At 43.1% G+C, this 72,089-nt stretch overlaps 1 protein-coding gene and 2 pseudogenes across 1 annotated transcript; 1 reads left to right on the top strand and 2 right to left on the bottom strand.

Moving 5' to 3' along the window:
- The first annotated feature begins 19,560 nt into the window (after positions 1-19,560).
- LOC147419038 (zinc finger CCCH domain-containing protein 56-like) lies at positions 19,561-43,474 on the top strand. Its single transcript, XM_086505242.1, has 3 exons — positions 19,561-20,129; positions 20,382-20,810; positions 42,670-43,474. Exons 1-3 carry the CDS (start codon positions 19,715-19,717, stop codon positions 42,975-42,977), a joined length of 1,152 nt encoding a protein of 383 aa, XP_086361368.1. The 5' UTR covers positions 19,561-19,714; the 3' UTR covers positions 42,978-43,474.
- A 1,978-nt stretch (positions 43,475-45,452) lies between these two features.
- LOC147419037 (uncharacterized) lies at positions 45,453-46,350 on the bottom strand (annotated as a pseudogene).
- Positions 46,351-46,367: 17 nt separating this feature from the next.
- LOC147419036 (uncharacterized) lies at positions 46,368-47,189 on the bottom strand (annotated as a pseudogene).
- Positions 47,190-72,089: the final 24,900 nt, after the last annotated feature.

Here is a 72,089-nt window from a genome sequence, read left to right as displayed (position 1 = left end):
GTGTGTGTGTGTGTGTGTGTGTGTGTGTGTGTGTGTGTGTGAGAGAGAGAGAGAGAGAGAGAGAGAGAGAGAGAGAGATGTTGGAATTAGGGTTGCAAAGAAAACGCACACAACTTGGAGAAGACGAAGGAAGCTCAAGGCACACAATAGAGAGTGTGTTACTTAGTGTGCAATGGAAAGATAAATAGCCCTAGAGTGATGGGCGTATATACAATGCACGGGGGAAAAAACCTCCTAAAGAGGGCAAAAATGCCCTGGTGGTCCTAGTGTGTTCACACACATCACTACAAAATGTATATAGTAACAAATCCCCCCTGGAGTGATGCGATGAACGAGAGCTGGCACATGAATAAAGGGAAGTGCCATGCCCTGAGGGCATGATCAGTCCACAAAGGGGAGTAAGCCCAAAGCTTTGTGGAAAGCTTCGAGCTTCTCACGAGACAATGCCTTAATGAAAAGATCTGCAAGGTTGTCCTGTGTTGGCACATACACCAAGCTGATCTCTCCTGCTGAGAGCCTCTCCCTGACATAGTGGTAATGCACCTCAATGTGCTTTGTGCGAGCATGAAAAACTAGGTTTCTCGCAACTGCCAATGCACTCTGACTGTCAGTGTAGATAGTGTTGGAAGTGTCCTGTCCAACACCCAAATCAGCCATAAGGCGTCTGAGCCATACACACTCAACCGTAGCTGTGAAGACTTCCTTATACTCAGTCTCACAACTCAAAGTGGCCACAGTAGGTTGCTTCTTGCTCAACCATGATATACATGAATTTCCAAGCATGAAACAAAAACCACTCGCGTGTCAAAGCAACCAGCCCAATCTGAGTCAAAAACAGCATGTAAATTTGGCGGCAATGATCCCCCTTTGGGATAAAACAAGCGAAGATGTAAAGTGTCACTAAGGTAGCAAAAAATCCTCTTAACATCCTGCCAATGCTTAGACTCTATGCTATGCATAATTCTGATGACCTGTGAGACTGCAAACTGAATATCTGGCCTCGTATTGCATACATAAATGAGGCAACCAACAGCAGTTTGGTAAAGAGTGACATCAGTAGGATCACCACATCATGTAGACTCAACTTCAAACTTGTATCCATGGGAGTGGCAATAGGTTTGCAATCCTCAAGTCCAAACTTACATAGCAATGTCTCTATGTAACTTTTCTGACACAAGGCAATACCACCATCACATTGCTTAAACTGTATGCCCAAATGATGATGCACAACCCCAAATCTTTCATCTTGAAAGTAGCATTCAAATCAGCCTTAAATTCAGCAATATGTCTCTCATTTGGTCCAGTGATCAGCAAATCATCTACATAAAGAACCACAATGAGAAGTACATCACCCTCACGCTTTACATACAATGTGCTTTCTGTTGGACTGTTACGAAAGCTTTGTTTGACCAATCGAGGTCAGCTTTCTCATACCAAGCACGAGGAGATTGCTTCAACCCATACAAAGCCTTGTTACATTTGCACACTTTGTCCTCTTTTCCTTTTTTGACAAAACCGCGAGGCTGCGTTACATAAACTTCCTCAAATATGTCACCATTCAAGAAAGCAGTAACAATGTCTAATTGATGTACATCCCAACCAAAATGAGTTTCCAATGCACATAGAAAACGCACAGTAGTCATACAACAAGTGGGAACAAAGGTCTCTTCATAATCTATGCCTTTTTGTTGTGCATAACCCTTTGCAGCAAGTCGAGCCTTATGGCGATCGATCTCACCATCCGGCTTGCGTTTCAACTTGTAAACCCACTTCGTACCAATGGCCTTTTTTCTAGGAGGCAAATCACATCAAGTCCATGTGTCATTTTCTATAAGTGCATCATATTTTGATTGCATGGCAGCCATCCAATTTTTTTAATTCTATGCTTATCAAAAGACAGAGGTTCCTAAACATCATGTAAGCTAGACACAGCCAAAGCATAACAATCTGATGCATAAGATGCATGGTGAGAGCCTGAACGAGTACGACTAGACAAAGGTGCATCCAATTTACTATCACGCAAAGTGTGCACCAGTTATTTTGGCATACCTCTAGCCTGCTCATTTTCAGCCCTTTCCTCATCAAGTACATCATGTACATCTGCATCAGTAATAGGCTGATCTGTAACATTTTTAGAAACCCCCATAGGCTGTACATTTGCCTCATTGGAACTTACATTCATATTTCCACCACTGAAAAGAGGCAACAAAGTGTCATAAATGTCATGTGAGCTTATATTACTGTCTCTAGTACATGACAGCAAGGGATGAACAGAATCTTCCACAAACACTGCATCCCGTGAAACCAGAATACGTTTTTTTTGCAAATGATACAACCTGTAACCTTTGCTTTCAGCACTATAACCAACAAAAATAATACATTTGATAGCCTTATCATCCAATTTTCTGCGCTATGTTTGTGGCACCAAAGCATATGCCAAACAACCAAAAACACGCATGTGCTCAATAGAAGGCTTTCTTTCATGCCATGCTTCATATGGAGTAATAGACTGCAAAGTGTTCATAGGACACCTATTTAGTACATTAGTGGCACACATGATGGCCTCAATCCAAAAAGAATGCGGCAAAGCTTGACTTTTGACCTGACATCGTGCCATTTACGTAAGTGACCTGTTTTTCCTCTCAGCAACACCATTTTGCTGAGGTGTATAAGGCACTGTACATTGGTGTTTTATCCCACGAGTAGCCAGAAATGCATTGAATTCATGAGACATATACTCCCCCCCTCGATCGGAATGGAGGGTGCCCATAGTACATTTCGAGACATTTTCAGCCATAGCCAAAAATTGTTTGAAGCACGTAAAAACTTCGGACTTCTCTTTAAGCGGAAATACCCATGCATGCCTAGAGTAAGCATCAATGAAAGTCACTAAGTAAAGGTAATTGCCCAAGGATGGAGTTTGCATGGGTCCACAAACATCACTATGCACAAGCTACAACCTGCATTTGGCCCGAATTGAACCATCCTTTGGAAACTTAGAACGCTGCAACTTACCCAAAATACAACCTTCACAAACATGTTTGACATGTGCTTCAAGAGGCGGCAAAGAAGCAACCATATCAGATTTCTGCAAACGCAACAAATTGGCAAAATTCAGATGACCAAAACGTGCATGCCAAAGTTTTGCATCTAAAATAGCCCTTGAATGTGCAACTGCATTTGCAAAATTTTGTCCACACTTGTCATACAAAGTGAGCTTATACAGCCCATGGCACAAAAGCCCAGATGCAACAATTTCATCACCAAAACTGAGATCATGAATTGTACATCTGTCATCCACAAATTTGACTACAAGTCCAAGTCTAGCAAGTGCAGATACAGACAAAAGATTCTTCTTGATCCCAGGTACATAAAGTGCATCAACAAGTGTGAAAAAACTACCATTAGCAGCAGTAAGCACAATCTTTCCAACTCCTTGAACCGGATAAGAGGCATTGTTGGCACAAGTGACTGAATTCCCATGAATGACAGATTCGAGAGAGGTGAATAATTCACGATGTGAGGTAATGTGCTTTGTAGCACTACTGTTGAAATACCACACATGTGAATTTGCAGCAATTGACAAGCATGCATCATGGACGGCATGATTGTAAGTGCACTCTGCACGAAAAGCCCATTCTGCATGAACATCAACAACACAGTCTCCTTTCACAGAAGACTCAACAATGGCTGCATTTGTAGTGGAACCAGCATTTGCAGTGGAACCACCCTCTTTCTTCTTAGCCTCTTTGGCCTTCAACTTAGGACACTACTTGATCAAGTGATCATTAGCTTTACAATAATGGCAATACATCTTCTTTTTGCCCTTATCACCAAAATTTCCAAACGAATTGGTGCCAGCAGAAGCATTAGGAACAGAAGTTGTGCCACTCACAACAGAACCATAAGAAGTGGTTGCATTGCTGTTACCACCCTTTCTTTGAGAAGCAATAAAAGCATGTTCAACTACATGCTGTCTAGTCCTGTTTTTTCTGGAAAGTGACTCTTGCAACAGCAATGTGCATAATGCATCAAAATTGACAACTTCTGGATTTCCTTGGGTCATAGGTCTCCAAGTACTAGCAAAAGTCTGGTAAGAATCTTGTAAGGCATCAAGAACAGTCTACACAAGGGAACTGTCTGAAATGACTTCACCTGCAGAAATAAGCTGCTCATTGACATCCTTGACACTAGCAAGAAAAGTGTCCATATCATCTTCCTCATGCATAATCTTTGACTCCGGCTCTTTACACAGCAAAGCAATTTTAGCCTCTTTTGCGGCTTGCATAAAGACCTGCTAGAATATCCCAAGCCTGTTTTGCACATTTTGCTGAACGGATGTGAGGAACAATGGTGAGCTTCACACACAACGCAATCAATGCATGAGCCTGCGCATCCTTTACATCCCAAGGAGCTTGTTCTATCGTAGGCAAAACAACTCTAATAGCAGAAATCATTGCAGCAAGACCTGCAACATCCTCAACATTGCCTACATCCTCAGAACCATGACGCACATCAATGCCCTGCACAATATTCCAAATGCCCTTTGACACAAGAACGTGTTGCATCATATAAGCCCACATAGGGTAATTGTCCCCATCCAACCTGTCCTCAGCAGCAAACATCTTGAAGACATCTGTGTTGTTGTCAGCCATGGTAAATGTTGCACCTGATGTGAAAATTGCCCGAAAATAGGAGAAACAGAGCGGGAACAACACGTGCTATATAGCACAAACCGTAGAAGACTGTAAGGCACCTGTTATTCAGAAAACGACACTGACAAAAAAATTACACAAAATGACAAAATTGCCTGTGCAGACCTGTCTGTAGTGGAAACAGAGGCCAAAATGAGCCCAAATTAGAAATCAAATATTTGTCAACCTGCGAATGCTCGCCAAACCTCACTGTAATCGGAGAAAGTGATCAGGCGTGTGCTGGAGCAACTGGCAACTAAGCCCGGGAGGATGTAACCTGCTCTGATACCAATTGTTGGAATTAGGGTTGCAGAGAAAACGCACACAACTTGGAGAAGACGAAGGAAGCTCAAGGCACACAATAGAGAGTGTGTTACTTAGTGTGCAATGGAAAGATTGGTAACCCTAGAGTAATGGGCGTATATACAATGCACGGGGGGAAAAACCTCCTAAAGAGGGAAAAAATGCCCCCAGCGGTCCTAGTGTGTTCACACACATCACTACCACATGTATATGGTAACATGAGAGAGAGAGAGAGAGAAAGAGAAAGAGAGAGAGAGAGAGAGAGAGAGAGAGAGAGAGAGAGAGAGAGAGAGAGGGAGAGTATACCCCTCAAGCATGCCTCCTACTTGATTTGGTCGACCCCTCCTTGTAGCTCATGCTGGAAGCTCAGTGGACCCCTCAGGCCTAGCCAATCACAAGCAAGAGTCATACCAAGCAGGCATACTAGTCTTGGGACAAGTGTCCCCCTTTCCCCTTTGAGAGAAAGGACTTGATAAGTGCTAAAACAATTAATTAAATTAACTAATTTATCATTGGACCCCTTGGGAGGCCAACCAATAGGCTTTACGCACACCATGAGGGAACATGAGGAGGAACTGGACAAGTGTTCCTTTTGCTTTCTTTGTATTAAGCATGCCTTGTGTGAGTGTGCGTGTGTTCTCTCTCATCCCCCCTCTTGTAGGGCTCGCCCCCTCCTTTTAGGGATTAATGATTTGACTTTTTGGCACACCATATCTCAAGCACCTTAGTTAGCAAGCATGACAAAGCACCTCAATCTTGGGTGGTGTTCCCACAAGCACCTCAAGCTCCCTAGTCGACAAGCACCTCAAGCGCCTTAGTCAGCAAGCATGTCAAGCATGTCAAGCACCTTAGTCATCAAACACGACAAGCACCTCAAGAACCTTAGTCATCAAGCATGACAAGCACCTCAAGAACCTTAAGCTTGGGCCGAGTTCCCACCTCAAGCACAGCCCTAGCTTACCTAAGGTCAAAGGACTTTTAACACTATTTATTGATGAAACTAACCCTAAGGTCTTTGAGCTCCATTGGTTATCCTTGCTCTTTGACATAACATCTCTCATTTGGGCCTCTTTACCATTGGCCCCGTGTTGAGATAGATCTATAAGCACATGTCTATATCCTAACCCTTGTTCGCGTTTATTCTCCCACAATAAATGATCAGTTTAATATGAGAGAATCAGATATTAGATTTTATGACAGTTTTACAAAAAATGTACATACATAGAGGTATTTTTAACCTAAAGATAGGGGGTTTTTAAAGTACCCCTTGAATGTATGTGATATAGAGGGTTTACATATAGTGGAGCCTCCCCCACCCCATTTCCCGCCCTCAGCACATGCCAACTTGAATCCATGTAGACTAAAAGAGGTACACATCACATACAACATAGACCAAAGCCCGCATAATCTAAACCTAATAGTTCTCCCTTTGGAGTTTGGGTTATGATAAGTGTCATAATGAGAGAGCACATTCCAATCCATGACCATAGTAACATCCCTAGAGATAAAAAACATCTCTAATCGAAGAGATAAACTACAATGTCTTTGTTAGACAAGGGTAACTAGAACCTAGGAGTCCACCACCCAACCACCCACTATATAGAATGGCCCCTGGCCCTTTGTCCTAGTTGGACTCCCTTTCCACACTGCCTAGCCCGGCCTTGCCCTTGTCTAGTCCGGCCTTGCCGGTGTCCTGACATTACTCCCCCCTTAAAGAAGAGTTTTCGTCCTCAAAAACAAAAGTGGGAAACTCCTTCTTAAGAACACTAATGTTTTCCCAAGTGGCATCCTTCATGGATCCAGTTGTTTGGTTGACCGGAAAACGGTTCTGCAAGAGGTTCAATGAAACCAAGAGCAACATCTTGATTTTCCACATTGTTGTCCATTTGCAACCAGCTTGTGTTACTGATTCATATCCTATTATTGTGTGTAGACTCCATTTAGAACACACATGAGTATTCAAAACGAGTTATCACACAAAGATGTACCCTAAAGAGTACCTCTTTGCACTTTTCATGAAAGTAACTTGCTAACATACTCATCAGCCAAGTTTAAGTCCTTGACTTGTTTTCCAATTTCAGCAGTACACAACCCCACCATCACTAGTGTTCAAGGTTGAGAACTTGTTTTATACATGAAGAGACTACACCTAGTCGCAAACATGCTTCAACTTTATAAGAAAACTCCAAGTAGAGCAATAAATGCTTACTAATTGGATCACGTGGTGCTAATGTACGCACTTGCATATCCTTTAGCACAAGATTACACTTTGTAATCTGCATATCCCCTTGGATAAGTTTCAGTAATGAGGTGTATCAAGATTACACTTTGTAATCTACATATCCCCTTGGATAAGTGACAGTACTGAGGTGTGTTTCCCCCACGGTTTACAGCCAGTCTTTCCAGATGGCTGGTAAACGGGGATCACAATATTGTACTACATTGCTGAGGAATCAACAATGAATAACCATCGTGGTTAACTTGGAAAATCTACAAGCATCCAAACCGATCCATGACCTCTATTGGTGATTGGTAGACCGAAAAGTAAACTCATTGGGATACTACACATAGAGTGCAAAAATGCTTCATAAGCAACAACTTGAGGAATATGCATGCCATTCCAAATCATCCTTTGCTAGACACTAGGGCCCATAACACCTAGTGTACATGCATTTAGCAAAAAACAGATCTGAACCTGTATATCCATGGCGATCCTTGCCAATACTTATGGCAAATGTGATGCACCTAGCACACATTTTCATTAACAACTTAGAGCCTTGCTATATGTATAAAATAACCATCTGTAATGTTGGTTAGTAGTACTTGTACGTGAACAAGTCATTCTAAGTATCCGACAATTTTTGGCCATGAAATTGCTCCTAATACGTCGTGTTGAAAATGGTCTAGAAAACAGATGTGACCAGCACCTAGGGACTTTGTCGTGACACATATTTGTAATAGTGGGCACCAGTGTCAGTACTAGAGACTCATATTCGCCACATGTGGAATATGTCCCAACTAAGGATGTCTTAAAAAAGAACATCCTACAAGTATAAGATGTACTTGTGTGTGGAGGTAACTCTAATCCCATGTGACAACATGTGCCAAATTGAATCCTACAAGTGGATTCATAACAGTGTAATGTACATTGGACACTACGACCCAAAATACTTGTTTCGACATGCCCTTGGCATGGCCCTGAAATATTCAAGCGTATTTAAACGACTTGAAAAAAACCAAGCAATGCATACTAAAAACTGGAATAACACCAAATCAATAGATGCGTACCTGGAGATTCAATTGAATGTTCACTTACCCGTATTCAAATACAGAGGAACACTTCGTCCACGTGTGAAAAAAAACAAGCAACATTGCACTGGAAAGCCTGGGTGTTGCCTTTGCAATCCAAACCCGTTGGGTAGAATCTACGTAGTGAATTCCTTGGTAAAACCCTTTGTAGAAACTGCTCAACTAGCAGATAACGATAACCAACATAGTTAACCGTGTACAGAATGATTGGAATCAACTTAAAAAGTTGAATTGGTCCACTACCCCATGGTAGATTACTAGCTTCTTTCCTTGAAAGTAGAACTGGGATAGATCAAACTATGGTCCTCAATGCCTATGGGGAGATGTAGCAATCACCCGCCGGGTCTTACCCCAAAACAGTATGTCTATAGACAATCCATAGTGCTATAGAGGGAGCTGGAGATACAAGTGAAATGCCTAGGTCTTATGGACAACCATGATGTCTCACCTATTGGCTGCATCTATAATCCGTGGTAGAGATCAGCTGATGGGAGTTTAAGGTTATCAAAAACTCAACTCGAGTGTCGCATGAAAACATGAGTGCAAAATGACACTCTAAACATCTGTAATGACAAGACTCTTGCTTGTCAATTAACGTCAATGTGTACTCCACTGGGTAGGGTTGTTCGATCTTGAGAACAATCATCCAAGGAATACCAACAATTGGGTCTTACCCTAGATTTAACAATGTCTCTTAGCCAGCATGTGTGGCTCATAGCCCTCATGGCAATTAGTGTTCAATAGTCGAACCGATGAAGACTAATGTGGATGGAATCTTGCTCAATTTCTAGCTGAGAGTTAGAGCACCTTGGCTCATGAGGACTCACCAACGAAAACATGTAGCAAAAGCTTCTTAGAAAGTGTGCATTATTCTTGGAGAGAAATAAGAAAGAGAGAGAAAGAGAGCATGCTGGGCTGAGGAACTTTTCGTAAGTGACGAGTTTGTATATGTTGTGCCCAATCTGTGTGCTCTGTCGCATCTGATGCCTGACTTGCAGCTTATCTTATAAGCATGCAACAATTTACCTGTATAACTCTCTCATCAAGAGAGGAAACAGAAAACACAAGCCACAACTTGACCCACTTACCATGTATGGGGTCGTGACTTGACAAAAATGACTTAATATGGAACTTTGCCTATGAAATAAGTCCTAGATTTATCCATTTAGTGGTAGTGTGCGTTGACAGCTCAACCACAAATTTAAACAATCCAGAACTTGGTTTTCCGTGACAGAGTGTCTAGTGTGATAGAGGAAGCGTAATCTCTAAAGAGTTGGAATTCATGCCACCCGATTAGCATGCCTTGCATACAGATTTTTAAGCCCTTGGCGAACGTGATGGCCTCATCGTGAGAGCCAAAACCTTTAGTGCCTTGCACAGTCTAAACTGGTAGGGATTTTGTGAGGTGATATGCTCTATTTTGCCAGTTTTTTCAAACTTGTGTGCCGTTGCCCGTGATTCCAAGTTAGTGGGTAGTACCTTGGCACAAGGGAGAAGCTTGGTTATCCTGCTGTAACCAGTTGTCTGGAGATGTCGGAAGAACAACTCGCTCAAATATAGTTCATAGCCATTTGTGTTGCACAAGAGAGAGTTGGCGTATGTATCATATACATGCCCTGAAAGATTGTGCCGGTATATGGAGGAAGTTCCCAAGGACATGTGCTCATAGTATACCCCAAAGGGGAAAAAGCTCAATGCAAGATTCCAAAATGGAAGTCGTACTTCCGATAAGTAATTTTGTGTCCTTGTAAACTGAGGTGTACTGGATAAACTAGAGCCCTTCTGGCTCATAGCCATGGCTTCCAATAGATAATGAATGCCCCTTGGCTTCACACATACTGAAAGATCCTCCATGCCGTCATGTCGGACTATGCAAGAGATCCGAAATCACAGCTACCATCGGCTGTTGCAAATGGTGACAAATAGTTGGCCATGCGGAACATATGTGTCATCATCAATCAAGCCTAGACGTGAGGAAAAAGCTTTGTCGAATTGACAAAGAAGCGGCCATGCCAAACAAATTTGTACCCTCGAGCAATAAGAGTTATCGGCCGTGCCGATACCTGTAAGTACCAGGTCCTTTTGCATGGCTTGAATATTGTGTATTCAAGCCCTACTCAATGTTGATCCCTCAACCAAACAGTGGTTCTTTGCAAACAAAACAACGAAAAAAAAGTTGATTGCGTACGAAACTTGTCACAAGCTATGCTTGTGTCTGCCTGTAAGGGCTACATAGCATGTTTGAAAGCGTGAGCAAACCAAAACAAAAACTATTGCATACCTTGGCCATGATCTCTGTTGACTCTCGAGTCATGCTTGAGGACTTGTTGTAGCTGTAACCATGGTCCTTACCATGGTATGGTATATCCTTGTCGATTGCAGCCTTGCTGGGTGTTGTTGATCTGTAATAAGCCTTGCTCACATGAAATTTTGATAACAAACTCTTAATTTACCTCAATCAACGCGTCTTGAATCAACCAATAACATCATCCTTATCGTACTCTCCTTGTCGGGGTTGCTCCATGCTGGACGACATGGCCTTTATCCGCCGTGGTCTCTACATCGTTCTTTGAAATCCGAGAGTCTCGTTATCTGTGCTCGAGTGGTAAAGACGTGTACAATTTCATAGCAGACCGACAATAAAGACCATACGCGTGGCGGCCCCTGATATGTTCGAAGACCACATAGTCCTTGCACCTTGCACCTCCATGGAAATGACTTGAGTTCAATCCATAAATACCAATTGAATGATGAAACTCACCTATCGATCTATAGGTGTCACCTTGGCACCGGATCTACTCGATCTCACCGTGCCATGCATGAACTTTGCATGAGTGTGTACCTACTCATAATCGTGTTGATTACCTGTTGTTATCGATCTCCGTGCCAAAGTACCTGAATGGTGGCCTCCCGAGGTCGGAGGCTTGGTCACCGTTTGTATTTGTTGAGGGAGGTGGGAAAGCACCCCTTGCAAACCCCAAAAGGTCAAAAAAAAAAAATTAACGAGGGCAGTGCTTGGCTATGGTGCATGGCAGGCAGACAACGCGGATATACAGAGCAAGGCCGCGCCTCATGTGGTGCTCCGCTGGCCCGGCTCAAGAAGTGAAAACTCCTCAGTAGGACATGGCGATCTCGCCAACCCCAAATGCTTGCAAATTGACGCAGGTCGCATTCCTGCACATGAGTTGGTTTCGACCTCAACCTCCCCACCTAGCAAGAGCTGTTGCCAACGCACAGAGCCTTGATCTCCCCACCTCCTTGGAAGCAGGCGTTCCCGTAGCCTTCCCCTTTCGGCTCTGCACGGGACAATGCCCATGACCATGCCTCTTCCTTGCTCCGATTGCCTTCCTCTTCGTGAGAGAGAGAGAGAGAGAGAGAGATAGATAGTTCTATTATCGTCCTGGGAGGTCAAATATGACCTATGGGACCAAATGAACATGTCACGTGGTGTGAGTGGAGTTCATAAGTGACTCTCGATGCTCAGAAATGGCTGAAATGAGTGTCGCAATAGAGAGTCCACATCGTGGTTGGGAGAGGAAGGTATGTAGGGAGAGATCATGGTTGAATATATGGGGAAAAGAGGACCTAATGTGGTCAAAAGCTGAGCACTCAAGTAGTGTGTGGTACTCACTCTCTCGCACTTGACGAGGGCATAAGGTGCAAAGTCGATGACACTCCTCGCCAGTGCCCCAACGTCCTGTCTCGCAGCGTAGAGAATGGGAGCTAAGACGAATGGAGGCAATGGTGCGGGTCGCACTCAACGGGATGGGCTCAAGGATGTAGGAATGGGTTCGGTTACCTCGTTCCGAGAAGAAGAGAGATTTGTAGTTTGGGGCAACGTGTGTGGTGTAATGGCTGAAGCGAGAACCTCCGGATTTCTCCCAAGCCATGATACATTGGCGTTGTAAGAAGGCCTCATTAACTTGGGAGTCGATCGACGCATCCTTGACCAAGTGACATGCATCCCATCTTCCAAACCATTTCTTGATATCAAGCATCCACCCCAAACTTAGTATTTTGCTCTTGCATGTCTTTTGAACCATTTGACTTGCTTCATATGCGATTCTAGGAAGTCGATGCAAAGGGCTACGTTGTGTCTTGCGCATGTACTCCACAACCCTTTGCATGCCCAAGACCTCAATGGGAAGCAATCCGGACTCAAGAAGTAAGAGCATGTAGGGTGTTTGTGTCTTGACTTGGAGAAAGTTGGTGAGAAAACGCTTTTGGACATTCTCAAACTCTTTCCAAGTAGACTTCCTGATGCTTCCACCCCACACCTCCACTCCATAAAGAAGCACTGGTGTCACCAATGTGTCAAAGAGGTACTTTTTGAGAGCCCAACACTTGATCTCTCCTGCATTGCACATGTTCTCAAATGCATAATAGGCCTTCTTTCCGGCTTCCAAGCGACGAATTGCACAATCCTTCCATTTATGATTGTATGGAACCTCAAGGCCAAGGTACTTGAAGTGATCTACCACTTCAAGTTTCTCATTGTTGTATACAATGCATGGATTTTCATCATTGAGGGTCTTTACAAGCATAACCTTGGTTTTGGATCCATTCACGATCAGCCCGCTCTGTAGGCAAAAGCGTTCCAAGACACTCATAAGCTTTTGTGCATCTTCTAAGGTATGTGCCAAGAGCACTACATCATCGGCATAAAGCAAAAGCATGATCACCGCATTTCCGATTTTAACCTCTTCTATGCCTCCTTGCTGCATAAAGTCAAGAACCATGCATTCCAATTCATCAATGAGTAGCCCAAAGAGGGTTGGGGAAAGTGGGCATCTTTGTTTGACGCCAATAGTGCTTGCAAAAAATTCTGAAATTCCATCTCCCATACGTAATCGACATATCACTTTTTGGTAGATGCGAAAGACTGCATGCATAAATTCTCTCGGCACTTGAAGGCTTTGCATACGTCTCCAAAGATTTCCTTGCGGTACCATGTCAAAATCTTTCTTGAAATCCACAAAGCAACAATACAACTTTTTTCCTTTCAATCGAGACGCTTCCATAAGAACTCGAAGAGTGACAAGGTGATCAATAGTGCTATGATGCTTTCTAAAACCTGCTTGGCCAAGTGCACGTTTGCCATTCTTTTCAGCCCATTCACTTATCTTCATCTCCATGATACATCCAAATAACTTTGCCATCAAAGAACCAACCATTATAGTGCGATAGTTGTTCACATTGTTTACATCTCCTCCTTTGTGCAAAGGTTTGATCCAATTTGCACTCCAATCATGAGGCATGCCATACTGAAGTGCAAGGTTAAACATATCGCATATCCAATATCGTGTTTTCTTGCTTGTCCATTTAATCATTTCAGCCTTGACACCTTGAAGGTCACCTGCCTTGCGAGTAGCAAGTTTCTCAAGCGCGCGGCATACATCTTCGATGGTAAAGAAGGGAGACATAAACGGAAGGGAGCTACAACACTCCATCTTATCAACATTGGGTTGCTCATAGAGGTTCTTACAATGCATATACATATCCTCAAGAGTCAAGTCACCAAAGCTCTCAACGCGCTTGCCTTTTAGATTTTGCCAAAACTTGCCACATGCATGTGCTTTCTCTTGTGCTAAAAGAAGTTGTTTTTCGACTTCCCACCTTCTCCTCTTCTTTTGAACAAGTGCTTTGTATGTGTGTGAACATTCCAAGTAAACTTCCTTGTCTTTGATTGCATCCAATCTTAGCATGTGTTTTCGGGCTTGACTACATTCCATGTCAAACCATTTCTTCTTAGTGCTACCCTTCTTAGACCTTTTGCAAGACATGTGTTTCACCGAAAAGCATTCCTTCGCACAAGAGAAAATTACTTCTTTGAAAACTTTCCACTTGCATTCTAATGTTGGGCTCTCTTGATGCTCTATCATGCTTAACATTTGGTCCACCATATTAGCATATATAAGTGCTCGTTTGAGGTCTAGACGTAGGTACAAATGATTCACATCATGATTGGAGGCTACATGCTCGGGCCGTTTACCACACTTGAGGTCAATACATAACATCCTATGATCCGATTCCGGATTCCATTCACCAAGTGTAAAGCTTTGTATGCATTCTAGAGTGGCTTCCGAGAACAACATATAGTCAATCACGCTAGCACCGTTGTGCTTTCTACATGTAAAGTCATTGGTGCTTTGCCATAGAGATACACCATTTGCAATGAGCATTCCGGTACTATTGCACATATGTAGAAGTGACTTTCCATAGTGATCCACTTCTTTTGCATCATTAGAACTTCGATTATACATGTATGAGTCATCCATTCTTCTTGAGACATGCGGCATGTCTACTTGTTGTGTGTCGTGTTGTAACATATTTGTGTGAGCATTCATGTCTCCAAAAACAATGACTTCACCTTGATCCTTGTAATGAGCAATGTCTTCCTCTAGTTCAACAAAGGGCTGATCTCTATCCATATTCAAGCAAGCATAAAAGTTGGAGTCATAGTGAGGAATGTAGCAACCGGCCACAAACATGACTTGACCATTTGGTGGGCTGATTTTCAGCCATAAGTAGCGTTTATACTTATCTTCTTTGACAATGGAAACATCTTTCAAACCCTTTTTGGTCATACATGCTACGCCTCCTTGGCCTCTTCGTTGCTTTGCATTTTTGGCCCACATCAAAGAATGCACATCGTATTTGTCAAATCCAAGAATTCATTGTGCATCATGCTCCCATGTTTCGACAAGAAGTATCACATCGGAGTCATTGGTAAGCTCATCAATGCCAATTCCCGCATTCCATGGATACCCGTTACAATTCCAAAAGCTTATTTGCAAGCGTGAGTTGATCTCATAGATCATGTGTCCCTATTTGTTGGGTGGACTTGCATCCTCCTTAAGTGGCTTTTCTTCTTGAGGTGATACCTTAACCTTCTTGCTTCTTTCCTCATATGCTTTGCGACGTACATTTTGTTGCATAAGAGTGTGATCCTCATATACATTACAACATGTTCCTTTGAGGTAGATCCAACCATTGTCAAGGATTATCTTTCTCTTTACCTCATCAGCCATGGTACATACAATAGGTCTTTCTCCCGAGCGAGGGACTCCTTGTTTTCCAACTCGATGTGCACCATAAGCCATGATTCCTGACATGCCAAAGTGTGTAGCAAAAAACTCTTCAATAGCAACTGCAAGAGATTGGGGTGTTTCCATGCTTTCCTCCTTGATTCCACGAATGACGATGTTCTTTGAGCGTTTTTGTCGTTCGTGCAATTCTTGAGTGTCCACATTCTCTACATTCTTTGCTTGGACAACGGCTTGCGTGATAGGAGATGTAGAAACCACATTATCCTTACATATATCAGCCCATGATTTGGATGCATTTCTCATCTCACATACATCATGTCGTATTGTATCTATTGTTTTCTCTTTCAATACATGATCACTCTCAACTTTGCTCAAGCGCTCTTTCAATACATTCATGTCAACAAGAGAGCGTTTACATTCTTGAACGTCATTCTCAAGATGCATCAAGCGTGTTGTTTGCATTTCAAGAACCTTCTTGAGGTGCTCATTCTCCACAACGAGAACTCTTAAAGTACCATTCTCCATTGCAAGTGCGCGCAACTCTTCACCTTGTTTGTTGACGGTTTCTTGTAACGAGATCAAGTAAGCCATGATCATTGCTTCCGTTGTTGTAGATGATGTGGTTGGATTAGCATCCAAATTCCTTGGAGATTTTGCATCATTCTCCATGGCGAGTGTGGCTTTTCCACCCTTGCGAGTTTTGTCTGACATTGCCTTCAAGTCGGCAACAAAAATGCAAAGTTTTGACAGTTTTTTCAGTTCTGAGATGTTGTTACAGCAAAGCCTTCCATTACACAGAAAAATTCTGTCTTTACATCAATGCGTAGAGGGCTTCGTGCTCTTCGATTGAGGCTATAGATCACCTAAATCAGAGTTCGGATGAGCAAGTTATGGTCAAACGACACACACACACACACACACACACACACACACACACACACACAGAGAGAGAGAGAGAGAGAGAGAGAGAGAGAGAGAGAGAGAGAGAGAGAGAGAGATGCACCTGCCATGCAAGGCCCCCTTCCTCCATAGCTCTCCCCCCCTGAGCTCTGATACCAATGTTAGACAAGGGGAACTAGAACCTAGGAGTCCACCACCCAACCACCCACTATATAGCATGGCCCATGGCCCTTTGCCCTAGTTGGACTTCCTTTCCACACTACCTAGCCCGGCCTTGCCCTTGTCTAGTCCGGCCTTGCCGGTGTCCTGACAGTCTCTAATCTAAGAGACAACCTACATGATATATCCCCTTGATAAAATGTATGGAAGACCAAGACCATGTTACTCCAAGCAATCTCCAACAAGAATACGCTCCAAGAGATAAAGGGTAAAAGAAAGCTAAAAAATGTCATCACTTTCATAGGCGCAAGAAACATGATTGTTGGTGTAAACTTCTTCTTTTCCTTGGTCTTATTCAACTACATGAACCAATCCCTTGCTTTGAACGGCTACTGGTACTACTTTTTGTCCTTTTTGAAGCACTTGGAAGGAGGATGGTCCTTAATTTCAAAAATGGTACAAGCTTTGGATATGAAGCAATCCTTGGATAGTTGTCCTTCTCTTTAACATTCAAAACATGCATTATTCGATGAAACCTGTACTGCTCCTGCCCTTAGAGCCATATAATTCTTAGCATTTTTCTTGCTCCACATAGTGCTAGATGAAGAGGTCTTATCTCTTGGATATTCTCCGAGGAAAGTGTCTATCTCCTCACAAAAGCACAAAATCAAATTGATCTCTATAACTATAGAGAATATCATATGTTTTAAATTTTGGTGTGTACAAATTGGTACATGTATGCGACACTTAAGACTCACCCACACACACAAAAAACTCGGTTTAAGGGAAGCTCCAAAAAAGTAAAAGCCCAATAGCACGAAGCTTGATAAACTTCCCCTTGATAAGCTGCTAATGATGACCATGAAGTTTTGAAACCTTTGAAGTTTTTGCACTTCGTTTTTTCCAAAGTATTTCTCATGGTTGCAAATTTGTCATAGTGTGTGTAAACACACCCTTCATAAGAATGAGATTTCTTTTTTTGGTGGGAAGATTCTCTTTGTTAGGGCAACTTGAGGCAAGCCGGTTCTATGGGAAGCTTCTCTTTGTTAGGGCACTTTGTGCTTAGAGCTTGAGGCAAGCCGGTTTCATGGGAGCTTCTGCTTAAGGACGTGCTTTTCTTATAGGGATGATTGAACTCTCTTTGGCACCTGAGTGTCGTTATCAAAAGACTTCATCTTGTGAAATAGCACTTTGGGACCCGAAAGGAGATTTTATGGCAATTTATTACCCGTGTGAAGTTCACCCACATTCCCCCTTTGACCAAGGGTGAGGGAACTTCCCTTTATACTAGCATAGATTAAGAGATTTGAGACTTCTCCCACACACTATGTATAGGATACACACCCTAACCAAGATGCCCCTAGTGAGTTCGTGTAAGAAACCTTCCAAAAAAGAAGCTTTCATACAATCTATTGCATCTGAATGGTGTGGCTTAATTTCACAACTTTCTTTCCACAAGATTTAAGAAAAATTCTGATGTCGTTTATGTGCACATCGGGGCCAATTGCGGGCCACTTTTGATGTGTTTTGAGTCAAGCTATGAAGTTGTGTTGCCATCAAATTTGGAAGTTAATGGTGTACATTTTTGTTAAGGCATTTATGGAATATTACGTCAATTTATGGTCATTTTGTTAATTATGTTTTGGTGAGTTGAGGGTTTGAGGAACTTTATATATTTTTTATGACGAGTATGATTGATTTATGGCAATGAGAGTAGTTGATTGTCAATTTTAAGCACTTTTCATGTAAGTTTAGCAATTTGTAGATGCCTACTCAGATGCATAAATGACAAATTCACTTGGTTTGGAGCCATACCTGCACATTTATCACCCATTTTGCATTCTGAATGCAACCAATTTTTGATGTGCTTATATGGAGCTTTCTTTTTGGTACACTATTTATATGGTGCTCAGTCATGCGATGAGCTTATAAGCCTTGTATGGCCTATGTGACCTTGTCTAGTTGTACATGAAGCCAAAAGTACACCCCTCTTTCTTGGTTCCTATAGGGAGCCTATGGCACACATTATGTCACCGTTTATATAAGCCCTAAATGTGATTCTCTCCCATAGAAGCAATACTCTTGTACTCACTAATCTAATGCATTTCATGATTAGTTGGCTTTCATCATTGTGTCTCTATTCTGTGATGAATGGTTCATCAACATTTTCCCGTTAACCATAATCTTTTCTAACTCTTGTAGTGAAAATAAGACATGCTAAATCTGATGAAGAATTTAATTTCTTTAGAGTGATTAGATGATGTGGCTATCACACATGTTTTGACAATGGCACATGTAAAATCTAGAATGGCTCATTTATCCTAGCTAGATGAGTCAAATGTGGCACCCTATACTCGTTACATGTATCCAATGTCAACGATCATGTTGTAAACACAACCAAGCAACCCTCGATCAACTAAGTACTTTTGTGTATTTAATGTCAAAGATCATGTTGTAAACACAACCAAGCAGCCCTCGAGCAACTAAGTGATTTTGTGTGACATGGCCAACCTAGCCGTATGAGCCAAAATAATTGAAAATGCTTTGCTATCTCGATTGCTTGAACTTTTGTTTATTTGACTTTGTGGACAATGAGTTTATGCTAAGCATGCTAGACCAACTTGTAGACGTTTTGTTAGTTAGGTACTTTCAAATTTCACTACCCATGTTTACCCCGCCTTGAAATTCTGCCACCTCTTGTGCGTGGTCGATCTCGATCCCCTCACCATCCTTCATTTAACGTTACTAGTATGGCCAGCCGCCTTCGGCAGCCTCTCTCTCCCTCCCTCTCTCCCTCTTTATCGCATGCAAAGGGGCTTTTTTTAGTTTTGGACTTTAGCCTTCAGGTCACAAATTGCGACACGTGTAAAAGGCTTTCTCTTTCGCCATATTATGTTAGTAGATTTTGGACTTTAACCTTCGAGTCGCAAATTGCGATATGTATAAAGGGCTAAAGGGCTCCCTCCTCTGCCATATTATGTTAGTAGATTATGGTGCTACTTAGTGTAAATGAAAGTGCACCTCTCGTAACGAAAAGGGTACATTATAATTGTATAGATATAGATATAGCCTAAGATACCCACAGACCGGAAAGAATCACCAGATGTAGGCTTTATAGTGCCATAGAAAAGTGTCCGCTAAAATATAGCTCTCTCTCTCTCTCTCTCTCTCTCTCTCTGGATTTGTCACCTCCGTCTGTAACGCTCTCTCATCCGACTCCTCTTCTGCGTGTATGCTCTCTCTCTCTCTCTCTCTCTCTCTCTCTCTCTCTCTCTCGCGCGCGCGCGCGCATTGAAGTAAATGGACACTCTATCGGTGGATACGGGTGGCTTCTGGCAGAGAGGGCCCGCTGAGACCTGGCAAGGGGAAGAAGAGGAGGCTGACGACGAGCTCCATCAAGGCATAAGAGCGTGGGAAGGTGGATCCCTTAGCTTGCAGGACTCTGGGCAGGTGGGATCGGACGAATTAGGCTACGGCTATAGAAGCTATGGCTATGATGCCCACGATGAATGGGGCACTCCTGTTGATACTGACCCCGACATGCTGTCATTGCGTCGTGGTGAAAAGAGACGATCTGATAGCTTGTCTGGGGATGGTTTCGATACACCTCAAACCCCAAATTCGCCTCCTTTGCAGTCTTCCTCCTTGAAGGCACGGAATTCTAGCACTGGTAGCTTGTTTTTCAAGACAAAACTCTGCATCAAGTACAAAGCAGGTATGAAGTTCCCCATAGTCTCTGTAGTAGTACTAACATACAATTCTATTTACTTTGATGGTGGATAGCCTGTATGAAGAGCATGCAAATTGTTCATGCCTTCTAATGAAATTAAACTGCATGATTTCTTAGTAACCTAGGAATTTTTAATCTTCTTTGCTAAGTCTTTAGCTGCCATTAACATGCCCTCTATTCATTTATCAAAGGGTCATGGCTCCCACCTCACATGTACAATATTTGTGTTCCTCCTAGGTACATGCCCGTACAATTCCAGCTGCAATTTTGCGCATGGTATGGATGAATTGAGAAAGCCTCCCCCTGGGTGGGAAGACATGGTGGGACCTCAAGACATGGGTGCAGTAAGTGGTGGGTCTAGTGCAGTGCCCTCAAGTGCAGACTCGTTGCGCTTTCGTCGCACCCGCCGCTGCAAGAAGTACTACAGTGAGGAGGGATGCCCTTATGGTGAGAGGTGCAATTTTTTACATGATGATCAGGCCAAGGCTCGAGAGAGCAATGCCATAAGTCTAGGTCCCACCACAGGCTCGGCAGGTGGCAATGGCGGTATTGGTAACACTGGAAGTGATCGACCTTCTAATTGGAAGACAAGGATGTGCAACAAGTGGGAGATGACTGGTCATTGCCCATTTGGGCAAAAGTGCAATTTTGCACATGGTCTGGCAGGTATGACTACTTTCTAGCAATGTTTCTATTGTTTTGCTTTTGTCCTGTTTCTTTCAAGAAACGTGCTTATCCACATATGTATCTGATGATAGGCATGCTGTCTAATTATAGATAGCTGTCTAGACACAAGATGATGCATAAATATATCTGTGAAATTGTGTGATATGTGAAAAAAATACTCAGGAATGAAACATGCATTTATTTTGGGCAGGTGCTAACTTATAGACTATGAACACTTGATACATCTCAAAACTTTTGCAATGCATCTTTTAAAAAATGCCATTGCATAAAGGACTTGTCACATTCAATATGCATTTAATCTTGTTTTCTTGCTCATTTTCCAAAGGCTTCTCTCTATTATTAGAGGTGAGAAGGGGAGAAAAATGCAAGAGAGACGAGGGGGAGAGTGAAGAAGCCTTGTGGGCAACTCTATACACGAGGGTGCAAGCTTTGCACACAATGCTTCTGAGCCGCGCACCCCCCCCCCCCCCCCCCCCCCCCCCCCCCCCCCCCCCCCCCCCCCGCCCTTCTTAGGGCCCTTTCAAAACCAAAAAAAGAAACTACATAGGCTGCATCTTGCACCCAGTTCAAGTAAAACGGCTAATAAAGGATTATGAAGGGTCTAGAATCCAGAAAAAAGGGTGCCCTCTTACAATGACCAAAAATTGCCCTCATCAGGAAGAAAAGTGGGCACCACCGAAGATCTACATACAAGAGACTAGCCTTAGAAGGCTGGGCTCAATGTCAAAGAAGCTTTTTCTTTTTAGGTCTAGGCAAGAAACTAAGAAGATGACACTCAAAACTTGTCCACCAACTTAGATCTTGGGTGCTAGCTAACTCTAGAGGTTTGGGCTCCATAGAAGGCAATGAAGGAATCTAGCAAGTCACATTGTTGACAACAAAGACGACAATTGCATCAACTACACCACCTCTGAAAAGAAGCTTGTAGGGCAGCAGTGGCCAATCAAGAGGGCCCATCACCACCATCGATGTCTGCCAAGCTCTAGAAGCTTGTGTCAGCTACACAGGCTACAGCCCCCCGCACATACAACATGCAATTTGATGACATGTGATCAACATTTATAGTTTGAAGACAAATAGATAGGAGATTGGTTTGCGCCTCCCTCAAAAATGCGTCAAGGCCAACTTGCCAACATAGAAGTTTCTTATGATTGACAATCGCAAAGATGAACACCCTTTGCCTTCTCCAACCAAACCATCCTTAAAAAACTAGATAGATCTTGTAGGCTGTAACAAGGAAGCTGGAGCACCGTCTTGAGCCAAGCCTTATGAATGATAGAACGCAAAAGTGTTATCCTTCCACAAATCTTTGAGTGCAGTCTTGAAAACCCCCTCCGGAGTTTGATGTCTAGTTGATGAAGGAGAAAGTCGAGGAAGTGCGTTTAAATGCCACAACACGAGTGAGAGTTGCTTGCATCCAATTCCACACTGGCCAAATCAGATTTCTTCAAACAATTCTCCAAATATGTTCTAGTTCACCACAGTTCTGACAAGTTGTTTAGAAGCCCCAACAAATCCTAAAGCGACACATTGTGCTTATCGAAGTGCAAAGGAGGGTGTGGTGACAAGGGAACACGCGCGGGGGGGGAGAGGAGAGAGGAAATTGCTCTCTCACTAGATCTAGATGGGTAACCTAGAGCGCCTCCAAGACTCTAGTAGGCCCTCTCGAGTCTCAGGTCTCGGATAAACAACAAGACCATGGATCTGGGGCCTTCAAGGGTAAAAAAAGAAATCTGCAAGTTCAGTCGGCCACTGCGGCAAGCATACCTCTCAAAGAATTGTAGGGCTTAGGATAGACAATTTTGTCCGCTAATGGCAACCAAGTGTCCACAATTGCCATCAATGCCCACCAAGTTCTTGAAACGTGTGTTAGTTGTACAGACTAGAAGTTCACGACTTGCACACCATACTGTATTGATCTGCTGATAATCTGGTTGTTTGTGTATAGATAATCGGAAATAGGAACGAGGAACTCGCATCTATATGCATTGGGAAGCATGGAGCTGGACATCCACTCTTTTGCAACGAGGTGAGCCATCTCCTTGAAATTCTTCCTCTTTTGTAGGTGAAATCGAGGATGAGATGGTGAGGAAATTGCATACGAAGCAATTGGGAGCGACGACGGCTTAATCATGAATCCATCGATTCCAGATAAGAATTATAAATTTTGTTTTGAAATTGGAATGAATGGATGATGACGCATGAGGAATGTTGAGTGATGATGAATGATTCTAGTCCGTCAATATTCCCATATGAATGAGATGTTTTAGCCGAATTGATCTGAAGAGTGGTTATCATCAGATCCCTATAAACCAAAATAGTTTACGCTATTTTCTATCTTAGAAGCAACTTTTGAGAAAGCAGATGAGGTGGGCTAACATTTTGCCACAGTTTCATTTCTAGATTGTCCATGTTCAGGGACAAAAGAATTTAGTGGCAGATTCTTGAGAGCGGGTTTCGGGGGTGGTGTTGTGGTTTTCTGCCACTGCGCATGCACTTCTTGAAAAGAAGTCTCGCTCATATATTTTGCCAATTTTGGGTCCTTCGCAAAACTGAGCATCATCTTTGTTGCATCGCCGATCAATTGACGACGCTTCATCTCTCTTTGCTATGCCTGAGTAGGCCAAGGCAGGCCATACTCTCTGCCGGAATCTTCGTTGTGATCCCTGTCCACATCTCTGGATGTAGAGGGAGTCGATTGATCCTTGCGTGAAGCCATAGGTGCCGCGGAAAAAAAATTGGGGATTTGATTTCCCATAGAAGAGAAATCGGCCGTGCTCTGATACCACTGTAACAGACTTGGACACTCCAAGTAAAGAATCAATCACAATAGCACCAAATAACCACTTCAAAACAATTCACAGTTCACAATAGATTTGCACTGGCCCTGCGGAGTTCCGTGCCTAGAGATATTGGCCCCAAAGACTAGCGTCCCTTTCGGTATTTCTTTATGTATTAATCAGATCAAAGTACAAGAGAGCGGTTAGGGTTTCACTCTCTTACTCTGTGTCCAGATGCTCTGCAGAGTGAGTGCCCAAACCGCTTATTTAAAGTTTACAAGGGTTGCCAAAAGCAGAGCCCCAAAAGCTTCAAAATAAAAGCAACTCCTTTTTCTCTCACAAGCTCTCTCTAGAGCTTTTAATAAAATAAAGCAAAAGTTTTATCTCTCTCTCCAACTCAAATTGCGTACGAAAAAAGTAGTTGAAGCAATTTGTGCCAACGCAATTTCCAAAGGATTCCATACGATGCCACGTCATCATGCCAGCGCATTTCACGTAAATCAGTCCTGTTGCCCTAGGGTTAGGGTTAGGGTTTATGACAATTTTTAGGGTTTGCAAGTTTTAGGGTTAGGGTTTCCCGCAGTTCGGCTCTCGGGTAGACACGTCATCACTTTGTGACAATCATTCACCATAGCTCTGGTATCTGTTTAGAGACAAAGACTGTATTCTGTAAGGGCAGTGACGAGGCGAATTTTCCTGCCTGGATCACGGCCAAAGAAGGGGTTATGTGCTTGTTAGTTGTCACATAAGAACTGGAATCTTTTGAATCTTCAGCTTTCTCAGTGGGTATAAAGGCTTCCAATTGAAAAGGGGGAGGTTGAGGGAGCTGTTGCCTCTTAGACCTCTGAAGGATCCTCTTGCACAAGGAAAGGATCAATAAATCTTCAACTTTACCACCATCAAATAAGAAAGACTTAAATGTAGGACATGGCTCGCGAGGGGGAACTTGTCCAGCGTCGCGGGATTCACGACCGAGTACTCGACTAGGGTCGGATATATGTGCCACTAAGTAAGCCCATCTTGATATTGCTGATGATCCGTTGGAAGCTTCATGTTGCTGCTTTCGTTGCTGATGATTCCGATAAGAAGTTGGCTGCTGAGAAGTGTAACTTTTCCGATAAGAAGTTGGCTGCTGAGACTTTTGCTGCTCGCACGAAGATACTTTGTGTATAGTTGTCTCTGAGAAACCATGCTTTGGGTGAGAAAATTTGGATTGCAAAACCTCCGATTTGGTCGGTTCAAAGCTTTGCATCTACTGGTCCAAGCAATTGTTGATGGAAGTAAGACTTGTTGAGAAAGTCTGTTGCATAGCTTCCATTTGGGCTTTGAGAAGGGCAAACATGTGCGCTTGCTGATCATCTTCTCTTTGGGACGTCGACATAGAGATCTCGACCTCGTTGATGGGAGGTGTCTCCACGGGAGCGGGTGACAAAGGTGTGTAATCCGGGACTAGGAGCTCGCTATGAACACGCGACTAATATATTCCGGCTTGGAATTGGTATATACTTCAGCTCGAGAATTGGTTCCAGAATCTGTTCCTGGTTCTGTGTCCGTCGGCGGAGTGTCGGGAATAATAATAACCTGGAGGAAGGGGGTTCTCTGGCAAACTCTCCTCCGGAACTTCATCTATGTATGAGAAATACGAATAGGCGCCTAGGTGTGATCGTCTGCCATGGCTGTGGGTCAGAATGCGCGCAGGAGAGAGGCAAGGAGCCAGCGCTAGATGGGAAAAGGGGGGCAGCGTAAGAATTCTGCGAACGCTAGCCTTGCGACATCTTTTTAATTTATTTATTTAATATCGCTGGCTGGTTTAATTGAACAGGTACATTCAAATGGTCCTTTTAATTAATGGGAGTGACCGGCCAGTTTGGGCAGCCACTTGGGGTTTTAATAAAAAAAGGCTTGTGCTGGCTGGTTATATACGTAAAAAAACTCCAGCGATTGACGAAGGGGCAGCTAGCGATGTGAAAAGGCGCACGCAGCCCAGGCAATCCAAGGAACTGCAACCCAGCAGTGCAACACTCTGGGGAGAGGGTGCGCGAAGGGACTTGCTGCCGGGGATGGGGTACGCACTGTGAAGGGGCAGCAGCCAATGAAATTTCAGCATGCAGCGTTTCCAGAAATCAGCCCAGTAGTAGGAAAAGGGTGCGCAAGGGCAGCAAAGGGGTGCGAGTGAAAGGTGCCGGGTGAAAAGGCTGCGAGTAAAGAGGCACCAGGCCAAGAGGCACGAACCAAGGGTGGTGTCTGTTCACATGAAGGGACATGGCTCAGCTTCGAAAGGACACATTCCAATGAAGAGGTTCGCGAATCGGACTCCAGCACAAAAACCGAGCACAAAATTTTCCCCGAAAATCACCGGGTATGTGGCACGCCACACACACATTTGCGTCTCCATCTGTTATTTATGTAATTGGCACAAATAAATTCATGTTACCTCATACCATCAACGAAGAAGTGGAATTCCATCTTTCTTTTGCTTCCATGCAACTCTTGGAAGGGGCGTAGAGGGTAGCGGCAAGGGTGAGGCTCACAATCTTCGGGTCCCGAGAAACAAATTTGCTCTGATACCACTGTGAGGATTCTAGGTACTAATCCTTAATTAAGTACTTAGACTCATGATTAAGACTTAAGAAACTTGAACTGAACTCGGAAACAAGACTCGGAAGACTCTGTGTTGATTGATTGAATGATTGTTAGAAATTGAGTACAATAGGCTTCTTATATAGGAGACGAAGAGACACAAATGAAAAGATATGTCTCCTGGTAAAGAGACATGACTTTAGACGTAAAGACACATCCTTTCGGCGAAGAGCTGCAACCATCTGTAGAGCAAAGGGGTGTGACCAGTTGTCGAAGGAGTGTGGCTTTTGGCGAAGAGGCACGTCTCTTGGGCGAAGGGGTGTGACCATTCAAGTGTAGGGGTCCTCCTTGGCATGGCACTTTGCGTATCTGCAACTAGGAGTAGATGTATTGTTGTTAACATAGTCACAATCGTGACAAGTGAATCTATCTCGGAAAGATCGCTTCTACACTAGTGACCACTTCTGTGACTTGGGTGGAACAGTTTGCATTTTGGCTGGGACTTCTTTTTGGGACCATGCACCAGTGATCCTCACAGTGACATATAGACAGAGGAGGGGGAGCACGATGCTACGCATCCCTGAGAGGGTCTTGCTGGACTCTGCGGTCAGAGAGCAAGTGGTGGCTCTTTGGACAGAGGTCTTAAACATGCAGGACTCTCCTGCTGACGGAGTGGCCTCTGGACTTGCTCAGCTTAGTCGGCTATTTCTCCAGGAGTATTTCTCGAGGAGCAGCAGCGGTGACGAGGTGTTGCTTCCTTGCAAAGGATGTAGGAACAGCATCCAGACAGCCCCTGGTTGGAGGAGCAGTTGCGCCAGGAGCTTGCCAGCACAAAGGAGAGGCGCCATGAGTTCGCTTTTCATTGACAGGCTCCTCAGTGGACCCAGGTGGGTGACAGGCCTAATGGGTCAATTGCTTCAGAGCCAAAGGACATGCTTACAGTTGCTATTGACTTTTACCTTGACCTGCTGTCAGCAGAGCCTTAGTCAGAGCGTTAGGATGCATGCAGAGAGCAAGTGTGGACACAGATGCCTTGTCTTGTGACTGAGGAGATGTGCCAGAGGCTTGAGCTGCCCTTCAGTTAGAGGAGCTCTACGCGGCCCTCAGAGCACTTCCCCGTGGTAGCTGTCCAGGTGAGGATGGTTTGACTCCCAGCTTTTTCTTGGAGTACCGGGTGTCACAAACTACTGACGTGTCTGTCAAAGCCTAAAGAATGGAGCCAACTGATAGATGCCGGTCGAGGGGCCTAAACCATAAGAAGAACAAGTAACAGAAGAAGTCCTACCAACTTATGGGGACCCTGTCCGATGGGGCCCCAAGTGACATAAAGGATTAAAATAAAGCAAGACCCTCAGAAACGCAAAAACTAATGATGTGGCAGATTTTTGAAAATTGCACTGGCATGATGACGTGGCAGGCTGTACGGATTTCCGCATTTTGCGCTCGTTGATGACGTGGCAACTGTATGGATTTCCGTGATTTACGCTAGCAGCTTTTTGGCTTTGCTTTTGGACCAGATGCTTTTGAGTTTGAAGGCTTTTTACTGTAAACTGCTTTTGGGGCCTAGGGCCTTTAAATATGAGGTTAGGGCTCATTCTTTGGCATGCTGGAGAAGGTGCAGAGTCTAGAGTAGCAGTGTGACATGAAACGTTTCGTGGTTTCGGTCGTTTCGGGGTGTCGAGGTTTTGAAACGTTTCGTTTCATAGCGTCAAAAACATGAAACAGGTTTCATAAACGACATTAAATTATATATTAATAAAATATGATAAATATGTATATAATGTAGCACACATGAATCTAGACCAGTTGATATTGTGCTAATTCTTTCTATCTTTTGTGGTGCGTATGCCCTATCAACTACCTCATTTTTGTGCTAATTTTTCCGATTTAATGCTTCTTTTAGTTCTAGGCTTCATTATGGCTGAGTCTGCCCTTGATCTCCAGAGTCATGACAGAAACTCAGCACGTTGAACTTTGTGTTGATGTATGCTCGTGTGTGTGCGTGTGGTGTGTGTTGTGTTGGGGAGCATATGTTAGTACCTAGTTCTACACCCACTATTGGGCACTGACGACGTTAGTGGGGATGTCGTGGTATTTAGTCAATACTATGCATGATGGAGTTGATGGTTATATTGTCTTGTGGGTGACTACCATGGGGCTATACCTTGCACTTTCCTTCAAGGGTGAATCTGGGCTTATCGTGGATTCATTTAGGTATATATATATTTAATGTCCACAAGAGAGAGAGAGAGAGAGAGAGAGAGAGAGAGAGAGAGAGAGAGAGAGAGAGAGAGAGAGAGAGAGAGAGAGAGAGACGTGCTCACTGCTTAGAAGCGACTTCAAGCGAGCACGATCAAAGAGATATTCAGTATTGATGAAAGTTAAAACACAGCCACTAGTTTCACGAATCATAACTGATGCATCATTGATTCATTTAACAAAGTACTTCTATTGAACAAAGTTTCTGGAAAAAAAGCCCCAATTTTAAACGTTTCATAAAAAATGCCTGTCCGTTTCATGCGTTTCAGCAAAACGTTTCATAGGTTTCGGGGTTTCATCCGCATGAAACGCGTTTTTATGTCACACTGTAGAGTAGCGACTTGTACTGTGTTGATGCAATATAAAGAAATACCGAAAGGGGCATCAAGGTTTGGGGCCAATACTCTCTGGGGTGGAATTCCGCTACTCCGTGTCGCGTGTCGTCTCTCTCTTTCAGTTCAGTTGTTATTGAAGTGCTAAAAATCTGTTCAGTCTGGTCTTTTCTATTGGCACGTGGTGCCCGTCTTGTGACAGTGGTATCAGAGCATCTGGCCTGTGCTTTTCTGAAAGCATACCGGTCTCACAAAAGAGCAGATAGAGCTATTTGGAATTTTATTTGAGGCCCTCGAACCCAGACTTATTAGCCACTCTCACCCTTACTTCATCGCGCATCGGGCGCGCTCCCGTCTTCACCGCTCATGTCTTACAGGGCATAAGCCATTAAGATCCCTTGCAAGAGAAGGATCCAAGATTTGTTTCAAGTCACCGTTTTTCTCAAAAGCAGTGCCATACAGATGTTGATGTCTATAGCTACCAAGCCGCGCATTCCAAGGACTTGGCAAGCTTTCAAGAAAAATTTTGCCCGAAGTTTTATGGTTTTTGACATCTTCCTCAAGAGTGCAACTTTTGGCAGAGTGGGGTATCCTGAAATGCTTGCCATGGAAACCCTAGCAGATAATAACTTGAAATTTTTCGACATCTCTCAGTAGATGTCTCTTCACGAGCTGATTACCTTGGAGGTCCAGTGCGATTGCTATCTTGGGACTACCATCGCCGCCAAAGAAACACTCTTTGTCCAAGAGCTGATGGACCATGCTGTGCTCGGCTACGACCCTATGGGATGAACCTAACTCTAATTTTTGGTGCAGGTTTTAGGATGGAAAGTCTGTCGACTTTTCGAGCTCGTCTGATGTCGAGATTTCTTTTTAAGTTTGAAATCTGTTTGAGAACTTGTTTGGTATTTGTTTTGACCTGTTTTGGTGCCGATTTGACATGTTTGACTCTGGTTTTTATACTGGTTTCATTGATTGGTGATTTTACTCCCGGGTGGAGAAGTGAGAAATACTATTTTGGTATTGTTTGAACCTCGGAACGACGCAGGCCGATGCCTGGGGAGCGTTTCGTTGTATGTTTGAAAACCTCGGAACGATGCAGGCCGATGCCTGGGGAGTGTTCTATTGAATGCTAGAAAACCTTCGATCGACGCAGGCCGATGCTTGAGGAGCGTTTGGTTGTATGCTTGAACCTCCAAGCGACGTAGATTGCGGTCTGGGGAGCGTTTGGTTGTACAGTCCTCTGAGCTCATGGTGTAACAAACTGCTGACGTGTCAAAGCCTAAAGAATGGAGCCAACTTACAGATGCCGGCCAAGGGGCCTAAACCCTAAGAAGCAGTAGAAGAAGTGTCACAGAGTGAGGACGTGGTAGCCCTAATTGCTGAAACCCTAATTTTGGAAACCCTAACCCTAAAACCTGCAAACCCTAATTTTTGCCAGAAACCCTAACTGCTGAACCCTAATTCTGGAAACCCTAACCCTAAAACCTGCAAACCCTAATTCTAGAAACCCTAAGAAGAACAAGCAACAGAAGAAGAAGTGCTACCAACTTATGGGGATCCCGTCCGATGGGGTCCCAAGTGGCATAAAGGCATTAAAAATAAAGCAGAACACACTCAAAAGACTTTGCACATCAAAATATGATGATGTGGCACCTGTACGGACGTCCCGGAATTCGCGGCGGATTTTTAGGGAAATCTCGAAATTTTAGGAAAGTGATTTTTTGGGGTCAGCTTTTCATATTTGATGCTTTTAAGCTTTGGGCCTTTAAATATGAGTCTTGGGAGCCCTCTCTGGCACTCTTCAGTGCGCAGATTGCAGAGGAGGTGCTCCCCGGCTGTTGTACTTTGCGAATCAGCAGTAATATAAAGAAATACCGAAAGGGGCGCCAAGGTTTGGGGCCAATACTCTTTGGGGTGGAATTTCGCCACTCCGTGTCGCGTGTCGTCTCTCTCTCTCTCCATTTCAGTTCAATTGTTATTTGAAGTGCTTAAAGTTGTTCAGTCTGTTCTTTTTCTATTGGCACGTGGTGCCCGCATTTGTGACAGTGGTATCAGAGCATCAGGCGTGTACTTTTCTGAAAGCATACCGGTCCTACAAAAGAGCAGACAGAGCTATTGGAATTGAATTATATTTGAGGTATCAGCCACTCCCACCCTTACTTCATCGCACATCGGGCGCGCTCCCGTCTTCACCGCTCATGTCTTACATGGCATAAGCCATGCAAGAGAAGGATCCAGATTTGTTTCAAGTCACTGTTTTTCTCAGAAGCAGTGCCATGCAGATGTTGATGTCTATAGCTACCAAGCAGCATACTCCAAGTACTTGGCAAGCTTTCAAGAAAATTTTTGCCCGAAGTTATATGGTTTTTGACATCTTCCTTCGGAGTGCAACTTCTGGCAGAGTGGGGTATCCTGAAATGCTTGCCATGGAAACCCTAGCAGATTATAAATTGAAATTTCTCGTCATCTCTCAGTAGATGTCTCTTCACGAGCAGATGACCTTGGAGGTTCAGTGTGATTGCTATCTCTTGGGACTACCATCGCCGCCAAAGAAACAGTCTGTCCAAGAGCTGATGGACCATGTTGTGCTCGGCTACGACCTCATGGAAGGAACCTAACCCTAATTTTTGGTACAGGTTTCAAGATGGAAAGTCAGTCAACTTTTCGAGCTCGATTGATGTCGAGATTGCTTTTTAAGTTTAAGTTCTGTTTGATCTTGTTTGGTGATCCTGTTTGGAATTTGTTTGAAATGGATGATATCTGTTTTGAACCTGTTTTGGTGCCGATTTGAATTGTTTGACTCTGGTTTGATACTGGTTTCAATGATTGGTGATTTTACTCCTGGTTGGAGAAGTGAGAAATACTGTTTTGGTATTGTTTGAACCTCGGAACGACGCAGGCCGATGCCTGGGGAGCGTTTCGTTGTATGTTTGAAAACCTCCGAACGACGCAGGCCGATGCTTGGGGAGCGTTTGGTTGTACGCTTGTAAAATAATTGTTGGTGTGACTCCCGGCCCGGACCTTGATGGTTATGCGGGAGGAGTATTAAGAAGTCTGAGCAGTGGTTACTCTCAGCACCTCCAAACGACGCAGGCTGCGGTCTGGGGGGCGTTTGGTTGTAAAAGGCCTCTATATCTCCCGGCTCGGACCTTTTTAGGTTATGCAGGAGGAGTGATGAGGGAGTCGTTGAATATCTCCCGGCCCGGACCTTGTTAGGTTATGCGGGAGGAGTGTTCATCGGCGGCTTTATGTTTCTATGTCCTGTAACATGCATATGTGAGGATTTGTGTTGCATTGTGATGTGCCAGCAGTGAATATTCCTAATTGGATGAGATTGCCTGGGTATGTAATTTTTTAGTGCATCAAGACACCCGTGGAAGATCAGTACGGTTTGGGTGTGATGGCTAATTTTACTATGCCGGAATATCAAGAGTTCCGATCTGGACGAAAGGAGAAGCTAACTCCTTGATCAAAAGAGCAGAAAGGAGAAGCTAACTCCTTGATCAAAAGAGCAGAAAGGAGAAGCTAACTCCTTAATAAAAAGAGCAAATTGATTGTCCCTCGGAATGTCCCTTGGAAATTTTTGAGCTAACTTGAGTTGTTTTGCAGATATGCTGTAATCGCGGACGATTACTCTCTTTCAAGAAGGGGAGATGTAACAAACTGCTGACGTGTCAAAGCCTAAAGAATGGAGCCAACTTACAGATGCCGGCCGAGGGGCCTAAACCCTAAGAAGCAGTAGAAGAAGTGTCACAGAGTGAGGACATGGTAGCCCTAATTGCTGAAACCCTAATTCTGGAAACCCTAACCCTAAAACCTGCAAACCCTAATTTCTGCCAGAAACCCTAACTGCTGAACCCTAATTCTGGAAACCCTAACCCTAAAACCTGCAAACCCTAATTCTAGAAACCCTAAGAAGAACAAGCAACAGAAGAAGAAGTCCTACCAACTTATGGGGATCCCGTCCGATGGGGTCCCAAGTGGCATAAAGGCATTAAAAATAAAGCAGAACACACTCAAAAGACTTTGCACATCAAAATATGATGATGTGGCACCTGTACGGACGTCCCGGAATTCGCGGCGGATTTTTAGGGAAATCCCGAAATTTTAGGAAAGTGATTTTTTGGGGTCAGCTTTTCATATTTAATGCTTTTAGGCTTTGGGCCTTTAAACATGAGTCTTGGGAGGCCTCTCTGGCACTCTTCAGCGCGCAGATTGCAGAGGAGGTGCTCCCCGGCTGTTGTACTTTGCGAATCAGCAGTAATATAAAGAAATACCGAAAGGGGCGCCAAGGTTTGGGGCCAATACTCTCTGGGGTGGAATTTCGCCACTCCGTGTCGCGTGTCGTCTCTCTCTCTCCATTTCAGTTCAGTTGTTATTTGAAGTGCTTAAAGTTGTTCAGTCTGTTCTTTTTCTATTGGCACGTGGTGCTCGCATTTGTGACACATGGCTCGGACCTTTTTAGGTTATTTGCGGGGGGAGTGATGAGGTAATCGTTGAGTAGCTTCATACCGTAGACCATTTGTCTCGGGGGAGTGCTCAGCGGCGCTGTTTGTTATGTCTTGTAACATGCATATGTAAGCATTTGTGTTGCATTGTGATGTGCCAACGACTGAATATTCCTAATTGGATGAGATTGCCAATTTGCGTGGGTATGTAATTTTAGTGCATCAAGACACCCGTGGAAGATCAGTACGGTTTGGGTGTGATGGCTAATTTTACTACACTTGATTAGACAAGCTCCTCGGTATGGGCATAGTATTCTTGGCATTTTTCATTAGAAATGTAGCCACTTTGGAAACGCGTATTGTGTTAACAACACATTTATCTGTCTTACTGTGAAGTAGAATCTACAGATTGATCAGAATTAAAAGGTAACACTGCAGGTGTCTCTGCATTAGCCTTTCGTCGCAGATTAGACGGTTGAGGCCGCTTATCACATTGGAACCATCAATGAGGTCCACCGCAAAGTGTACATAATCCATCTTTGGACGGTTGGAACTGGATTGTTGTGGAGGAGCGACAGAAGTTGACGCTTGATTTCAATACGAATGTCTGTCTTGATAAGAATTTTGCCGAAAAGATTGTCGGCCTCGGCGACGTCGATTGAAATTAGACCGATCATATTGAAAATTTGGTCTACTATTTTGCGCTCTTGGACTCCAAACACTAGATCGAAACAAGAAACTAGCAGTTGATTGGGATTGTGAAACATTAGAACCAGTGTGTGATCTGTTGCCTGAATAAGAGACATCACGTTGGTTTCAAAAGGGGCACGAGATCCGCGACCAAATGGGCGGTCACCGGCTCGACCAATTGGAAAGTGGTCTTTGTGAAAGTCTTCTAATCGTTCCACATATGAAATGCTATCCTCAATTGTAAGGGGGTTTGCCTTGTGTACATCATCGCACAGGGTGGGCTCAAGTCCATCGACAAAAACGTGCAGTTTATTGTCGGGACTAATGGTCATTATCTCCAAGTTCAGTCGTTGGAACTGAGATTGTAAGCAACCACAGAGCTTGTTTACTGCGCGCTTAAATTTTTCCCACGTCGGCGTTTGTTTCCCTAAGGCAACCCGATTTTTGCCATCAAAGAAAGGTAGTGTCTTTCAGGATGCTAGCAGCTAAAGCTACTTTTTTTTTTTGTTCCAGTCCAAGCTATTGAAATAATTGTCCATTTTGAATATCCATTGATTAATTACCTCCTTATTGCGACGATCATCATAAGGTTCCGGGGGTTTTATGTGCACTTTTTTTATATTAGATTCTGTGATTAATCGAAATAAATATTTAAGTTCGGGATTATTAATCTCATCAGGTGGATCTGGCATGGGTTGATCTTCGCCACGCACTAATGATGTAGAACTAGCATCTTGCTGAGTTGTCGGCGGTATCAGGGCTTTGACTTCATTTGGTAAGGACTGGAGCATGGACTTGAACTGGGCGTGTCGTGAAGCTTGGGCCGCAAATTGTTGCTGAATAGCGGCCAAGAGTGTAGCTCCGTCCACCTGTTCTTACTATGTCTCCGAGTCGGATATGACGATCTCACAACTCGTAGCGAGGCAGGGCAGAAAAGACCAACTTGTAGGCAAAGTAGGTTGTGTGTGTAGTGGCTCCGCGAACTCGACAAATGCCGGGTCGTCCTCTGTGAAATCCTTGATCTCATCGAGCTTTGGAGTTAGTGGAGTGTAATCTGGCACGACCTCCTCTGTGTGAAAAGGAACCAATGTGTGGGAAGTCTGGATCTCGGAGAGGTTATCCACGTAGCAGGCTGGAATGTGGTGTGCAACGAACGAGAAGCGAGTCAAAAGGAACTCGTAATTTGGTAACTCTGCTTGCTCGCACCGAATGTAATCCGCCAAATTGACCAGCTCTAGAACCCGAAACGGCGTTGCGAGATATACACCAGGTACTCTCTTTCTAGAGGGTTAGGAGGTTCAGGAGAGTACGTGGGAGACGGAATCCCCACGGGTACGTCCGGAACTGCCTGCTCAGGGACGGGTGCAGGGATCTTTGCAATTTTTGTCTCTGGAGAATTTAGAATGAGTATGATGTCAGGTTCCGACAAATCGAGGATGATGATAATCTCACGGGCGGCAAGAGGTTCTGGTGCAGGAGCCGGTAAAGACAAAGGAGGATTCTTTGGAAGGATTTCTTCCGGCAGAGCGTCTACGTACGACAAGTACGGAACGGTCGCATCGTACGTGTTGTCATCCATGAGGAGGTGAAACCAGGACGCGTGACGCACTGCGAGAGGAAGTGCACGCAAGAATGCCAGCGTTGGAGCGTTTCTCTGCAAGGCGGGCTCATACAGATGGTCTCGTTTGTTTCATTCGATTTGAATAAGTCATCCTTAGTTATTTTTTTAATGAGTACCAAGTCACCCCCTATTGGCCGGCGACCCAAGTTTGGAGCGGACGGGCAGGTCACTTAACTTAATATGTTTTAAGGAGTAATAATAAAGTGCAGCCAGCGTAAGAAATCAACGTACGAATTCAGCCAGCAAAAAAAAACCGAAACGTCAAGCGCTGCCAAAGCTGCCGCTTGGGGAAATTTGCTGATGCTTGCTGCTGTTGCCGTTTGGGAAGAGGTGTGGCGAAGAGGCACAACTCTCCAAGTACTCACTACACACATAATTCTCCGGGTACACGCAGTGTGCGACTCTTCGGGTACGCCACACACACACACTGCTGTCTGACCTTTTTATTTTTCTCTTATGTTCATAGAATTAAATAAAACAGCTAAGAGTTACCTCATACAGGCAGGCAAATGGACACCATCTTTCCGCTACTGCCATACAACTCACGAGGTGAGGATTGCGAGAAGGGTAGGCAACGGCGAAGTTAGGTAGACGCCAAGTCTAGAGGCCGGGAATTTTTTTTGCTTTGATACCACTGTGAAGAACACACTTACTATGTGTGTTTATTCATACTTAAACTTAGATGAAAACTAAACTCTGAACAGAACTTGATAACAAGAGACTTAGAGACTGAATGTTTTGATTGATTGAATTGTGTTACACGGGCGTTCTTATATAGAATCTGAAGAGACACAATGAAGAGACATGATCATAGGTCAAAAGACATGACTCTAGGCCAAGAATCGTGTCCCTTTGCTGTAGAGTCGTGACCATTTAGCATAGAGGTGCAGCCATTCGTTGAAGAGGCATGGCTATTCGCCGAATACGTGCGACTCTTGGGCGAAGAGGCACGTCCTTTCAAGAACAGGGGTCTCTGATCTGGTACGTCTTCATATATACAAGAGAACCAAGTGAGGAAGATAATACAAACATAAAAGAATACGTCACAATCGTGACACCCAAGGGGGCTCACTTCTCAGAGCATCTCGCAGAGTCTGAGAGCGAGCACCCGCGGGTCTGTTGTACTTTGCTCAAAGATTAATATAAAAAGAAATACCGAAAGGGGCGCCAGTCTTTGGGGCCAATATCTCTTGGCACGGAACTACGTCGGGCCGTGTCTACTCTCTTTTGATTTGTGAAGTGTTTTGAAGAGAATCTCTGCTGTGTCGCGGTAGAATCTTGACTTGGGGTGTCCAAGTTTGTTACAACTCTGCGTTTCGTTGACCCGCAAAACGGGTTTTGATGTCACTATGGGGCTGCCAGCTCACTACGTGCAACCATAGTATGACTGCCATTCTGTATCAGATGGGTGTTAGGTGCAGCAGAATGAGTGTTTGCGCTTTGCTCAAGATGAGTGCTCTGAAATGTGCTCAAGGTTCCTTTTGTTCTTATGGAAGGTAGAGCCTTCCGTTCCTAATGAGAGAATGCTATGATCACAAACAAAGTGAATGGACATTATGCGTGAAAGTGCATGAGACTGAGAAATAGAGAGAGAAGAGAGATACGACACCAGAGACGACGTAAAACCCTCCTCCGAAGGCCCCACTCTCGTCGGCGAGAGTGGTCTACTTATGATTGCACAAACTGGTACAAACTGAATGCAAGTGACTGATGCAAGTATAGGCTATGTCGGGGTTGACGACGAGACTGACTAAGGGCTGAACTCTGCAATCTTTCTACTGCTGTCCACAAACGCTATGGGCTGAAATCTGCTGCGGGTCCAAAACGCTGATTTTTGGGGCTTTTTTTGTGGGTCTTTGTCGCTGAAATTCTGCAGGTTTAGGGCTGAAAACAGAGGTTCTTAAAGGCTGAAAACAGAGGTTCCTAAAGGCTGAAAACTGAGGTTCTTACCAGGCTGAATCTGCTACACCCTTTAAGCTGAATCTTGTTGGTCTTTATCTGCTACTCTTTGATGATGAAAAACGCTGCCTTGCTGAATCTGGGAAGGCTGAATCTGGGACCAAAAACGCTAGAACTGTTGAAGTCAAAAACGCTAGCTTGCCTGTGACTTCTTCTGCTGGCGATGGATGGTGATGCAAAACGCTATTGGCTGAGGTCTTATGGCGATGATGTGATGATGCCAAAAACGCCAGTCTGAGATGCTTCTGTCAAAAACGCTAAGGGAGGTCCTTCTTGCTTGGGTGGGGAAACCGCCAAGGTCTTTGTCTTGCTGAGAAGTTGCCTGCTGAGCTTGGCTCCCGTTGCCTCTTCTGCCATTTAGTGCTAATTTTGGTTTGCTTATATATTTTCTTACCCAAATTGCCCTACCTACTTTTGTTGGAAAGTCACTTAAATTAATAAGTGAAAAATGTCAAAAATAGGGAAAATAGGCTAAATGCACTGGAAAATTCCCCTGACTGATTCTGATGGATTCTGATGGGAATGCTTCTGATCATGCTGTGTGCAACCAGAGGATATGCATCTACACTAAGTGACTGGGCATGCACGGTTTACGAATAGACTCACAAAAGTGCCAGATCACTTCTAAATCTAGACTGACTAGACTAATTGAACCCTGATCATGCTGTAGCTTGTCCACGAACACATAGGGTTGGATGTGTCATGTGACATCCCCTCCTTTTCAAAGTGAGGTACTGGTACCGAACTGTATGGCGTCGAGGGAGATCGCCAATAGCATTCAGAATCCTGGAAGGAGCTCTTCGCCGGCCCACTCTAATGTGTGGGTCGTGCGGTACTTGAATTTCATAAAGGTCTCCAACGCTTGCTTCTTTGGGCCGCGCCAAAAGCGACACAGTCTTCTGTGGCTCCTTCGATGCTTCAACTTCGTCGAGTGTCATGCTTCTGTCTTCCTCAAGAATCTCCATGGCTGAAAATTCCCGTTCACCACACATACGCAAACAATGAGATCGAATCTTGTCATTGTGATCCAAATCAATCAACTGTGGCAATTCACAACGGAAATGCTCATGCTCGGTGCTCATACTTTCATGTGCTCTTTCGGAAACTGTCATGCCAAGGAAGAGACATGGAATGTGACTTTCGTGAATGCATACTTTCAGCTTTTCATGAAAAATCCGCATACATCCGTGTTCATTCATGAGTGAAACGTGCTCAACGTACAATATGTCATGCCTAGGAAAAGGGAGCACGTAAAGAGGCTGACTAAAATACAGGAAACAATCACGAATGAAACACTCGTACAATGCGTGCGTATCAATCATGCGAACACATAATACTTCCTGTGAGGGTTCTTTGGACCTAGTCTCGAAAGCCAAGATCAGTTCTTCGTGATTGATCGAATCTACAACGAGGTTAGCTTCGCTAGAAAAAGCATCCACTAACACATCATCCTTGTGAACAATCACATCATCTTCATGCAACTCATCATGCTTGTGAGAAATCACATCTTGATCATGCAAATCATCATGCTTATCTTTGTCATCCAAAAATCATGCTTGTCATTCAAATCATCATGCTTATCATCATCATGCTTCTCACAATCATGCAAATCCAGTGTGTCATGCTTTGGAGAAGAAGAGACTGAGAGAGTCTCCGTCTCCTAAATTTCTTGCATCTGTGCCGGCACTTGAGAAAAGAGTCGCAAGAACTCTTGCATGTGTCGGTCGCTCTATTCTTGTCTTGCTTTGGCTGCTGCCATTCTTTCTTGGTGTTTGCGTTCCATTTTTGCTTTTCTTTCTGCGTGTCTGCGATCCATTTCTGCTTTTCTTTCTTTGCATTCACGATCAAATTCTGCCATTCTTTTTGCATTTCTTGCTTCGCGTTCTAACTTCCTTTTCATAAACATCTGGTCTAAAACCTCCATAGGAGTTAGTGCAATCCTTGACGTAGATGGGAAAGGGGGAGGGTCGGAAAACCCTCCTGATGGGGAAAATTCTTCTTCGCCTCCCTCATGCTCATCACCTCCAAGCGAAGTATCCATTCCGCTTCGAGTGATGACCATTCTGAAGTCGTGGGTTCTTGGGGTCTTGGGTTCTTAAGTCCACGAGGAACTTGGGTTCTTGCGGGTCTTGAGTTCTTGAGGTTCTTGAGGTATTCTTTCGCTTGCAAACCGTGTTTGAGAAGGATCTTCTCTTCACCCGAGTTCTACTCTTTTCCGCGGACGCACCCCTGGGTGGCCTTGCGCTCACACCAAGGTTGCTTTTTCCCACCTCACGTCGATTGGCCGGCCGCTAAGTGCACGGTCCGCTCTCAATGAGTGAAAAGAGACACAAGGGGAGGTTGGACAAGCCCTTCTTTCTTGGGATTCCTGTCACTCTTCAAAGACACGATTAGGAATCGACACGCTCAAGCGAACTTGGGTTCGTGCGACCTCAACAAGCAAAAAAAAATTAAAAAAATTATGTGATTCTTGTGGATCTTTTCTTGAGTGATACAGAACACTGCCAAAGTTCTGATACCAATGTTAGGTGCAGCGGAATGAATGTTTGCGCTTTGCTCAAGATGAGTGCTCCGAACTGTGCTCAAGGTTCCTTTTGTTCTTATGGAAGGTAGAGCCTTCCGTTCTTAATGAGAGAATGCTATGATCACAAACAAAGTGAATGGACACTATGCGTGAAAGTGGATGAGACTGAGAGATAGAGAGAGAAGAGAGATACGACAAAACCCTCCTCCGAAGGCCCCACTCTCGTCGGCGAGAGTGGTCTACTTATGATTGCACAAACTGGTACAAACTGAATGCATGTGATTGATGCAAGTCTAGGCTATGTCGGCGTTGACGACGGTGACGACGAGACTGACCTAAGGGCTGAAATCTGCAATCTTTCTACTGCTGTCCACAAACACTATGGGCTGAAATCTGTTGCGGGTCCAAAACGCTGATTTTTGGGGCTTTTTTTGTGGGTCTTTGTCGCTGAAATTCTGCAGGTTTAGGGCTGAAAACAGAGGTTCCTAAAGGCTGAAAACTGAGGTTCTTACCGGGCTGAATCTGCTATACTTTAGGCTGAATCTTGTTGGTCTTTATCTGCAACTCTCTGATGATGAAAAACACTGCCTTGCTGAATCTGGGACCAAAAACGCTAGAACTGTTGAAGTCAAAAACGCTAGCTTGCCTGTGACTTCTTCTGCTGGCGATGGATGGTGATGCAAAACGCTATTGGCTAAGGTCTTATGGTGATGGTGTGATGATGCCAAAAACGCGAGCCTGAGATGCTTCTGTCAAAAAAGCTAAGGGAGCCTGGAGGTCCTTGCTTGGTGGGGGAAACCGCCAAGGTCTTTGTCTTGCTGAGAAGTTGCCTGCTGAGCTTGGCTCCTGTTGCCTCTTCTGCCATTTAGTGCTAACTTTGGTTTGCTTATATATTTTCTTACCCAAATTGCCCTACCTACTTTTGTTGGAAAGTCACTTAAATTAATAAGTGAAAAATGTCAAAAATAGGGAAAATAGGCTAAATGCACTGGAAAATTCCCTTGACTGATTCTGATAGATTCTGATGGGAATGCTTATGATCATGCTGTGTGCAACCAGAGGATATGCATCTACACTAAGTGACTGGGCATGCACGGTCTACGAATAGACTCACAAAAGTGCCAGATAACTTCTAAATCTAGACTGACTGGATTGACTGAACCCTGATCATGCTTTTGCTTGTCCACGGACACATAGGGTTGGATGTGTCACGTGACAATGGGTCTGCAAGCATGTTCAAGTCCTCCCCAACACACCAATGCTCCAGTGCAGGTAAGATCTTAACTAAGGAAGCCCAAACCTTTGCTCGAGCACTCGCATGGCTGGGTGCATAGACATTCTACAAGCCAATAATACTCTCCCTTAAACTGCATGGTCAACCACTAGGCCTTGCCATCACACAATCATCCACTATCCTCTACAGTATGGCGCAAGGAATCTGCAACAGAAATACATACACCTCCTTGAGTCCCCCCCCCCCCCCCCCCCCCTCTTCCTTGCGCGCATTCCAAAACCAGCAGATCAAAATGTCTCGTATTGAGTACCAAGCAGTTGACCACAACGCCACCATCGAGCCCTTGAACATTCCATGAGACAAGCCTCATGTGTCAAAGTAGGCAGTGGAAGATGCAATGAAGACAAGAACTGGCTCGTGATTTGGTGGACACCTCGACTCCGATCTAGAACACTTGCAATGCCACATACATGAACAAGACGCGTGGAGAAGAGAGATCATTGAGGTAGAAAGAGATAGGACATCTTAGAACGAGAGAGGGAGATGTGGGAAAGGCTCTTCATGCCGATAACTAGCTGCTCACACAAGTGACCAAGAGTGGTTCGACATAGAACTGACATGCCTGAATGGCTAGACCCGAGGTACACACTATCGTAACTGCTACTATCATCTGCTCGTGCACAGGAGATCCAAGAAGAGTCCCTCTGTGGCGGAACAGAAGCCTCCTTTTGTGTCCGTGGCTACTAAAGATGCACAAAGGAGGTAATACAAGAGGAGAACCATCGTGAAAGCTTGGAGGAGCACAAACGGGAGTGTCGGCGATGGGGCTGAAGAAGCTGGAGTAGAAAGTATGCAAATGGGAGTGTCGGCGATGGGGCTGAGGATGCTGGAGTGGAAGAAAGTACAATCAAGGGAAGTGCATCTTGAATTGTTGTATCAAATAAGACCTTAAATTAACTTCTGTACCACAGAGAGAGGCAGAAAACACACATTAGCAAGCAAAGGAAAGAAAGAGAGTGGCGAGACTTAAGGTGCAATTGTGCCCTTGTAACTCCAAACATGGTGCCCCTTCAAGCATTTTGTTTCCACAAGGGTATATGCAATGTGACTATGGCTTCCTTCGCTTTTTCCTTGGTCTTTTTTGCTGTAGATTGTGAAGTTTCAGAATTTGTTGCTTTGTGATTTTTTTGATGACAAAGACAACAAGGGTTTCTGATTGTCCTGCTCTTTGATCTCAGTTTGTTTCCATATTGAGTTTTAAGTGGGTTTCGTCATGTTTTCGTCATTCAGAATGCAGTAAATCCCCTCTTCAACCTTCTTAAATTTGTTCCACATGTGACATTTGCAAGGACTGAAACTGGTGTGTGTTTCTAATGTCTAATGGATTGACCTCGGGGCTATTTTGTAGAGCTTCAAATGTATGCTGGAGCAGTTATAGATGGAGATGCGAAAACAGCTTCAGCCGGCGGTGTACCTGCAGAAAGCAAGCAAGCTGCCAGAGTTGTTTCTAAGACTGTTGTTGATGGTAGCTCCGTTTACACATCAACTGTGTTTACCACGGATGGGCTAAATTCCAATACATCGACGCTGAGACACAGAAGTACGTACGCTTCATCTTCAAAGAGTCAAAAGCAAACGAAGGTGCTGACAGATTGGAAGGGTCCAGCAGATGAGATCTCTACTATTTATGGTGATTGGATCGAGGAAGACGAATAGAAGAATACGATCCCTTGCCAAATTGGGAAGTGAATCACACAATTTTTGCCTGGCGAGCTTCTAACAATCAACAGGAGGAACGGAGAATACCGCACCTCGGAGCTAACATAGGAGCTGACGTTGTCTATAATTGTGAAAATAAGCTTGTAAGTAAATTTATAGAATTGCTTTGCTGAATTTAAGTTTGTTTATAGCACCAAAGCTTGTCTCAGGGCTTCACAGAGCAACATTACTGATTTTTGCCTGTGTTGTAGCGGCAGCTTTGGGTTGTACATCAGAGCTCATGTAAGTCCAAATGTGTATGGGATGCCTCTTTAAGTTTCCAAAACTTAGTTATCCTACATTATTGTATGCCCACAAGCTATATGTGTCAAAATAATCCCAGACTTTTACCTACAAGCTTGAAGGCCAATACCTGTTTGCTTTTTGTATCACTCAGGACTTTGGTTGGTTGTGATTTTGGCTAATCATTTGTGTAAAAGTTCAGCTTTTTGGAACGGATGAAAGTCGGAATCGTTGTAAGGAAGCTTGGCATGTTTGCTTTTGCAAAGATTCTAGTTTGGAAGCTTGCCAAGACAATTCATCTTGGCCTCACTCTTAATCTGCTAGTTCTTTCATACCGTTGTTTGGCTGCTGAAAATTGAGAATGGGTCAGGGCTTGAATTAACAAGAGCAAAGGGCCATTGATGGGGTTTGTCTTCTTTGGAAGTTTCAACTGGTTCAAGTTTTAAATCTTTTTTGTTAGGTACTTCTTGTTTGAATGTTCGTAAATGGTTAGCTACTTCCTATAAATTTTAAGGAGAATCATCAATCCCCCCCCCCCGCGGCAGCGACCCAACACACACACACACACACACACACACACACACACCCGCCCTTCAAGATTTTAGTGATTGCTTTGTTATTAGTAGGAAACCTCAGACAGATTGAGGGGTAGCATAAATGACATGTGCAGCAATTGAAAGGACCTACAGTTATGGGTGCCTGCGAGGGGTGCGGAGGAATACCTACCAATTAGACATATGAGTGCCTACAAGCTACCAATGAACATATGAGAACTGTAAGAGTTCATAGTTCCATAGCACCCATCCACTTTGAAGCTCCAACTTAAGTGAATGTGATTTGTGCTTCTCTAAAAAAAAGGTTTTTTTTTTTTTTGTTCAAAGAAACCAATAGTGAAATCAAAGAAGGGAGGCATGGTACTTTGGAAAGACCATATTGGAACACCACGGAAGACCTTATTGCAGTGCAACTGAAGCTAAAGCATCTCCATAAGAGGTAAAGCAAATCTTTAGAATGTAGTTTGTTGCCATTGCCTTTTTGCATGAAGGGGGGGTTTATGTTGAGCAAATTTAGCACAAAACCTTTGATTTTGCTATTCCCAAATATATATATTCTCTCTCTCTCTCTCTCTCAGTCACACACACACACACACACACACAATGGAGAAACCTTGAAAGAAAAGGCACTCATCCTTCGTTTCCCTTCCATGGAAGCGAAGGACTTTCTAAAGAAGAGGGGCCGACTCTTAAGAAGTTAGACATCTTCCACGGAGATGATCTCACCCTCTCGCAAATTACATGCACGACGCCCAATCAGACTACTGACCATGGAGGAGATTGATGAGATCCGCCAACGATCGATGCTGGATCTCCTGTGATTTAGCTCTTTCTAAGGATACACCTACATAGCCCCCCACTCACTCCACCCCTAACCCCTACTGATATCCTACAAAAGACCAAATAGCGGCTTATCTCACATCTAGCAACTTAGGATTCTATAGAATTTTATTTTGTTACTCAAACTTTGTATGAGATCCACCACATTGTAACTTTCTGGTCTCATAGGTCACTTTGGCCTTTTGAAGACGTAATATAACATTTCATTTCATTTTCATTTCTCTCTCTCTCTCTCTCTCTCTCTCTCTCTCTCTCTCTCTCTCTCTCTCTTCGCAATGAAAGATAGTGCCTCTATCTCTAGAAGCCTTGTTTAATGCAAGCATTTCGAATCAACCATTTGCTTTTGTTGTAGAAAACTGCCAAGCTGTCCTTTGTGAGGCAAAGCATGAGTGGTAAAGCTTGTCTGGGCTTTTATGTCATCACAATAATTCTTGACATTTTCTCTAGGCATTGTTGGCAACATCATGTGGCCAAGGGGAAGGTTGCATGTACCTAAACATTAGTCAGTAGGAATTGACATAGCTACTACTACTGGCTCTATCTTAATGTTACATTAATTAATTAGCAAGATTCCATGTTTTCTTATGTGAGTGTAAAGCAAATGGATAGCTTGGCCTTGTTCACACGGAAAGCATATCTCGACATGACGAAACACATAAGTACTCGACATCACGGAAAACATAAGCATGACGTTTTCTCACATTGACGTCGATCTCAAACATAATCAACAAATTGCATCAAGACAATGGAGTTGGTACTCAAGATGACATTGAAAATTGAGTTATCAGATGCACAGTCACATAAGGTCAGCAATACATGCTGGGAGTAAATAACCAAAATGGAAGTACATGCTAGGAGTAAATAACGAAAATCCACAGCAGCAAAAGAAGCCAGCAGGTGTCGAGACTCTGCTCACAAAATCCCAGCAGATGCATTAATATTTTTCCGCATGTTCATAGTCTAGTTAACAAGATGTCTGTTTAGCAAGTTCGCAAGCCTACACAAGAGTGCATTCAACTTGCTGAGCTGTGTTTTCAACTTTGATACTTCAGCACGCAGCACCAAGATTTGCTCCTCTAGCTTGGAAACCTGGATATCAGCAACATTTGTTTCGCGTTCATCGATTGCGTCTTTTAATCTATCTATTGCATCTAGGACATCATATCGAAGAGCTCGATAACCTTCCGGTCAATTCCTAGAGACCTCGTGCAAAATTTCTGACACCATCTCCTCGAGCTTGTCCAATCGTGGATCTTGAATTTCATCCAGTGACTCATCTACTTGCATCTCTGTCATTGTGTCCACCAAGTTCATCTGGTCCATTTTACCTTGCATTCACAGAATACAAACTTTTAGTCTCATCACATGCAACAAATAGAAGCAATCACAATGAATTAGAAATACATCGTATCATGCAATTGTTGTGACGCCAACACTATGCACCAACGGGTTATACTCATCGCCTATTTGTGGACTCCCTCCGTCGCTATCATCATCCCCGTCATTGTGGTTTTGTTCACTATAGTTATCTTCACGATTAGTTGGCGCGCTCGCTGGACTGTTGAGAAGATGCTCGATAGTTAGCAAAATGCAAAATCAAAATCATTCCTATGCGTATTCATGAACGTACCTCTCAATTCCTTGCCACCGAGAGTGGAACCAGTCGGCACGTGGGTGAGTTGTACTACATTCATCGTTGTTGATGAAGATGCTAGCGACATCTTGGTAGGTTGTGGTTGATGGATAAACCATGCATCTCCAAAGAGATTTCGTCTTGCATAATTGCATCCCCCGGCCTTGATAGGGTGTGACCCATGCCGATGACGGATAATATTTCCCAGTTTTTAACATCTTGTTCACAGTCGACAAGAAATCGTTTCCCAATGGATGTCCCAATCTAAACTTCCAGAACATATATGTCCTATCAAATATATTTGCAGGCGCCAAACAGACTTTTTTCTTCAAGTCGTCACCGCCATACAAGCTGTACAACTCTATTCCCTTGTTAATCTCATCTGCATGAATGTTGTGCATCACGACTCAAAAATACGGCTGGTCTTGGTCCTTCAAGCAGTACCCAAGCATACCCTCGAAGGTATGCATATTACGCTATTTCAAAGCACGGCAAAGCACCATGCCACCAGCAGCAGCAGGCACAGCCTTATCCCAACCCAAGTACTGTTTCACTTTCCTATTTGCTGCGACCAAGGAGCTAGTCCAAAGGCGCATTACCATCTGGAAGTGCAAGTGAAAAAGAGTGCCGCCTCTTTCAACAGCACAAAGACCAAGAGCTGTCTCCCTTTCGAGGAATGCATGCATGGAAGCTAACAAAGCTACATCAATATCACAACCCCCTACAGACACTGTGACACTAACCTCCATAAGCCTAGAGCTTTTCGGCTTCTCAGCCTTGCTACTACGAGTTGGCAATGACTCAACCCCATCCCTTTTTTCATTTTTTTCATACATTGCCCTCATTTGCATTCTGTCTGCAGCGGGCCTCTGCCTTGAGCCGAACCATAGGCCTTTGCATCAAAGAATAACATGCAGCAGAATACAAACACAATAGTACGCACTCAGCCTGTTGACTTCAGTTCAACTCGCCTCCGATTTGCTTTCTGGAGTTTGCTTGGCATCTGCACAGATTCGCTTTAATTCCATCAGGAAAAAGCTATTTTCGGGACCTACTTGGTAGGAAAAAAATTATTTTCATGGTCTTCATAGCGAGATAAAGTCTCCAACGACGTAACTAGAAAGAATGAATGCAAGATGCTTTACAAAATCTGTCCCAAGGGACAATAATGCATACCATATGTTATGATGGTATGTTGTAGGGAGCAAGCACATATGAGCATGATGATCATCAACAACATACTGATTAGAGAGGTAAAAAGTTGTCCTCGTTGTTTTGAGAGCAAGTGGTTTAGAAAGTACCATACCATTGCAGAATCTAATAGACCAAACACTATTGGGAGTAACCTTTTGGAGTCCAAAAGGAGGTTTGTAGTACATGGGTAACATTTGATGTCACCAAGAAAACAACTTAATACTACCTCCCAATGAGAAACCATCAAATGTCAAGAGGCATCTATAGATGCACTAGTGCCATAGCCAAAGCACGAATATCCATTATCCCATCAGTACAACAACATCATGTTGCTCATATCTATGTAGAAAAATAGTCATCCACACATGATGTAGCAACAATTTGACAAACTAAAAAGGGGAGCAAGACCATCAAGTTTTGTAGTGTCAAAAAAGTGACCCGCATGTAAAAGGAGATGAAATGACCATAAAGGAGATCACAAAGTGGAGTCCTAATCGATATTCCAAACACATAGGATTCAATAAGATCATTGTCAATAGTGCTAGGATTTTTATTGAATGCGTGAGGGCAATGAATGGAAGATGGCATATGCAACCAACGTCAAGACATCACAGTATCATTACATATATCCATTAGACCTATCCAATACTTTCTCAATCGTCACGCATCTTGAGAGGTATATTCTACATACACAATACCCAAGTACACATTTGTAATATTGTGTAGGATTCACCTTCCATAACAAAAACCATGTTGAGATGGATGTAGAATGACCTTTTATGTGGTCAATGCACCGGATAGCATCACAATCTTTTGCTATTAAGTGACTTGAGGACCTTCTCCCACTAAATTTCCATTTTTCAATCATCTATACAATATTTAGTTTGAGGATGAGTAGCTATTCAAGAACGAGTTGTATGAGTTCAAGTCAACAAACAACATTTGATTGAGTAGGATTTTAGAATTTGTTACCATACGATGGTAGGGAAGTGTGTGAACACACTTGGGAGCACGGGGGGCACTTTTTCCCCTCAGTAGGAGGATTTTTTCACCCGGCTTGTATATACGCCTATCATTATAGGGTGAGCCTTAACTTTGTATTATCAGACTCAGTAATACTACTTTTCCTATGTTGTGTGCTTTTGAGCTTCTCATTCATCTACTCCTTTGAGTGAATTCCAACAATCCAATTTTCAACAATTGGTATTACTAAGAAGAGGGAAATATAACCTCGATTCGGTCTCAGTTTGACATCCGCTATCACTTCTTATAGTAGTGCGCACATTATTTTGTCAGGGTGTGCAAATTGTTTGGTAGTGTAAATAGACACCGTAGTCTTCTGTGGGATATGCTATAAAGTGTTGGAATAAGCTTTAGCTTACACTCACAGTGAGAATACTCCCTAAAAGCCAAGCATGCACCATTTAAGTGCATAGTCACATTTTCCCTATGGAACCCACAAAGCCTCACACACTTTATTCATTCCCTACCACTTATGGTACCTCACACTACCCTTGCCATTTCCACTTGTGGTGCATATCCATTCAGTCATTGATTGCACTTCTCCACATTGAGCTTATATATGGCCAATACTCAAAGCTTGTAAATCTCTCTCAAAATTATAATCAACCAAGCAAGCTATTTTCATTTTACATTGTGTATTGAGATCACTCTCTAATCTACTCCTCATTATCTATTGGCTATGATGTAATTTGAATGCCTCATTGGTCGATCCACCGTAGACATTACATGTTGTATCAGAGCCAATGCGCAATTAACATTTCCTAATTGCACCGATTTAGATCCCAATGTTAGATTAGTGCTTTCTCTCTCTTTCAACACTAATCAATTCATAACACTTTAAGAATAGCTCAATTAAGCTCAATCTTAATTACCTCTCTTCTTGGATTTGGGTACTCTACATGATCACTTCCCTAACCAAGTGATTAGAGCTAATCATGAATGAGCATTGGGTTTTGTACGTTTTTTTTTTTAATTTCATATTTTCTTGATTGTGCACATTGTGTTTAGCTCTTTTTTTTTTAGCTGAATCACATTGCTAGAGAGAATTAATTGAATTGAAATGCATGTGTGTATAGACTCTTTCACGAAGTTTCTTTTTTTTTTTTTTGCACATTGTGTTTTTTTTTTTTTTTGAGCCGAAACACATTGCTAGAGAGCATTGATTGAATTGAAATGTCTGTGTGTGTAGACACTTCCATGACTTTTCTAACGCACAAATTTATGCCATTTTGGCCCAAGCATTGTATGCCGACACCTTCATTAAATCCTTATGGTTTTTTTTAATGCTTCATACGTTTGCTAAGTTTTACTTATTAATGACCTTTGCTTTGTTAAGTGTGTGTGCACTGTGTGCTCACTTGATAGTGTGTGGCTTGAAAGACAAAGAATTCTTTATGTCTTCCTTTTTATTTTTTGAAGCCTCTCTGACGATGACAATGACAATGATGGGAACAGTACAAAAAACAAATGGGTTGGCTCTTACTGCTCTACCACAAGAAGAATCAGAAATATTCTCATGTAGGAAAACAGTCTTTTCTAGTGTTTTTCATACAATGCATAACATCATGAGCTTCTGCTCTCGAGAGGCACCACATACCTAGCTAGGTATGATTGGGGGCAGGGGACCACCGGGCCGGCGGTCCTCTGCCCCCAGTCGTATCTAGCTAGGTATGCGGCGCCTCCCTCATAGAAGCTCATGATGTTGAGGGAAGTCGCAATGTGATAAATATTGTGAGAATTTGTCCAAAACTTCTTACAACGTTTTTCCAGTGTTTTTCATACAATGCATAACATCATGAGCTTCTGCTCGAGAGGCACCACATACCTAGCTAGGTAAAATTGGGGGCAGGGGACCACCGGCCCGGTGCCCGCCCCCCCCCCCCCCCCCCCCCCCCCCCCCCTTCCCACCGGGCCGGCGGTCCCCTGCCCCCAATCGTACCTAGCTAGGTATGCGATGCCTCCCTCACAGAAGCTCATGATGTTGAGGTAAGTCACAATGTGAGAAATATTGTGAGAATTTGTCCAAAACTTCTTCTGTACCAAAGTCCCATTTGTTGAGCATTGCAGGACGCCTGCACTCGCCTCTCGGCTCCTACTCGGACCTGACGTTTTTTTATATTCACCATCATTATTGCCCCCAAGCCTCGTACTGTTGTCATCGAGATAACTGCCAGCCCTGCGCTATCAGGACAACCCCCTTGGCTCACCCAGACTCGCTCGTAGCCTGCTGCTACCCGACACCCGCCTTGCTGGATACCCGCTGTCCTGCTGACAACACCTCGTGTCAGCTGCCCTTGTGATACGAATCTGTCAACTTTTGCCTTGCTTTACCCTCAGCCTTAATCAACGTCATCGTCGTCATTAGCTTTGCAATGGTGCTCGCACTAACCCAGCTCGTTTACTTTTGGCTTATTCTATTTAATTTTTCTTTAATCTTTCACATAAGACAGGTTCTCACGATGAGCACACAAAATACTTTGGTTTTGTATTTTTCTTGAGCCTAGGCTCCCAAGCAACAATTTTATAATCACACGATCACAACTTTTTTTTTGTTAAATAGCACTTCTGAACATGTTAATAATATGTTAACATCTTTTCATATTCACACAAATGCCGGTTTAAGGTGACTTGGGAACCGGTCAAAACCCTACCAGTTTTTAGAGAAGCCCGTCAGGCCCACCAGGCATCGGTGATTCCCGATGGTCTCCATCGGGGTCGTCAGTAAGCTTAACGAGGTGCATTATTTTATATATAGGCAGCCCCAATGCGTCCCTTGGGATATTTTTCCTGATCGTCTTCTCACCCACAGGTACTGACATCTGTATGTTGTTAGGAAATAAAACGTAGTTAAATAGATATTTGAGTAGATTACTTAATGGAGAGAGATAGATTTCACACACAAGAGATTATATAGTAGAGAGAGAGAGAGAGTACACACGATATACGTGGTTCACCCAATGTGGGCTACGTCCACGGGAAAGCAGCCACTCAATGGTTTTAGCACTTCAAAAGAAGTAGTTTACAAAGGGATTAAATCCTTAATAGAGCTTCCGCTTTGCTTCACTCTCACCACCTCACACTCACCTTGTTGCATCAACTTCACACTATGAAATATGTGTAGAAATGGCCTCCTTTTATAGGCCAAAAGGGCTGCCCTCTCTTATGAGAGGCAGCCATGTGTAGCCGCCCTTGTGCGAATAAGTCCAAATCGGACCCTCCAATCCGCCCATGTGTGGCCGCCCTTGAGAAGACAAGTCTGCTTTTGAATTCGGCCACCGGTCCCATTGACTTTCGACCACCGGCCACCGGCCAACCGACGGTTGTTTTCTGACCACTTTCCGGTCGCCGTCCGACCATAATATTCCGGCAAAAAGGAATATTCCGACGATGGAAATAAAAAAGTCTCGGGGGCTTCCGCCTCCGAGGCCCCTAAAGTTTCCCCTGATTCTTGGCCGTGAAAATTTTGGTTTTCGGTGAGTGATTTTCCTTCACGCATGATGGCTTCTCCTCTTAATGGGGGCCTTACAAATGTGCGCTTTTACCACAGAAAATTACAAGGGTAAATCAGGCTCCATACTTAACAATCTCCCACTTGGAGACTGATCTCCAAACCAAACCTGTGTAGTTGCTTTCCATTCTGGCTTCTTATCCTTGAATGCCGATTGAAGATGAGCAAAAGCTCAACTTCTCCTTGTTGACCACCTTTGTAAACATGTCTGCAGGATTTTCACTTGTATGCACCTTTCCTAGCTTTAGCTGTCCCTCTTCCAAAAGAGTGCGTATGAAGTGATATCTCACCTCAATGTGCTTTGTCCTTGAATGAAAGGCTGAGTTCTTCCCAAGATGGATAGTGCTTTGGCTATCACTATACAAAACACAATTGTCTTGTTTGAATCCAAGCTCTTCTAAGAATCTGTGAAGCCACAGAATTTCTTTGCTTGCCTCCGTCATTGCTACATACTCTGCTTCCGTGGTAGAAAGTGAAACCACTTTCTGCAGCTTTGAAGCCCAGATTACTACTGTGCCTCCAACCGTGAATACATAGCCAGTAGTGCTCCTTCGAGTATCTTTGTCACCTGCCATATCTGCATCAGCGTATCCTTCTAGAAAAATATCAGTTCCTCCAAAATACAAAGCATTTGTTGTTGTCCCTTTTAGATACCTAAGTATCCACTTCACAGCTTGCCAACGCTCTTTACCTTGGTTGTCCATGAACCTACTCACAACTCCCACTGCATGTGCAATGTCTGGCCTTGTCCAGACCATAGCATACATTAGAGAACCTACCGCTGCAGCATATGGAACTTTAGACATATAGGCTATCTCCTCTTGTGTCTTTGGACACATATCCTTCGTTAGTTTAAAATGACCAGCCAAAGATGTAGAAACTGGTTTTGCATTTTGCATTGCAAACCTTTCTAGTACCTTCTTGATGTAATCTTCTTGAGATAGCTTTGTTGTCTTCTTCGTCCTGTCCCTTGATATTTTCATACCAAGTATCCTCTTTGCAACACCTAAATCTTTCATTGAAAAAGATTTAGACAGCTCCTCTTTTAGGTCTTTGATGTCCTGCATGTTAGCACTTGCAATCAGCATGTCATCAACATACAACATTAGGATGATGAACTTCCCATCTCCCAAATTCTTAGTGTAGACGCAGTGATCCGAGTTGTATCTTGTGAATCCATGATCCAACATCCATCGATCAAACTTCAAGTACCATTGTCTTGATGCTTGCTTTAAACCAGACAAGCTCTTCTTTAATCTGCAAACCATTTTCTCCTTACCTTTTACTTCATACCCCTTTGGTTGAAGCATGTAGATTTCCTCCTCTAAGTCCCCGTGAGGGAATGCCGTATTTACATCCATTTGCTCGAGATTTAAATCATGAGCAGCCACAAGGCTTAAGACAAGCCTAATTGAGTTCATTTTTACAACAGGAGAAAATATTTCATTGAAGTCAATACCTTTCTTTTGAGAAAACCCTTTTACCACAAGCCTAGATTTGTACCTTTTCTTCCCACCTTCTTCTTCCTTCAGCTTGTACACCCATTTGTTTTGAAGTGCTCGCTTACCTTTAGGCAACTCAACCAGCTCCTATGTTTGGTTGCGATGTAGTGAGTCCATCTCCACTTGCATGCTCTTCGTCCATTCTTCTTTGGATTCATGTTGCATAGCTTCTCCGTATGATTCCAGCTCTCCAGAATCTGAGATCAAGAGATGGTTGAAGGAAGGAACAAACCTTTCTGGAGATCTACTTGCTCTTGTAGATCTTCAGGGAATAGGTTGAGGCTCCTCATTTGGTTGACGTTGTTGCACATTGTCACCGTTTGCAGTCCTTGAGTCTTCACCGTCCTCAAGCTCCATGTACTCATCACCTGTTTCTTTTGTTTGTTTTCTTTCCAAGTAATCTTTGTACATATTTTGTTCGTTAAAAATTACATCCCTACTCCTTAAGATTTTACCATCTTCAGGATTCCATAGGCGATACCCAAAGTCACCTTCTCCATAGCCAATGAAGAAACACTTTTTGGACTTTGCATCTAGCTTTGATCTTAGGCTTCTATCTATGTGCATGAAAGCCTCACACCCAAACACTTTGAGAAATGCATAATTAACCGGTTTACCTGTCCATGCCTCTTCTGGAACTCCCCCATCCAATGCCGTTGAGGGTGACCGGTTGATTAAGTACACAGACGTACTTACAGCTTCCGCCCAAAGCTCAAGCGGTAGGCCTGCATGTAGCCGCATGTTTCGTGCTCGCTCCATGATTGTCATGTTCATCCTTTCCGAAATCCCATTTTGTTGAGGTGTCCTTGGGGTTGTCCTTTGCCTCCGAATGCCATTGCTAGCACAAAAGCTTTCAAAAGCTTGGCTGCAATATTCGCCTCCATTGTCGGATCTGAGGCATTTAACCTTGGTACCTGTTTCATTCTCCACAAAGGCTTTCCACCTTTGAAATATGGAAAATACATCGGATTTATTCTTCATGACATAAACCCATGTTTTTCTAGTCACATCGTCTATGAATGTTACATAGTACAATGAGCCACCAAGTGATGGTGTACTTGCAGGACCCCAAACATCAGAATGAACCAACTTAAGTTTTTTATTTTTTCTTTCATTTCCTGATTTTTGAAATTTTACCCTCTTTTGTTTGCCATAAACACAATCTTCACAGAACTCTAAGTCCACTTCTTTTAAACCTAGTAGAAGCTTCTTTGTTTGAAGGATTTGCATTCCTTTGGCACTCATATGCCCAAGTCGGTAGTGCCACACCGCACTGTCAACTTCTGTAGTTGCTGCACAAGCTGAAGGTTGCGTGCTAACAGTACACAAGTAAAGTGTACCGACTTTTTCTCCCTTGGCAACCACCAAAGATCCCTTTGAGATCTTCCACCTTTTGTTTCCGAATGCAATGTTGTGACCTTCATCATCCAATTGTCCTGTAGAGATCAAATTTTTGCGAAGAGAAGGAACATGCCTAACATCTTTAAGCTTCCACTCATTTCCATTAGCAGTTTTGACAGAAATTGTACCTTTGCCGACAATCTCACAAGCTTCATCATCTCCCAAGTATACATACCCAAAATTACCTTTGGTGTAGTCTTGGAAATGTTTCTTGTGTGGTGTCGCATGGAATGAAGCCCCGGAATCTACTATCCAGGAATTAGACACATTGTCTAATGAGAGAATTAGAGCATCTAGCTCTACTTTACCTGCCACATTGGCCTCCGATGTTGGCTTGTTGTCTTGAGACTCTGTCTCCTTCTTCTTCTTGGACCAGCAATCCTTCTTGACGCGGCCCTTGTTGCCGCAGTTCCAACATTCAAGAACTGACTTTGTGCGTGACTTGCTCCACCTTAAGCGATCACGACCCTTTTGGTTTTTGAATATGGATGCTTTCCATTGATTAGTGTGAGTCCATCTTTCAATCTTTGAGGGCAGCTCATTTTTTCTTATGTATAAATCTTTCCTTCATTGAGATCCTTATATCATCTATATTTTTGTAGATATGGCAGACAGACAAGATAACGAGCACCATGAGTTAGCTAGAAAGGCATACGAGTGACTTGAAGCTCTCCCACAGGGTTTGACTACCCTCTAAGCAACTAGAACGGCCGCAGATCATCCAAATGGGCAAATCCCAGTCATGCCCAATGGAGTGACATAAACAAACAGGTCACAAGAATATGATCAAAGAGATATGGCGGTACCCAGAAGGTGAGATTAACAAGGGAAGATGGAAGGTGTCAAGGTGCTAAAATAATGACATCAAACTTAACGCCGAGCAAATCTTTCTGGAGGTGTACGGCCATCCTCTCCATAATGCAGATGCAGTGCTCTACTTTGCTAAAATTCTTTATATGAATTTTATCCTGGATAGATATAGTGGACTTTGAGGAGATAGTGACTTCACAAGACAAGAGCTTGATCTTATGGCGGAAGGGACTGGAATGGAGTTGAACAAGGTCAAGGAAGTCTTGGGGGAAAAGCTCGCACAGAAAGAGAAAGAATTAGTGAGACTATCGCAAGTGCAGACACCACCCCCCCCCCCCCCCCCCCCCGACCACTGCAAGGATTGAAGTGCAACTTAACAAGCTTAGTCAAGATGTGTAGGACATGTCTCAACGTTTAAATCCTATATGCCAAGGCAATCACATCTCCCACTCTTTGATGCATCCTGAGGTTGTGGGAGTCTCAAATGTGGCTAGCAGTTCCTCTATCAACCAATGTCCCCTATGTTGCAAAGTCTTTGATGGTTGGAGCAGCCATTATATGTTGCCTGGATAGTATTACCATCTTATATGCTTAGTGAGACAAATGCAAAATATGTCTACATGTGCATTGTGCGGTGTGAAAATTAATGAAGACCTATACACCATGCTTGGCATAGCCAATGAATACAAACCACCGGGGTCGCAAGAGGCAACTCCTAGTGTACTTCAAAATCTATTCCAAGACAAAAACTAATTGTAATCTTTTACTAATATGAAACTGTTTTACAAATTCAATGAACTTGCTGCTTAAACTTCATTGCCATTATTTTCCAAAAAAAATTCATCTATGTCTACTTTGTTGCATGCTTGCTTGAGCTCGTCTGAGTCAATATCAAGATTTTTCTCTAGCTCAAGGCTTGTGCACAGCACAAGTCCAACGTCAAAGTGTTCATCTTCTACATAATCACAATCGTACATCCATCTGGACATATCTTCTTCATATTCTTTGCTTTCAATGTGCCACATAATTTTTTCATTGCAATACATGTAAACAAGTTTATATGCTCGATCTACAAGAAGTCAATTGCGAGTAGTGTTGTGAATATATTTGTAATGCTCCAATTTCTTTTTGAGCTTAAAACATTCATCAGAAGGTTACGCAACAAAGCATAGTGTTCTCCATCGTTCATCATCCACCATTTCCATGTATTCGTTATGTAAGCTTTCTTGAAATGAAGTTTGACACATAGACACCTTTCCTAGGTCAAAACTTCCATGAAGATGCACTGGATAAATTGATTTTTGGTTGCACATTGGGATTCATAGTGCAAGATGGTGATGATTCCAAAACTTGTTGATTGGAACCATGATGTCCTAGCATCCCTAAAATACTAGTAGTAGATGTGTAATTTTTATTTGATTCTTTCTTTTGAATTTCTTTCCTCAAGCATTTGACCAGTGTAGTTGCAATGGGGTGGGTACATGTGTGCCCTGTTTCTTGGATCCACCTAGAAAATGCTCCCTTAGTCAAGGTGCCCCACTTGATTTTGTGTATGGCATAGCTTACACTCCAAATCTATGAATCGATCACCGATGTTAATTGAATATTGCCACTTTATCCTAGGTGCCTTTTTTTGTTATTTTGAATTTGGGTTGTATCACTAGGTCCAACGTTTTCTTCCATTTCAAATAACCTATTCAAGAAAGCATGGAGCAATGAATACATAACTAAAGTAACAACAAAGATACTCACGTATTACAAAAACGTACATCTCTATACAAATATACACTAATTTTGATGATAAAATGTAGCCACACAGCAATTTAACACTTTTTTAAATTCAAGTATTGTGTTTATTATGCTTTAACAAGAGATCGCCAAATATGTCATTGTTTCTACTTTAACAAAGAATGACATCCTTGACAACTCAAAATATGACTCAAAGTTTTTAGATTATGTAGTACTTTTCTTTTAAACTTACTTTACATGTGTAATTAAATATATAGACCTACTTAATCGATAGTTTTGATGTTCTCTAAAAATACCCACACATATTAATCTTTGTAGATGTACAAATATCAATTTCTATTAAACCTCAAGCATCATAGCATGATAAATGCAAGTAATCTTTAAACCATATAAGTGTGTATTTTCAAATTAAGATACATGAAATTGATAGCATACATACAATGCACATTGCACACCCAATGAAGGACATCTTTCATACCCAATTAAGGATACTTTACACCAATCAAACCAAGGATCTATGTTTGCCCAATACTCTAGTATAAGACAATAGACCCTTATTTAATGTGGATCGTATCAAATATCAAGAATCAATACTAGCCCCTAAGTAGGACTCTTGGCTCCATCAAATTGTTTATAAAACAACATAAGGAAACAACCAACATTTAAATCACGTGTGCGTGCTACTCAAATGGAAACAAGCTCAAGTAACTTTGTCTCTAAATCTTCACAGTTATTAGCTATAAACCACACTCTGACCACAATTCAAAGAACTGAAGACTAGTGGCTTAGTAGCCATAGGCGAGCTTGTAAGGAAATATGATCATCCCTAAAATAAAAAAGTTCTTCCCAAAAGGACCCTCCTAGCCAAACGGGAGTTCTAAACAAAGGCAATCTGTCCCAAAATTCTAAAAATGTGGCTAATCATATGCTCTTTATACTTATGACATAGCCTACGGAGATTTAGATATTCTCAGTGGGCCTCGTCATGGGTATTTAAAATACCTAGTGGGCCCCGTCCAGAATATCTAAATCCTGGAGGTTTAAGCCGGTGGTCATGGCAAAAGTTTTGTGAATATAGATGTGATCACAACATTAATTATGTTATTAACGCATGTTATTAATGTGTTCACGCATTTGTGAACATGTTAATGAAATCCCTTCTCCCAAGGTCTCATAAATATCATAACAGCAGAACAACAATACCTCAAAGCGGAAAATTCCAATTTTCAAAACATTCTCTAAGGTATCAAGCACGAGTTACAAAAGACACCCAAAGCAAATTCAAAGTAACAGAGTATCTGCAACACTTTTGAAGCACATTCAGGGAATTCAAGCATTCAAGCTTTTGGTAAAAAATAAAAACTAAAAAAATTGCAATGTATGTTAAGCTTGAGTTTTCAAAGCTCTTACATAAAAGTGCAACCAATTAAGCTATGAATGTCACACCTGATTTTTTGATTGTAAAGGGTTTTAGGCACTGCCAATGTGTTTTGGTAAGACCACCCCATGGCCAAAGCACCAATTTCATCATTCATGTATCACATATGTGCTTCTATGATGTATATGCACCTAGCTCATATCAAATCATCTACACCCTTATGTGTATCATCCTCAGAATCCTCCATATTCCCAAAGCAAGGATGTTAATGCATCGAAGATGAGGCCCTATCAAAGTTCCCAAAAGAAAATGATGACCTGCATTATAAGTATTAAGACAGTGCCCCCAACCATATAGTTTGGAGGTAAGACCTACACTATCTTTTTATCAGATTCAATCTTTATGAGCCCCATGTAGTTACCCAATGTAGCCCATGTTAGACTCCGTGATTAGAATCCATGCTCTATCATGTAAGCTTCAACTTATAGGGGCATCTATTAGGGTAAGCCTTAGCTTACAATCACAGTGAGAACACTCCCTAAAAGCCAAGCATGCACCATTTAAGGGCATAGTCACATTTTTGCTATGGAACCCACAAAGCCTCACACATGCTACTCATTCCCTACACACATGCTACACACTTGTGATGGCCACATGCCACTTGTGGTTGCTCACACTACCCTTGCCATTTCCACTTGTGGTATATCCATTCAGTCATTGATTGCACTTCTCCATATTGAGCCTCTATATGGCCGATACTCAAAGGTTGTAAATATCTCTCAAAATTCTAATTCATCAAGCAAGCTATTTTCATTTTACATTGTGTATTGAGCTCACTCTCTAATATACTCCTAATTATCTATTGTCTATGGTGTAATCATGAATGCCTCAATGGTCAATCCACCATAGACATTGCATATAGCACATGTGGATTTTGTGTAGTTTTCCACTGTGCATGCAACTTTTGCATCAGATGCAGCCACCGACCCATAGCTTTGTTGAGCACAAAAAAAAAAGTAAACATTGGATAGACTAGTGTCTTTATACACAACCACCATTTTGGAAAAAATTGCTTGCTTGTGTAAGGATCTAGAATCAAAGGTTACACACGAGGAAGATGCGATGGAAGTATTCCTCTAAATATCCCAATGAGTAGCTAGTTGCGATTGCTGAGGTCATTTATGATAGTGCTCTTGAGCATACACTTGCTGATGCTTTCTTAGATTCTTATTATACTTTTGCCTCCACTTGGAGATTGTGACAAAGAATAAGCATGATGATGTCAAGTTTGATGATCTTATCTTTGTATTAGTGCAAGAGGCATAATCTAGAAAAGAAAAAGGCTAAGTAATGTGTTGTTGAATAGGCATTTGTAGATGTATCACAAAAGAGCAATGCTATTGTTGCCAGCTCCAATGCTTCTTCAAGTGGTAGGCCTATCCCCACATTTTTTGATTCTTTGAATAGAAATTGGTATCATAAGTTTGGTGATAAAGAAAAGAAAAGAAATTTCATCACTATAAGTCAAATTATCATCTCATCAAGCAATGTCATAAGCTTAAGGCTACATTGTCTTGCAAAAATTAGACAATTGTAGCCATTGTAGATGCTTCTTCAAATGCACGTTTGGAAAATTTTATACATGACGGGTACTAGGCCTTTGGTGTTGCCCAATGTCAGCATGACCTATCTATCATCATGCATTTCTTGTAGAATGTGAGGATCATTTTTGGTACCTTGATAGTAGTGCGACCAGGTACATTACTTCTCATCGTAATATTTGACTTTTCTTGTGATTGTCCCTAACACAAACATAGTCACATGTACTAGTTTTTTTTTGTTTAAACAAAATATTGTGGCTGTGTTGACTAGTCTAAGGTGTCTTGAATGATATTGTAGCTGGGAACATTTTCTTTTTTAATACATGATATTGCACGATAATTTCTTTAATCGAGCATGCGTAAGAAAATAGTATAGTGGTTGTATCGATCAACCCTTGATGATTTACTGTTGCGTTAAGGGTTTCCCTGGTATTATAAAGTCTAAAAACAAAAACATACACGTCAAGGTTCTCCCAGAAAGCTAGGAAACTAGGACACTGGCTTTGAAGATTTTTTACAAATAGGCTTTGATGGACCCACTGTCTATAATTCCTTATTAGGTTGACATGTGTTAGATGGTCTTTCCTTGTGTATAGATCGGATTCCTGCTCATAGCTATTGTAGTCTTTGACTCTGCTAGTTTTAGGTTGCAGGTTAATATAGAATTACTTGCCCTTGTGTAATTATTTTGATTCTTATGACTTCAAGAACATTCACGTATAAACGAACTATTCTTGGATGGCCGGTTCGTTTGAGGACTATCCATAAAAAACTGGTTAAAGCATGGAAAACTTCAACAAATGACTATGAACTGCATCCATACTATTCTCTACTGGCTAGCAAATCCTTGAAACTCTCAATTGAAGTATAATCCTCTCTGCTAACATTTTCACTTATAGCTCCGATGAGACTAATGGATTTTTTGATATGATACAACTCTTTGACTTTAGACTTGACTATTCTATTCTCATGAATTTGATGAGGTAGTAGGCCCATACTCAATGGGCCTATTGCCGACTCATTGAGTATGGTGCCTTGGTTAGGGGGTACGCACATGTGCACCCACACACACACACACACACACACACTCATAACATTGGTGGATCCATATTGCTTACCAAAATAACACCCACTTACACACTCACAATACATACCCAAAGACATGCTTGACCTTGAAATCATATATGTCGAATAACACATGTAATGCATTAGGTTGGACTAATCCGGCTTATTCCAAGTAGAGTGTGGTTCTAACATGATTACTTATTTACATATGTCCTTTGATGCAGAAAAAATATATTTCAGGAAGTACTGTGTCCACAAGCAATCCTTTGGGCAGTGTGTGACTGGGCAATTATCTTGGCTAGGTTGATGCAATAGTCATTGGTTTTTGTTTGCAAATTTGAACCTACCCAACTTTTTTTGGTTTGTAAAAAGACATGATTGTCTTACAGTCTAACAATGTACTGGTTTTTTGATTGCATACCTATTTTGGTTGTTCCCTACTTAGCTTGTAACATGCCTAAGGGGTTTGTGCTAAGCTGGCGATCTTACTATCTGTAGCAATTCTCCAGTGGCACTTCAGGACGTTGCTCTTGGTTCTTGGTATATAAAAGCCTACGTAATTTCTTATCTACATGCACAGATACCTACGAACAAGCACCCACATACACAATCACCTTTGTAGAGGGTGAGCTTTTGTGAGTAGACTGCAATGCAGAGAAAACGACACACACACACACACACACACACACACACACACACAATCACCTTTGTAGAGGGTTAGCTTTTGTGAGTAGACTGCAATGCAGAGAAAACGAGACACACACACACACACACACACATTATTGTTTCCATCGCTAACTGGTTCTCAGTTCATAAAATAAACCTTCTTGGCAAGCAAAGTCGACTCCCTTGTTGTATCTGCTACTCAGTATCTACTGGCTCTTGCTACGTACGATACCACATACACATATGATAGGTACTTCAAATCATCGGGTATGCCTCTGTGCCTACTAATACTTTTGGGATCTATGAATAAATTATTGATTGGTATAAGAAAGTGAAGGTAACTGTTGGATTTATCAATACATTTTGAGCATGTGTATATGTCAAAATCATCACAGTGTTTTATGATTAGTATGGCAACATGTCGGAAACATTTACTGGGTTTTTTGATGCATTATTATCATATCTAATTGGTTGCAATTATTTAAAAAAAAACACATTCAAAGCATAAGGATATACTTGGGATTAATCTGACAATTGGGCATCTAGCAGCATCAGGAAACGGGATGCATTTTTAATAAATTGGCTTACCTTCATGTAATCTCTATGGCATCACATAAAAGCCCGATCTTTTGGGATAAGCATGTGTTGAAATATATGAAATTTTTTGGTTCTCAATATTAGTGATTGACACAAGTTTCTGAGCTTGATTTATGGTATCACTTATGGTCTGAAAAAACAATTGATTACTAACACTTTTTACTTTATTCATTTTTGGTTTACAATGATTGCAAAAGCTGAAAAATCGAGGTTCGATTAGACAAGGTACATGATGTTCATATAGTGGGTATATGGTTTTTTCCAAAATAGACACTATAAACAAACATCAGGCGGGATGCTTATCTGTAACAAGTTCCAACAGTAACTTTTTCTGGAAAAAACGTACATGGTTGCAAATGCAAGTGTGGTAATGGCATCTTTTGGTAATGTATGACCCTTATACTGGTTGAAATAGAGGGGCATAATCTCAGCTCGAAGTGGGCTGCACATGGTTATTCTTCTGGTTTCTTTTTACATAAAGTGGGAACAAACATTATACTGGAAATTTTTTACATTGTTAGTTTTTCCTTTGTAAATAATATAATTTAATCCGATCATATTTCATATAAATTATTGGATGTCTATAATGAACATAGGATATGTTGATACCTTTAAGATAATTTTGCCTTTATATTACCTTAAAACCTTCCAATGGTCGCCAATATCTCGTACATAGGTATGTTTTTTAGGAAAGAGCTAATACCATGGATTTCACTTACAAATTCACAGGTAGTATGCATGTTTGTACAAACCTAGCCAGGATGGCAGCTATCAATGAGAAAATGATCTTAGAGCATAACAAGCAGGAACAAGACTCCTTTCTAGCTAATCATAAAATACCAGTGTCTAGGACTAGACCATATCTTGCTCGAAGGGTTAGGAATGATGTACAGTATCTTGAATAAAATGTACTAACATTTTAATGTGCAAGGGGTTTTTTATGGGATTGACAATGATGACAAGCGGCTCAGGTTGCCTTGTACCTATCTTCCCACAATGTTAGAGTGTGTTTTAATACATTTGTTTAGTTGGATGGTGGCAGGTGTAAACTTTACTCTTGTTTCTTAGAGGATTTGTCGCCACAACCTTTGTATCAAAATGATAGATTCTGATCATAATTGTAAATAAAATTGATTTGGCATGCATCACAGGTGTTTTTTTTTGTGTTTAGTATAATTTAATTTTACAATTTGTATATCAAAGGGGATTTTAATAATAAACACACAGACATTAATGTCTCCCCAATCACTCTTGGTCAAGTGATCTTATATAGTTAAATTTTACTAATAACCAAAAAATGACCTATTACTAATAAGTATTTCTTTGTAGTAGGTAGGATGGATCTCCTCCCTAACCAAATTGGGCTATGCCAAAAAAACAAAGGATACCAATTCCATTTACGACCACATAGTGTATTCTCTCATGTTTCAAAGCACCAGAGTTCCATAAAAGGCTTCTAGATTTTGAATCTCAAGCTTCATCTAGTGATTCCTTATCTGTTCTTAGCATTGCTTTGGTTAATGATTGGATTTCTCTCCTTGCATCTTCTAGAAAAGATCCATCTAGCCTTCTTTCTCTATTTGAGAATTTCCTACTTAATGCTCATACTCAAAATAGTGTTGATTTGGACTTTTACTTTTCGTCTCTTCCTACTATTGTAAACAAACTATATTTTATTAATAACATCCCTGTCTTGACTTCAAAAATTTTAAAAAAGCTGAAAATATGGTCAACCTACTTTTAGATTTTGATCTCCTTGATCCACAAGAGCAAGAAGCCCTCTCAACCCTTGTAGGCACTCCGCCATCATCTAAGCCTGAAAAATCTATTTCACATATCTTTTCTGTTGTAGTCCCTCTCATTCTTCCCAGACAATTAGAGTTGGATTCTATTCAACTCAACAACAAAATTTGGAATTTTGAGCTTATCAACCATTGTACACCTTTTTTTATGATCTCTTTGTCCTTATTGTGCAGTATTCCCCAATGGAATTTGTGGAACAATATTGAACCACGGCTTTACAAGATAAACATCATTTGTCTACTGATCTCTGTTTTGAGCTTCAACAAATTTCTTTAGCTCTCTTAGACTCTAACAAGTGCTCTAACTCATCTTTGGTGGCAAGAACAAAAGGATTATCCCTTGGAGATTGGGTAAAACTTGAACATCTTATTAGTGAATTCGAAAATTGTCACCTTTCTTGCCAACCCTCAATACTAAGTAACACCTATATTCAATGTGAGGGAGAGTAATGGGATCGACGACGAGGAAGTTTACACACGAAGATCGAAAAGATCGTAGCCGTAAATGTCTGCTCAAAAACTAAAATTGGACACGCACTAAACCTGGCCAACGCAAAAAACTCACAATATTACATCGTAAAAATGGTTTGGGATACACAATGTGCACACGAGTGAGGTGATTAGCCCATGTGACCCTAAACGCGGACCCCGAGGTCACGGGTTCAAATCGCACCAGTGCGCCTCGTTTTTCGTGTTGGCCAAGTTTTACGCCCCTCATTTTTTTGACGGCGCGCCTCGTTTTTCTCGCTGGCAGGTTTAGTGCGCCTCGAGATCCCACTCCCCAACCTCGACAATCGATCCCATTACTCTTTCCCGCATTAAATATAGGTGTTACTTAGTGCCAAGGGTTGCCAACCACCCACCGGCTTGTCCTACAACTTCGCTCTACAAGCTTCTACCTAGGTCCTTCATCTGCACTTCGTAGATTGAAGCTATCGCCAAGGACACCTCCCATCTCCACTAGACTCTGAAAGAGACTAGTGAGGGTCCACCATCTAGAAGAAGAGAAGAAGAAGTAACATCTACCACAGCTCAATAGGAGGAGGTTGCAAGTGACTTAGGACAAGAAAGCACCGATGTGGTTACTCAAGAACCCGCTTGTGCTACCCACGACTCCCAATTCTGGCGATGCAGCCTTCATTGGCCTATTGGCAGTCAACGAAAGAAGAAAAAGTTCCCAAAATACCCTTGAAGTTTGTGAAAATTCTCAAAATATACCTCAAATTTTTTTTAAAAAATCAATACTCCCTTTATTATTTTTGGACCAGCTTTTCCATAGTCTAATCTTTATGACAATGGAGATCTATCTTTAAGTGTCCTAGACAAAACTATTCACCAAGGAGAGAATTCCGCTCGCTCTGTAAGACAGTGCATGGGTGGCTATTTTTTTAACGAGCTTAAATTGTGTAAGTTACATGGCTTGGTGACTTGATTCTTGTGAGAACTTTGGTGAGTTCTTTATGTATATTATCGTGGATTTGTGAAGCTTGTAATGTGGTGACTCATTTAAGCTTTGATAATGTACACGATAGGTGGCCAACTTGATTAAGCCACTAATGTACATGATAGGTGGTCAACTTGATTAAGCCACTGATAGCTCACTTTAGGAAATCAAACAAAGAAAAAGAAAAAAAAAACTCATTTCCCTCCTCCCCCAACTCTTAGTACCCCCCAGCATAGCCTTCCCCCCCCCCCCCTCGGGCCCTACGGACATTGGATAAAAACACCCCTCTCTCTCTCTCTCTCTCTCTCACACACACACACACACACACATTTTTCCTATACCTCTTCTCTAATATCTCTCTCTCCCAATTTACCCTCCCCGCCCAGGCGGAAACTTTGAAACCCCCCCCGATCCCTCTCTCGTTCTCCCTCGATGTGAGCCGTATGGAACCCCCCCCCCCCCCTCTCCGCTCTCCATATTTTTACACTCACCCTTACATTTTTCCCCCCACTCTCATTACCCCCCCCCCCCTCTGGCCCACTAATATTCCCTCCCCGACCCCTCCTCCCTCTTTCCCACCCGCTAGCCTCACCCTCCCCTTGGCCTCATTCCCCCCCTCTAAGCCCGCTGATATATTCCCTCACTCCCACCCATTGACTTGTTTCCCCCCCCCTCATCCTCAAGCTCCCATGCAAGACAGTAGAACCCCCCCCCCCCTCTCCCTCTCACCCACACATCTCCCCTACCCCACTCCAAAGCCTCACCCCTCCCTCTCTCTCTCTCTCTCTCTCTCTCTCTCACCATACACACAAACAATCACCCCCTCCCTCCCCTCTCTCCTCTCTCCCTTCGGCGCTGTGCACGCAGTCCGCAATACACACACACACACCCACCCGGGCGCTCACGCAGGCAGCAGGCCACACACACACACACACGCAATACACACACACCATACATACACACACACACACACACACACACACTCTACTCCCTACCCCATATCCCCCCCCATCCGCCTCGCGTAGAAGCAGGCCATCCGTCGTCCGCCGTCAACCAAAAAAAAGACAAAAAAAACAAAAACAAAAATACATATATATATATTGTATATATATATATAAAGCCCCCCTTTCCACGCACGTTTTTCGCATACACATACATATACATACACACACACCCGCCCTCATGCACGAATACATACATACATACACACACACACACACACACACGCATATATGCATCGCACCACAAATACAAAGGAGGAAAAACGACTACGACATCGACAAATAAAAGAAGAAGAATCCAAAGCACCGCCACCAACAACAAAAAGAGAAAATACGCCGAAGGCATGCCCTGGCCGACTCCGAAAAGAAGTACGCTCAACACCGACGCACCAGCAGCACACCATTCGTCGGCAACACGCAACCACGACGCCATCCCGATAATATATAGGTTATTTTCATCATTATCTTCAGTTTTCACCCGAGCCATTGTAAATTTCCACTTTTTGTAAATATCCTCTCTCTAGGTGATGGTCACAAAGGCCCACCTAGAGATTCCCATCTTTTAATAACTTCCCAAAACAAAGCAAGGGTCAACCACACCGGGCACCCCACTTGCTTTGTCTCCCTGATTAAGCTTACCCTAACCACACTGGGATTACCATAATCCAAGCAGCCAACACCTATAAATTGGCACTAAGAGGTCACTATCGGGGGGGGGGCAATCCATGATGAGCCAAGCATTTGGTAGAGTGTAGTGGGAAGGATTGGCACTATCACCATCACTAGGAGGGGGCTTGTGTGTTGGGTTTGCCTTGGAAATTGCACCATGCGAAGGGAACCACATCCATCTCTCGACTCCAATGGTCGATGCACACACGTATGCACGTTCTTGGTCGTAAGTATTCACAATCATTGAGTCGTTTTAGAGAACACACCGAGTAGGTTGCACCACCTCCTCTCCCTATCTCTCTACCACCACGGCATGCCACTTTGTAAATATTGCAGAAATAATTCACCCTCACACCCCCAAGGGTTTTCATCATTTGCAAATCTCTCTCTCTCTCTCTCTCTCTCTCTCTCTCTCTCTCTCTCTCTCTCTCTCTCTCTCTCTCTCTCTCTCTCTGTGTGTGTGTGTGTGTGTAGGCTTGCGGTGTTCATATCATCGTGGTTTTGCGTCCTAGCCGCTCAAATCTAGGTGGTGCCCCCTGTTCACTTTACCGTGGCGGGCTCGAGGCCCGCCATTCGGCCCCCGTCTATTTAGAGGCCGTCGGGGTTCGGGATCCTCTTTGCGTCCGTCATTTGGTGCCCCCCTGGAGGAGGGCTTTTCTAAGACCCTTCAGTTTACAATGTTGAAAGTGACACCCACTATCAATCATGGACGAGTGGCTGAAGGAATTTTCTAACTGGAGGATGGAAGAAGAGGAGACGAAGGAGGCACTAGCCGCCTTCATTGAAGTGCTACTGCCAGGCTGCAGTGTCATCAGCATTCAAGAGGTAAATTCTCCATCTCGTGTCGCTCGTTCTAACTATAAATCGAAAGCATCAAGTGGGAGATTGGTGAAGTGCCATCACTGTTGTCAACCAAGGCACACTGTCAATGAGTGCCAACAAAACGAAGGCATCGAAAGGGCTGAAGTCATCTACATCGACATTCATCGCGAAGAAATCATTCACGTCAAGGAAGGGAAGCAAACGGTGAGACGTCTTTTCCCTAAAGAAACTGCAATCAAAGATATAACTCCAAAGTGGCCTAAAGGGGCTGCTCGAGCCAAACACAAGGAGAAGATAAGCCAGTCTGGAAACACATGACCCCGAAGGGAGAAGCATCTGGCCAAGCAAGTGCTTCAAGCTCAGAGAGCCAGGTTGTACCAACTTTGTCAAAGAAGAAGTCATCTGAAGCTAAGCGGAGGAAGGTCGCCTACTGATTTGCACGACGCATGCGAGTGCTACCAATCCACTTCGACAATCTAGAAGAAGAAGTGGTAAGAAGATTCCCATGTCCTAGAGAAAAGTGGTTCGGCTATTGCTCTCGCTGTTTTGGGAAGCGAGTGGAGGACCTTCCTCCTCTCCTTGTACAACCTATCGTGAAGAAGCTCTCTACCACGGGAGAAACCCACTGGGCTAGAGACGACTTGCAACTGAATGGAGTAGAATTCATGCAACACGCCGATTACGGAAATTACCTGCAATTGCTGTTAGCCAAAAGGCTGGGAGTGGTCAGACACGTCGCCATCACCCCGTACGTGCTGAGCAACGAAGGAAAGGTGGAGCCCATGAAGGCGACGACCTCTTGTGGATGTGCCGACTCATCAACAGTGGCACGGTAAGAGTATAAGTAAGTTTTCCACCCTCTATGCATGATGGAAAACGGGCCGACGGCATTCCCATTCAGATTCCTGCAGCATATGCATGTGAATATCTATGTAGATAGGAAAGTCTTCTACCAGAAGATCGTTTACCTATTCGGTGTGGCGGTACTAGGAGAAATCCTCAATTCCCCGAATCCTATCATTCTCCCCATATTAGATTACTATCATTCCTTTAATGTCTCTATTTTTATTATGTTTTAACCTATCCATCCACCCCTGTAAAAAGCTGTTATGAGCCGCTACTGTTGATGTTAAAAAAAAAAGGTTTGTAATTTCCTGAGTCACCACCATGGCAAGTGTTTCTTTCCCCACGTTCAGTGGAAAGAAGGGAGAGGATCTCACCACCGACTTTTTGGATGATTTCGGCATTGCTTGTGTCGTCTCCAACAAAGATGACGACGTTTCATGACTGAGAATTTTTCCTCTACTGATGAAAGTAGAGGCCAAGTCCTGGTATAATGCATTGCCCCAGGCTACCAAGAACGCATGGGATATGTTAAGGGTTTCTTTTGTAAAGAGGTTTGGTGGAGGCACAACCTCGGAGAAGCTATGGCAGCTACTGACAGAATTAAAGCAGGGAGGCCTGCTGGAGTATGCCACCTACGAGTCAAAGTTTGTGGACTTATGGGAGAGATGGGTTGCCACACTGGAGGAAGGCGAAGGAGCGCCTAATTTCCTAAAGAAGGACCGTTTCATTGCTGGTCTATGGTCGCCGCTTAGAGAGAAGGTGAAGGGAAGGTTTCCCGCAACATATGAGTTGGCAGTAGAAGTAGCCCGCCTTAAAGATAAGAAGCTACAAATGCAAGCAAGAGTAAACGAGTCAGAGGAAACAAGCTCGGCCCGAACAACCCCAGTGGCCGAAACAGCCAATCATAGAGTCCAACCGCAGGAGGCATCAGAAGAACAGCAAGACCTGCTAAGTCGCATCACCAACTAGAGAGTTTATCTGTGCATCTGGTGCAGCAAGGGCATGCATCTGGCAAAAACCCAGAACAAGGAAGGGGAAAACGAAGGCAGAACCCAGAGTACCACTGTTACAATTGCGGGGAAGATGGCCATGGAATGTACTACTGTCCACACCCGAGGAGGCAGAATCAATAGAGGGGGGAGACAGAATAAGATCTCTCCGCCAAGAGCAAGACCACCACCACCTAGGTAGCCAACTAGAGAGTTTATCTGTGCATCTGGTGCAACAAGGGCATGCATCTGGCAAAAACCCAGAACAAGGAAGGGGACAACGAAGGCAGAACCCAGAGTACCACTGTTACAATTGCAGGGAAGATGGCCATGGAATGTACTACTATCCACACCCGAGGAGGCAAAATCAATAGAGGGGGGAGACAGAATAAGATCTCTCCGCCAAGAGCAAGACCACCACCACCTAGGTAGCCAGGACCAATCCCACCGGTCCAAATCCTTCGACCACCTATACAACAGCAACCACCACCCCAACCTCTCATTCCGCCACTACCCCCACCACCTGTTGTGAACCAAGCGGTGAGTGTTATTAGCTTAGAGGTTAAAGGGAAGGCGAAGGTAGAAGAATCAGCTCGAGAGAAGCACAAAGGAAAAGCGAAGGTAGAAGAAGTGGATGCTATGGGAGTGAAGCGTGCGAGGCATGAGAAGGCATCTCAAAGAGAAGAGAAGATGAAAGGGAAGGCCGAGTCTAGCAAGCAAGTAGCTAAGCCGCAGCGGAAGATAGACATCGTGGACTTCTCACTAGGTGAGTATGCACAACCCTATGACTTAGTTCAGGATGTGTTAATGCAGGGCCCAAAGATAACTTGGTCCCAATTACTCCACCTTGCACCCAGAATGAGGAGGCAATGGACGAAAATGGTAAGTACCGGGAAATCAAGACCACGGATAGCTGGGGCTATCTCTGGGAGGGATCTCGACGACATCCTGCCAACCATGGACGCTCACATCAAAGGGCAACAGATTTAAAACGTCTACATAGATGGTGGCGCGCAAATATGCGTCATGAGTGAAAAGATGATGCACTATCTAGGTCGGCACCCTGTCGAGCCAAGATGGCAAACAATGTAAGAGTAAAATGCGTAGGCATTGTAAATGCGGTCAAAGTAAAAGCATTTAATACAGAAGTGGAGGTAGACATCTTCGTCATGCCACACAAAGGGGAGGGCTACCCCATCATTCTTGGAAGGCCTTGGCTCATGGCTATGGAAGCTAAACAAGACTGGAGCACCGGGATGATCCAGATGAAGGATGCTAAAGGGAAGTCCATATTCTATGACATGAGGACTGGAAAGCATCGCAACATGATCTTGGAGGCTTCAGAAGATGAGTCCACCATCGACTACTCGTCTACCTCAGGAGAAGAGACGACCACCACCGACGGAAGCGACAGTAGCATCAAAGTAATGGGAGTCATTCTTAAAAACCCAGACAGATATAACACAATCCGAAGCAACCTCGGCAAACCAAGAGGGATCATCAGGTATGCAGTCATTGGAGGATGCAGGTAAGCTACAAAAAATGCTCTCAAAAGAGTTAACCAATGAAGAAAGGAAGGAGTACGTCTCCATGTTAAGTAACTTCACTACTTTGTTCATTGATGGCTATGATAAGATCACAGGAATTACAATAGTGCAACACCACATAAAGCTCAAGGAAGGCAGTAAACCCGTAGTACAAAAGCTCAGAAGACTTGGAGGAATCCAACAAGA

This window comes from Adiantum capillus-veneris, chromosome 29 (assembly GCF_014529385.1).
Source record: "Adiantum capillus-veneris isolate H3 chromosome 29, ASM1452938v2, whole genome shotgun sequence".
Classification (NCBI taxonomy): domain Eukaryota; kingdom Viridiplantae; phylum Streptophyta; class Polypodiopsida; order Polypodiales; family Pteridaceae; genus Adiantum; species Adiantum capillus-veneris.
The sequence above is the reverse complement of the archived record's forward strand: the minus strand, read 5'-3'. Positions and strand labels throughout refer to the sequence as shown.

What these genes read in the sequence shown, in the direction of transcription:
- LOC147419038 (XM_086505242.1), top strand. Translation starts at nt 19,715, where the DNA reads ATGGACACTCTATCGGTGGATACGGGTGGCTTCTGGCAGAGAGGGCCC. An exon ending in CTGCATCAAGTACAAAGCAG is followed by an intron (nt 20,130 to 20,381) that starts GTATGAAGTTCC and finishes TGTTCCTCCTAG; the next exon opens with GTACATGCCCGTACAATTCC. An exon ending in TTTTGCACATGGTCTGGCAG is followed by an intron (nt 20,811 to 42,669) that starts GTATGACTACTT and finishes GCTATTTTGTAG; the next exon opens with AGCTTCAAATGTATGCTGGA.